Consider the following 72,089-nt stretch of genomic DNA (forward strand, 5'->3'; position numbering starts at 1 on the left):
CTCTCATGTATTGATGGGCATTTGGGTTGTTTCCACATCTTTGCAATTGTGAATTGTGCTGCTATAAACATTTGAATGAAGATGTCTTTTTTATAGAATGTCTTTTTTTCTTTTGGGTAAATACCCAGTAGTGGGATTGCTGCATCAAATGGTAGTTCTACTTTTAGTTCTTTGAGGTATCTCCCATAGTACTTTCCATAGAGGTTGTACTAGTTTGCAGTCCCATCAGCAGTGTATGAGTGTTCTTACTTCTCTGCATCCATGCCAACATTTGTTGTTTGGGGACTTTTTGATAAAAGCCACTCTTACTGGAGTTCAGTGATATCTCATTGTGGTTTTGATTTGCATTTCTCTGATGATTAGAGATGTTGAGCATTTTTTCGTGTTTGTTGGTCATTAGCCTATCTTCTTTTGCAAAGTTTCTGTTCATGTCCTTTTCCCACTTTTTAATGGGGTTGTTTGTTTTTTCTTGGTGATTTGCCTGAGTTCTATATAGATTCTAGTTATCAGTCCTTTATCAGATGTATAGCATGCAAATATTTTCTCCTCATCTGTAAGTTGTCTATTTGCTCTAATGATAGTTTCCTTGGCTGTGTAGAAGCTTTTTAATTTGATCAGGTCCCATTTATTTATTTTTGCTGTGGTTGTTTTTGGAGTCTTCTTCATAAATTCTTTGACTAGACCAATGTCTGTAAGAGGTTTTCCAACATTTTCTTCTAGAATTCTATGGTTTCATGCCTTAGGTTTAAGTATGTTATACAACGTGAGTTGATTTTTGTGAGAGGTGAGAGGTGCCGATCCTATTTCAGTCTTCTACATGTGGCTATCCAATTTTCCCAGCAGCATTTATTGAATAGGGATTCTTCTCCTCAGTGTATGTTTTTGTTACAATGGCAATTACATTTCTAACACATGGTTTTTGGGGAACACATTCAAACCAAAGCAACTGATGAAATAAATTGTATATAAATTGTTTAGCCCTCAGACTGGTAATTTGGTAGTGTTTACTCAAAGTCACATGCAAAATTTGAGTCCAGGTTCTCCTGATCCTCAAAGTCCAGTCTTTTCAATACTCCACCATTTTAGTTATCTATTTCTATATACAAACTATGCCAAAACTTAGTTGATTCTAAACAGACATTATCTTTCAAAGTTCTGTGAGTTGCATGGGCTCAGCTGGGTTGTTCTTGCTCTAAGTCTTTCACAAAGTTACAGTCAGATAGGACTAGAGTCATGTGAAGACTACTTTAATCACATGTCTGGAGTCTGGGCAGGAATGGCTGAAATAGCTGTGTCTGGTAGGGCATCTCTCCCTACACATAGCTTCTTCACATGGCTATCTTAAGCTTCCTCACAGCATGGTAGTGTCAGGATAGTCAGATTGCTTACATGGTGCCTAGCTTATTCTAGAGTGAGCATTCTAATAGACCATGGCAGAATTTATACAGCTTCTGATCTAGCTTAAGAAGTGATATAGAAACATTTCTGCCATATTACAGTTCTCTTATGGATGGAGAACAAGTCACTGCTCTGTCTGTGGAGTAGATTTTCCATAGTTTCTGAATAAATCTTGCTTTCACTTTATACTGTCAGCTCGCTTCTGAATTCTTTCTCACATGAAGCCAAGGACCACTTGGACCTCAAGTGGCTCCCAGCAGTGGGAGTCATTTTCCTGTGTCAAAACCATACTAGTTAATAACAGTGAGGAATTGGTGCAAGGACAAAGAAATTGACCAAATGGAATAGCTTTCTAGCCCCAAAACAGACCCACAAATAAAGTGGTTCTTAACTTTTGACAAAGGTGCCATAGCAGAGGAAAATGTTTTATCCAATAAATGATTTCCCATATCAATTGGATACAGGAAAACATTTTAAACTTGATCCCTACTTTACACTGTACATAAATCACAATCATGTTGATATAAAAGACATATGTCTTACATACAGAAGAAGAAATTTAAGGCTCCTTGAAGAAAATATAGAATATTTTCATAACCTTATGCTGGGAAAGACATCTTACTAGAAGAAGACCCAAAAAGGCACTAAGCATAAAGAAAAGATCAATGATTGGGACCACATTAAATTAAGAGCATCTGTTCATCAAGACATCATTAAGAGAGTGAAAAGGTAAGCATATATGGAAAAGATTTCATAATACACATAACTGACAAAGACATCATATCTATGACATAAAAATATGCCTTACAAATCAATAAGAAAAGGATAAACAACTGATAGAAAAATGTGCAAAAATCGCCAAGTAGTGATTTCACAAAAGAGGATATTCAATCGCCCATTGAATATATAAAAAGGGAATCAGTCTCATTAGTAATCAGTGAAATGCAAAAATTGAAAAGCAAATTGAAGTATATTCAAAGAGAATACCACCCAGAATGGCTAAAATCAAAAGAAATGACCATAATAAGCATTGGCAAAGATATGGAGCAAAAGAACCCTCATACACTACTGGCGGGAATGAAAATTGGTATTATCCCTTTGGAAAATAGTTCGGCATATCTATTAAAGCTAAGTGTACATGCACTCTGTTACCCAGTAATTCCACATGGATACCAAGAGATGTGCTCAATAATGGTTATAGCAGTATTATTTGTAATAGCTCCAATCTGGAAACAACTCAAATGTCCATCAATAATAGAATGGTTAAATAGTTTGTGCTATATTCATACAAAAGAAGTTGATATAGCAATGAAAATAAATGAATTCCAGCCACAATATGTATGAATCTCATACATAATGTTGATCAAAACAAGCCTGACACATAAAGTGTATTGCATGGCTTCATTGTTTATGACTCTAAAAACTATAATGTTTAAAGATGCCTGATTAAGTGATCAAATTAAGAAATGCAAGTAAGTGATTACCATAAAAATCTGGCTGGGGATTGTTGGGAGTGGGGGTTCTGGGGGGACAGGAGGAAAGTGACTGTAGCAGGCCTAAGGGGGCTTCTGGGGTACTGTTGCATTTTCATTTGGTGGCGGTTCTGTGGATGTTTGCTTTGTGATATTTAGCTGAGCTGTACATTTTTAAGTCCTCTCTGTATATGTGTCACATTCAATAATTAATACTTAGGAAACAGAAGAGAGATTGAGATGGTGACCCAGACCATAGGAACCCCAGGGAGACTGCCTTCTAGGTCGACATCAACCCATTTGACAGTGTTCTTTAGACTGGGTGGTGCCCAGATGAACAAAAAGAACATAACCTGGAAACTTAGTGGCAGGTCCACCCAGGCAAAATTGTAGGTTGTCATGCAAATTAGATGTAAAACTAGACGGGTCTGCTTTATTGCAGGGTGACTGGGCTGGTGAGGGGCCAAACAGAACATTTACTTGGATGGCAGCTGCCTGAGAAGTCAGAATGAGGACTGCAGAGAGGCTCTGTGGTTGGGGAAGATGTGTCGGGAGACAGGGCTGACTAAAATGGTGGTCTCCATACAGCCCAATCCCTCAGCTCCAGCCCAGTGATTTCCCAAGGGCATGACGTTGGGAGCTCCAGGAAAGCTGAAGGAGATGCCTGAAGCCCCAGTGTAGGCACTTGGAAAACAATGCCTCTTCCTTTCACAACAGGAGAGGATGCTGCCAAGAGGAGCCTGGGGAGGCGCTAGGCGGCCCCTGTACATGTGAAGGGGCCCGAAGACCCCATCTCCCAGGCATCCTACCTGCTTTGCTATCTATGCTCCTTCCCTCCCTTCTCTGTGTTCCTCTCTCTAACCTTCTTTTCCAGAAACTTCACTCTTTTTAATTAGAACCAGGACCTGCAGCTTCCCCTGCCATGCTGTCTTTGGGACTGGACAGGCTCTTGGCTGTACTGACTTCAACGGCAGCTGAGGGCCCAGTTCTGCCTGAGATGAGAGTGCCATTTGGCACTGGGCAGGGGACTTCTGGATGAAATAATTCCCTGTGCTTGATCTGATGGTGCAGGTATTGCCTGAAGAGGTAGCCTGACCTGGGTTTGAAGCCAGCATTGACCACTTACTGGCCGTGAGCTCTGAGACTTTGGCAAATTACTAGGAATGTGTAAGCTCTAAATAACAGTGACAGCGCATATAAAGCACTTAGCATTGTGTCTGGCACATGGAAAGTGCTCAGTAAATGCTATTGTTTTATTATTTGTTTATCACATCATCCCACCTAGATCTGGGCAATTACGGAGCAATCTTTTCAGTAGGGAACAAATAGGAAGCACCCTTTGGAGAACGGCACTCCCTGCCTCCTTGGAGGGAGGTAGAAAGGAGCCCCTTCATGGGGAAGGATGACGCTTTAGCCTCTCTCCACACCAGCTGGTGCCCTGGCTCTTTGAGCGCAGGTCTAGAGGCTCCCAGGCTGCGTGGAGGTGCACTGTCTTCCCTCATGGCTGAGACTTTGGTTTCTGCCCAGGGACGGGAAACAGGTCTGGTTTCAAGAAGCGGGCATCCTAGGCCTGGCACCTTCCTGCTGGAGTTGTGTAGAGTTTTCCACAAGACCAGCAGATGGAAAACGCACAGAATAGGCACCACCTTTGGCCACGTGCTGTATGTGCTGTGCCCATATTGTCCCTTGCTGTCTCTGATGTCATTCCATCATGGCCTCAAGAACTGTGAGGTCAACATATTTTCTTTGAAAATACATTGTAAAAGTACCAATTTGAGAGAATATGCTTAGAAGTACGACTCCCATTACTTTCTGCCCAGGTGAACGTGAGAAGCTGAGGATGAAGAGGCAGATGGTGGCGGGAACACCAAAAACCATGAGAGGAGGGACAGAAAGTGAGACTGGGGACATGGAGGAAGACTGGACCAGGGCTCACAGCTGGGGTTCTCCAGTAGCACCTGCTGGCATGGTCCATATAAAGAGACCGGCAGAGAAATTGGAGCAGGAGGTGTGGAAGATTGTCTGCAAAAGTGCCCACCAACCATCCCCCTGACCTCTGCACATGTGGGCCGTTTCTTCCATCAAATAGTAGAGTCCATTTCCTCTTCTCTCAAATCTAGGCCATCCTGCGACCTGCTCTGACCAGCAGAATGCAGCAGAAGTTTTGCAGTGTCATTTCCAGTCTTAGGCCTTAAGAGGCCTTGCAGCTTGTTTTCCCCCTCCTGGGATCCAGACACCATGGAACAAAGGTAATAATATACGACTTAATGAGCAGAAGCTGTGCAGACAGAGAATGGCCCAGCCAGGCCTGGCTGTTCCAGCCACCCCAGATGAAGCATCAGGCGTGAGTGAAGCCATTGAGGACGGTCCAGCCCAGCTCCCAGCTGAAGGCAGCTGCACATGGGACGCCAGCCAGCCCCCTGGGGAGAAGAGCTGTGCAGCTGAGCCTGGCCAACACACAGATTCATGAAGAAATAGTGAGTCCTTGCTGTTTAAGCCACTAAGTTATGGGCTGGTTTTTTACACAGCAGCAGATAACTGAAACAGAGGGCGACTCCCAAGCAGTTGTTTAGAGGCACTGAAAGACAGCTCAGTTAATGTCACTAATTCTCCAGTCTCAGAACATAATACTTAGTGATCTTTTGTGTTCCTGATAAAACATCTGTTTTAGATACACATTGTGGCCAGCGTGTTTGCAAGCGGGAAGTCGGTGCCAGTAACTGAGACTTCTTACAGGTTCGTCCTCACGGGTGAGCTAAGGAAAGAGGGACAGCACCCTGGTGAGCACCACCACTTGTTGGGCGCCTTCCTCCCCTGGGATGGATCCTGGGCACTGGTGCTTTGCGTCGTCGTTTCATCTTATCCTTTGCGAGTAGGGCCTGTAAAGCATCTCATTTTATAGATGAGGAAACATTGAGGCTCAGAAAGCAGAAGCCCTTGCCCAGGGTTACGCCATTAACAAGGGGCAGAATATGTGGCTCTGGGTCTGAGTGCTTGGTCTCCAAGCTATACTGCCTTTCCTGAACCAGAATGTTCCAGCCGGCCCTTCTGATTGCAGGCTTGGGTTGGGGGGGCTGGGAGCTTACGGAAGAGGCTCTTGGAGAACTTTCTGTCTCAGGAAGAGGCGAGTGACCCAGGAGGCTGGCTTGGAAGCAAGGACGAGGATCTCTTTCAGGCCGATGGGGTACCTGGCGTCTGAGGACAGAGGCTCCCTCTCCCCAGAAGTAGCACGTTCGACATTATGCAGTGCCACATTCTGTGCCCTTCATTTCTAAGAACAGAGCTTCCTCTTTGAAATCCATGAGTAGCCCCAGGCCACTCAGAGGCAGAGCTCTGTGGAGTTGCCTCTTGTCCTAGAAGGAAGGAGCCTCATTCCTGCCCCCGTTTAATCTTGGAAGCCTTCCTGGGAGAGTTTAGCTTTGAGCTCTGTTTTGGAAGCAGTGAGAGAGGCAGCTGGATGAATGCTAAGTAGGACATTTTTAGTTTGAGCAGCGACTCCCGAGATGCTGCAGTGAAAATCTCCGTAAAGTGGAGAAGGCAGAAAATAGTTCATATGGTGTGTAGCAAAATCACAATTCAAAATAATTCCAGTGGGTTTCAATGATGGGCCAAAACCAACACGATAGGTAACCTTTCACAAAAATAAATGTAAACTCCCAAACGTAGGTGCAAATAATCATCTATACGATTTTAGGGTGGAGAGGGGCTACCTTGAAAGCAGTTCATGGGAAAACTAATTGGGGGTTTGGGTGAACAAACATAAACCAGAATAATCCAACAGTGAGATGCAGCTGCTAGAAGAAAAGATCTAAAGCAATCCTGAGTTGCATAAATATATGTTTATTGTGACAGTTTAGGTCTAGGGAGGTAAAAATGACCAAATATAAAGCTGAGTGTGGTTATGGGTGAATCTCTTTTAAATGGATCTAGAGTTTGGGCTTCCAGGAAGAACACTGGGTCCCTTAGGCCTTGCCCCAACTGTGCTCCCGGCCCCAGTCTGGATGCTCAGATTCAAGGCCATCTAATTGAGTCACGTTTTGAGGGAGTGAAACTTCCAAAAGAACTAACACATCCAGGCTTATCGGTGTGAATTTACCCCCTTTTCTTTTAGTTTCTGTTGACTGGGGCTTGCTCCTAGCGTCTCTCCTGACTTTCTCTCTTCCTCCCCTCTCTTCTCATGTGACTGATTCAGGGTTCAGGACCACCGGCCCAGCCTAAGGAGAGATCTGAGCTGGGAGGCCAAGACCAGTCCTACGCTGCACATCAGAGCCAACAGTCTCTCTTGCTCTGTCTCTGGATCCTCTTTTTGGTGCTGGAGGGTGCTGTTGGATCTCTCATTTCTCTCACTGGGGGCTAGGAACTGAGACTCAAGTGTGGCCACTGAGAAAGCAGGGAACCAGGCAGATTTTGTAGGATGCCCTAGTTCTAGGCTGTAGACTGACTCCGGCTTGGTTCTGGCAAATGGAGTTTTCTGCTGCACTGGTCTAGCTCTGCTGAGCTCTGCACTGGGGTTTGGGAGCACTGCCCCAAATAATAACACTTTTCTTCACTTCTTCTATGTGTACATTTTCTTTTGGAAACCACTTTGGACTGAATTGTGTCCCATCCAAATCCATATGTTGAAACACTACTCCCCCATTGTGATGGTACTTAGAGATGGGCTCTTTGGGAGGCAACTAGGTTTAGATGAGGTCATCAGGGTGGGCTCCTTGTGAGGGAATTAGTGCCCTTATATAAGAAGATACCAGAGCATTCTCTCTCTCTCTCTCTCTCTCTCTCTCTCTCTGTCCCCCCACCTTTCTTTTCTCTGCCATGTGAGGACACAGCAAGAAAACAACTGTCTGTAACCCAGGAAGAGCGCCCCCACCAGGAACCAAATTGCCCAGTACCTTGATCTTGGATTTCCCAGCCTCCAGAACTGTGAGGAATAAGTGTCTGTTGTTTAAGCCACTCAGTCTATGGTATTTTGCTATAGTAGCCCATGCAGATGAACACAGAACTTACAGAGATAAGGGATTGTCTGAGGGCACGATCTGGGTATTCTTATCTTGCTGGCTGAATACACCACCATAATGCCATCTCAGAGCATCGAGCCAGTCATTATTCCCACATTGATGGGCTAGAGAGTGCCCAGATGGATGTGAACAGGCAGGAGAAGGGATTTGACCATGGCTGGAGTGACAGAAAGTCTCAATATCCCATATTTCCTATATCTACTGGGCTATCCTGTGGAAGGTGGTCCCAGGGGAGAGCTGGGACCAATGAGCAAAGTCATAAGAAGGCAATTTTGGGACCTTCCTGGGCAAGACATTGGTAAGCCCTGGAGCTCCACCTCAGGTGGCGTGTCCCTTGCCTCTAGAATATTTGAGAGGCTGAGCAGGGATTCCTCTGCTCCATGAAAAGGTGGACTACAGACTAGAAGCTCTCTATGTCCCTTCCAGCAATGAGCAGGGAAAATGCCCTCAAAAAACCCAACACCAAACCTCAGATCTCAGAGCAGGTGTGGCAAAGAAACCATGGCAGCGGCACGGCTAGGATATAAATGCCAGGGAAATAGTCACTGGGCTGGGACCGCTACTAACCGTCACTTTCTTTTCAACTCCTCTGGAGATGACGTCGCATGATGATAGGACACTCTCATGCAGCTGCTGCCTGGCTGGTCCGCTCTGCCTGCCTGTCTCTCTGATCAGATGCACTCCTCTGCAGGGGTTAAGATAGAAAATCTCTGAACTAGAGCTTCATTCATTCACAGCACGTGCGGAGGGGCTTCTCCACAGCTCTTCACTGTATGCTATGGATGCAGAGAGAAAGACAGCACCTGCCTTCAGGGGCTCACAGGCCACAGGGAGGGTAGCCGTGTGAACTACACACAACTGGAATTCAGTTATCCATTTGGTAGATGTCGACTGAGTGTGACCTGTATGCTAGGCACTGGAGATTTAGCAGGGACAAGCAAGACATCATCTCCGTCCTTGGGGAATTTACATTCCAGTGGAGGAATGCAATGGAAGGCAAGTCTTGATCATGGCATGTTGTGCAAAGTGCCATGGAGGGAATTTAGGAAGTGAGAGGACAGAGTGAGAGGGGTGGGGACCTGTTTTTAGAAAGGATGTTTGGGGCAACCTCTCTGATGAGAAGACAATTAGGTTTCTACCCAAGACTCAAGGTGCAGCTGGCCAAATGAGAAATGCAGAGCTGAGAACTCCAAGGAAAGAGAACAGCTCCCAGAGAGCCAGGAAAGTCTTGGTGTGCTAGAGAGACAGAAGGGAAATCATTGTGCCCAGCTGTAGTGGGGAATGGCACAAGATGGAGGGGCATAGAGGAGGTTGGAAAAAAGGTAGGAGGAAGATCCTACAGGGCTTTGTGGGATTTGAGGGATTTTATTCTCAGTTCAATGCAAGATCAAAAGCCCCCATTTGGGGGCTAGGCCAGTGAGGATTCTGAAAGGACCAATGAAGTGTTCAGACCCACTGGGATTCTGGTCGCAGACTCGGATGCCCCATGAGGCTGAGCCACGCCTCCTCTGTCCCACCTCTTGGCCCTCCATCAAGGGGCAGAAGGAGGTAGATTCCTTCAGGACACAGAAGGCTTGGACACTTGGAGGCTGACAGGGAACCGGGTTGGAAGTAATCAGAGAAGGCTTTGGATACAGTGGAAAAAGAAGAGGAACTCAGGTGGTAAGATCTGGGCCTCTGTGTCTCCTAGCCCCATTCTCCTGACAGTCACTGACAGGGCAAATCTCTCTCTGTCTCTCTGTCTCCCTCTCCCGATACCTCTTACCCCTCCAGCCTCTCCAGAGGAGAGAGAGCTACCGAATTCCTCCATGAAGGTTGCGTTCTTGGAAGGCCCGGGCTTTTCCGAGCCAGTGCTACTGCAATAACATTTACCACATCAATTTTGGAAAGGAAGAAGCACAGGAAGCTGGTCCAGGCAGAAGGCAGGAAACTTGGGAGCTTCTCTGGTTTAATCTTTGCTTCTCTGTTTTATTTTTAAAAATCCACTTTGCAAAGATGTATGGCCTCCAAGTTTCTGAAAAGGGAAGCAGCAAAGAAACTCCTTCTGGTGTGAATGAAAAGCATTACATAAACCACAGTAAATTTAGTATGAAATTACATTGCCAGCCCCAGAGGAGAAAGCAGCTTTTCCATCATGCATTAGCCATGTTCCAGGAGCCATTATCCTGAGTTCTCAGTCTGCCTGCACTTAAAGGGACACAGTGGTAGGTAGGTCTGGCCCATCTCATAGGATGGAAGCTGCTGGAAGACATTAATTATTTGACCTTCCTTAGGGCATTGACGTTTTAAAGAATTTCCTCCTTATATTTATACTTGTCTTTTCTTTACTTTCTACACTGGGACTTGGACTCCTGCTGATTCTTAGGCTCCATTAGATCAGAATTTCATTCCTCTTGGGACTTTTCACAGTTCTAACTGTGCTTTGAGGCCTAGGAGGCCCAGCTGTGTAGAGGCTCCAGGCTGAGAGGAGAAAGCACAGTACTCTGAATATCGATTTCAAGTCCAAGCTCTGCCAACTTCCAGCTGTGTGACCTTGGACAAGTTACCGAACATCTCTAGGCCTGTTTCCTCATCTATAAAATGATAATGATAACAGTACACCCACCCCTTACCTCAAAGGTTGTTGTAGACTTCAGGTGAAGAAGTATGTTTGTAATGCCCTTGGCACAGTGCCTAACCCCTGGTAAGTTTTCAACAAAACTTAGCTACCCTTATAGACAACTCCTCTTCCAATTGTTCTAGAAACTTCTGTCATCTCCCTCTGAGATGCTAATTGTATCCAAAGGATGCTATGTGTCCTTTGTAATGTGGAGTCCTAGCCTAACACGTTTCACTCATTCATTCATTTATTTGGTAAACATTTATGGAGTTCTTACTATATACCAAGTGCTAAAAAAGAGTTTGCTGACCAAAAGATGACTAAGACACCATCCCATTAAGGATTTATTGACACTGGACAAGACAGACATGGAAGCAACCTGGAAGGCCGGAGGGGACAGTGGCATAAAGAGGCAGAGGGGTGTCGTGAGGTTGAGTTTTGCTGAGCCAGCCTCAGTTCCTGCATGGTGAAGGCAGGACTCAGAAGTGGCCGGGGGCCCTTCTGTGGCCTTCTCAGCAGTGGGTCACCCAGACATCAGGGAAGGCTGTGGACACTACCACCCAGGATGGGGCCCAGTGGAGCCACAGCTCAACTTTTGGGGGGTGCACAGCACCATCAGGGCTAATGTGTGGCTGAGCCCACCAGGGAAGGCAGGGAGACATGAGCTCTAACCAAATCTAAAGAAAGAGACTAGAGCATAAATTACACACGCCACAGACTTGGCTTAACATGTCAGCAGAGCGAAGACCAGTCATGAAGACAAGGGTGTGGCCCTGGAGACCAGAGGGACTGGAGACCTTAACATTTCCCCCTCCACCCTAAGTTGCAGAAAGCCCCCTCCTTCCTTCTTCCATCTTAGGAAGAGGAATGGGAAGACAGAGGAACAATGTGAGAGACTGAGCGTCTTTCATTTGGGAGTCTGGCATTTTCTAAAAGGGCTATTGCATTATTGGATGAGATCAAGCTCTAAACCAGATTGGACATTTAGCTACTTTTTCCCACCCTTCTCCTCTTTTTCTGGGAAAGAAGCCCAAATTAGTTATAGATAATAGAACTCATTTTCTCTCGCATCTGAGTTAGTTGTAATGTGATTAAATTTTGTGACCTTTCTTCCCATACGTGTCCACTCAGCACCTAGCACATGCCTCGCACAGAGTGACACTTGATAAATGCCACAAGTCTGCACACTAACAAAGTTAAGGAGCAACAATAGGCCCTACCCAGCTCTCTGCGTCTCATCTCTGCAAGATGTAATCAAGTCAATATGCATGTTTTGTATAGAATACAGCCCTTGGACCATGGCCATTTAGTCCCCAATCTTGATGCGGGGACTATGGCCGATCTGGAGCTGTTGCCAGCATCCATCCTGTGCTTGGGAATCTAGTTTATTTTAAACCAGGTTCCCAATGATAGACCATCTCCATGTCCCCCCACATACCTCCACCCTGGCCCCACACACATGTGCACACACACACACATATATGCACATACACAAAGACAAAGACACACACTCCAGAAAAACACACACAGAGTTGAGATGCCACACGGGCACAGGCGTTTTCAGAGTGGAAGGATCCGGCTCTTCACTCCAGAGTGAAGCAGAGGAGGCTGGGGAGGTGAGAAGGAGGAGTAAGTGAAGGCCCCACCTCGCTCCTGGGCAGACGGTCGGCCACCACGTGGAGCCGGAGTGGATTATCCTCTTGGGAGGGGCTGAGGCAGAGGGGAGCCCATAGTTCCTGGCCCCAACAAGAGAAGCATCCTACTTCCCACGGGTCTCAGGCTTAACATGTTTTCTGGGCATGTGCAGTGGTGTGTGCTGGCAGAGGGGTGTCGTGAGGTTGGGGAGGGTGCTGGGGCGTGGGGATGACATCATGGGAGGAGGAGCGGGAGCGCCGTGATATCACAGACGTGGGACTTCCTGCGTGAGAAGTCTGGAGGAGGACTACAGTGCTCGGGATCCTATTTCTGGCTTTAATAACAGCCCTGGTGACAACCAACCACATGAGAGGGGCGCAGGCAGGCGGGTCCGTCAGGGAACAGTGGCACCTCCTGCCTGGAACGAGGGTTTTCTATGAGGTCTTGGTGGCCTTTAACGCAGGGGTGGGGTGGGGAATGTGGGAGGCATTTTTAGTAATGAGAAGGCGCAGCTGCCTGGAAAAAAAATGGAAAATGGTAAAAACTTGCTGTGGCAACAAGGCTTCAAAGGGGTCCGTGAAATCCAGTTGGGGAGGCTGCGTGAGAACCACGTTTTGGGTAAGAGCAGAAGCTCTGCCACCTCCCAGTTTGTGTCCTTGAGAGATTTGCTTAATCTGCCTGGGCCTCAGTTACCTCTTCTGTAAAATGGGTGGGGTGTGAAGTCATCTGCCTCACAGGATTGTAAAGATTAAATAAATTAGTACATACTTGTGAAAAGCTTAGGATGATACTTCGCTCATAGTGACTGCTCAAGAAAGGTTAACTAGGATTACAATGGAAAGAGTGCTGGAGTAGAAAACAGAAGACTAGGTTTTAGCCTCAGTTTCCTCATTTGTGAAAAGATGTGGGACTAGACAGAGTCAACGGTCTCTCCCAGCTCCAGCATTCCAAGACCTCGACTTGGTGCTCTAGGTGGGGTTGATAGATGGAAACCTGCTTTGCTCCACATTCTCCTGGGCACGTAGCATCCAAGATTTCACTGTTAGGGGGTGTAAGCCTTTGAGGCATGCACATCCGTTAACCCTCTGCTCCCTTCGCTAGAGAAAATAGATTCTAGGGGTGAGTGCTGGGTATTAAGTCAGTAATACAAGGGAGTGAATTAATTCTTCCAAAAAGAAATGGCCCCTGGGTAACACAAGGGAACTAGTGTGGGAGGAGGGGGCCAGGGTGAGGACAAAAGGCTCAGAAAGAAGGGAGATGGAGGGGTCATGATCTAAGTCCCTCGTACACGATTTTGTCTGGGGTGGGCCCTGCCCTACGTGACTTTTATAAGAGAATATGAAGATAAAAGGAACTGCAGCATGAAGGATCTAGGTTAGATTCAAGCACAAGTCCAGTTGATGGAATGTGAAGGGAGCAGCCCCCACGACTGGGAAGCGGAGGGAGAGTGGGGCCAGTGATGACGAGCGGAGTGCTTGAGGGCCCACCGACCCCTCTGAGGCAGGCAGAGGGGTCTCTTAGACCTTCCGGGCTCCCCCAAGAGTGGACATCTGCCCAGCCCTGGCAGCACCTGTCCTTCCTCTGCTTCTCAGAAGTTCCCTGGCTCCTGGAGCAAAAGCTTAATCAGCCTTCCCTGGAAAGCCCAGGAAAGGGATCCGTTACTCTGTGACTCAGTGATGCACTCCCTGCCGAGCACTGCAGATTGAGCTCAGAGAATGTTCGAAATGATCTCCAGTCATCAGGCAGAAAATGGAGTGACTCAGATGACAGAAATCTCGTCATGCAAGCCGGAGGCTGAGTCCTCAGCAGCGGGTCCAGAGAGAGAGGAGGGGGAGGTGGGTGGGAGGGAAAGGGAGAAGAGTGTGGGAATTCCAGTGGGTTAGCACCTGCACCCCAAACTCCAGCCTGAGAAAACAAACCGGTGGTGGCCCTGGACACTGGGCACTGTTCAGAGGTCAGAGGAAGAAAGGTGTCCAGGGAAGTGAGATTCTCCCAAGTATTCTTGGTTTCCCATAGCTGAAAAGAAGTCCGGGGTAGCAAAGTGGTCTTCTCACCCCCACCTGCTGCCCTCTGGAGGTGTAGTCCCACACTGAGACATCTCAGAAAGGGTAACAGGGGACAGCAGTCATATAGTCATTCATTCATTCATTCATTTGCTCCACGTTCATTGAGATTCTACTATATGGCAGAGGCTGTGCTGGGTGCTAGAACACACGGAAATGAGATGCTGCCCCTGCAGAGGATGTGACCAAGGGAACCGCCTGCTGCAGTGCAGAGGGGGATGATGGAAGGAGGCAGCAGGTACTGGGAAAGCGCAGAAATGGAGCACCTGAATCAGACTCTGGGCTTGGGTGAAACAGTGCTGGTCAGAATCTCGAAGAAGAGCAGGAGTAATTGGGTGGGTAGGGAAGCTGTAGGAGGGCCTGTTGGACACAGGGGACAGAAATGTAAAGGGTAGGGACACATAAGATCACGGGGTATATAGGGAACTGAATGCCTGGGGTGCAGTGGGGCTGTGGGCAGCGGAAGCTGGGAAGGCCTTGAAGGGCTGTGTGTGCCACATTATTGGAGCAGAAGGCTTGGGCAGGAGAAGGATGAATAGCGCCTCCCTTTAGAGAGAAGGGGGGCTCTGCTGCAGGGTGGAGGATGACAGGAGAGGGGCAGGCTGGGCGCCCACATCCCCCAGGGTTTGTGATAGAGGAGCTGGGTCAGGGAGGTGGGAACAGAAAGAATGGGATGGAGTCAGATCTGTGGGATGGCGACAGGACCCGAGACTCACAGGACATGAGGATTGAGGGTCAGGTATCGTCAGGAAGAGGAAGGAGTAGCAAGGGGCAGGCAAGTTAGTGAGGGGAAGGTAATGGAGACGTCCTCCTTCTAATCTGGAAAAAGTGCCCATCAACTCTGAGAATCATGGGATCACAGACCTGCATGGTAACCTCCCAGCTGCTACAGGCATCCTGTCTACAGCACCCCTCCTGGAGCTCCAAAATTCAGTGTCTTCACCCGTTCGTTCAATACCTAACTGTGGTGCACTTACCACGTGCCTGCTGCTGTGCCAGGCCCTGGGCATGTGGTGGTGTCCAAAGGCCAGTGGGGAAGGGTGAAGGGGGGCTGGAGAAGAGTAAAAGGATGGAGGAATTTGGAACACAAAGCCGAGAAAGGAAGGCTTAAGGACCAAGGTTTATGGAACGCCTTCACATACATCACCCTGATCCCACCGACAGCCCCGGCTGTTGTAATTGTTATCCCGTCTTAAGGAAGAGGAAGCAGAGGCCCAGTGGGATTCCATCTACTTAGTTAGTTTCAGGGCAGGGCTCAGAGCCAAGTCTGTGGGGCTCCAAGGCCCTGTGCTTGCACTTAGCCCACGAGACAACGATGAAGTGCTAGCAGACTGCTGACCTCTAGTGAGGTCAAAGCCAAAAAAGAAAAAAAAAAAAAGAACTGAAGTTTCATGGTGGAAATTCCAGCTGGACATGAGGAAGGATTTCCCTTCAGGGAAGAGCACAAAACCTTGCTAGTCCCTTGAAAGACCATCCACATCTGTGTGGTGGGCGAGGCCTTGCCCAGAAACAGGGGAGACGTCAATGTCACTGTAGAATCCACAATGCCCGGAGATCCCATCTGGGTCCTCAAAGGCAGGAATAAGGTTCTCTAAGCCCTTCTCCATATTTTCAAAATGTCTATCTATTGGGGCTGGGATTATATCACTTGGAGTGGGACTGCTGCTTCTACAGAGCTGGTTCAAAGCTCTGATTGACTATTCCTTTTATTTTTTGTGAATAACAACTTTAAAACACAGGCCGTTAGTAGATCGGATTTTTCAAACCGCAAGGTCTAATTTGGCCAGGGTCAGGGAAGAATGCAGCCTATCTTTGGTGGCGACAAATTGGGACACTGGATAACAGAAGGCCTCTAGCAAGACCACAGGTTCTTAGGGGGTAGGGCCTATGAACAGAGGGTTCTTTTTGCAGAGCTGGTTTTATTAATAATTTTACAAATACCTTTATTTTTTTCTCTCTCATTATAATAATAATAATAATAATGTGTTCACCTTTGTTTTTAAAAAGTGAACATTTGAAAGAAGAGCCTAAGACATTCATATTGAATGAAAGTGATTGCCTCACGCAGTTGTAATCACAGGGCAAACTCTGCTCTCTCCTCCCTCTGATTGTTTCCTTGAGGCATGTGTGTGTGTGACTGTGTCTCTGTGTGTGACTATGTTTATGAAAGAGTGTGTGGACTTGCATTTTACACTAGATTCCCTGAGAAGCAGCCTCTGAGACAGACTGTAGCACCTTATTAGAGAGCGCCTTTGTGGTCAATGCCAGGATTGAGCAGAGAGAGAACCTGAGCTGAAACGTAGTCCCAAGGAAGGCCTCAGCCAACTCCAGGGGAAGCTCCGGAGCTGGGATGGCCCTTAATGTTCCAAGTTGGGGCAAGGAGGCTAAACCAGGGGTGGGGAACCTGCAGTCCTAAGATCCTTAAGTATGCCCTTTTGACTGAATCCAAATTTTACAGAGCAAATACTTTTATTTTCATTAATACATTAATGTTTGTCTTTTATATTTTTATTTTATTTTTAAAATGACCGTATTTAAAATACCAAAGAATGAAGTAAGTTTCAACGAAATAATCCTCTGAGATTTACTGGCACAATTAGAACATTAATAAGCCATAAAGGCTAAATTGATGGCTGTTAGGCTGTATGCTCATGATTTAGTTCTGATTTCCCCCACCTGACACCGCTACTGCATGAGGCTGGTTGGTGAGAGTTTGTGGGGGTCAAGTATGCCAGGTTGCTATCAGCTTTTGACAACAGTGCACCGTGTTTCTGTTTGAAGTGGAATTTGTGAATAGTTACACAGCTGTAAACTATTTCTTAATTGTTTGCTTAACAGCCCATCCTGGTCAAAAAGACCAAGAGAATGCTGAAGGAAAAAAATAGATTTTTTAATGAAGATTGGGAATTGCAATGTTATCTTGTTTCTGCTAAAGATAAGATGATTTGCTTGTTTTGTGATACTGCAATATCAACATTAAAGAAATTCAATACTCATGAGTATTATAACACTCATAAGGACTACAAATATTTTAAACTAGAGAGCGAGGTGCAAAAAATTGTATTGCAGAAATTAAAAGATGAAAAGCAAAAGCAAAGACAATTCTTTCAAGCAGCAATAAGACATGGAAATAATGTCACTGAAGCAACTTATAAAGCAGCTTATATACTCAGGAAAAAGGGAAACCATTCAGTGATGTAGAAATTGTGAAAGAATGCATTGTCCAAGTTGCAGAATGCTTAGATTCCAATAACGTTTCAAAATACAAACAACTGCCTCTTTCAAGGAGAACCAAAACTGATCAGCAGCATGAATTAGCCTTCAACTTAACAGAACAACTTCATGCAATACTTCAAAAGGCAAATATATATCATTCAATCACTTTGGAGGAATTGACTGATACTACTGGCTCAGTGCAGGTTGTATATTTCATTTGGGTCATAACAGAAAATTTTCTTTGCTGTGAAGGGTAACTTGCTTTGGGTACCGTTGTGGATGGAACATGGGGAATAGATATCTTCAACAGCTTTCAAGATAAATGTCGTGAAGTTGGGCTGAATTTGGTAAATTTAGTGAGTGTATGTCTAGATGGTGCACCTTCCATGACAGGAAAACATGAAGGGTTTATTGCACAGATAAAAAAAGTATTAACAGATCCAGATGTTCTCATTTCTTTTTATTGTATCTTGCATCAGCAAAATCTCTGTGCTAAAGCTACTATTTTAAATGACACTTTGCAACAAGTTATAAGTATTGTTAGCTATATTCATGCAAATGCAACATGGCGTTGTCACTTTCATAACATGCTAAAGTTGAAGGATGAGGTAGGTATTCAGTATGGATTTGCAGTATCATTCTAATGTGCATTGGCTATCTCAGGGACAGGTGTTAGCTAAAATTTTATCTCTGCAAGAACAGATAGTTAAATTTTATGAAGAACAGAATCAGAAATGTGAATTATTGAAAGAATATTTCTATAGGAATGCAGCATCTCTGCATGGTACCATGTCAAATCAAAACAACTTGAATATTTCTTTGCAAGGTAAAACTAAGTCTATATATGATATGTAGCAATAGTCCAAGCATTTCGAAAAAAAGCTATCTTTTTTCAAGACATTTCTTCTTCAAAAGGAAATTACAAATGAACATTTCCCCAGTTAGCAAAGGACACTGATGAGCAGGATTATATATGCGAATCATTTGAAGAATACGCAGCAGTTGTAGACCTATTAATTGGAGAATACAATGAAAGATTCACTGACTTTGAGAATCATGACATCACACTCAAATTAGCATTTCAGCCTCACCTAGTTGATATCACCAAGGCACCTAAAGAACTACAGATGGAATTGATTGAGCTCTCAGTAGATGACATTTGAAAGTCATTGTTTGGTGCTAAGAAAGATCCAATTGAAATATGAAAAAAATGCAGTAGAATACCCATGCCTTTGGCAACATGCCTTAAAAATGCTTTCTTGCTTTTCCACCACATATTACTGTGAATTTCCATCCTCCTACCTAACCCAAATCAAGATGCCCTTAAGGTCACAAGTAACTGATACCCATCTAGAGGATCAACTGAGACTGCAGACTTCCATGCTGCAACCAAATATTCAAATGCTTTCCGACAAAAAGCAGGCACAACAAAGTAATTAAAAGGTTAGTTAACTTTAAAATTAACAAATAGTTTTCATTTTTTGAAATTATTAAGTACATAGTAGTTAGATTTCTACAAAATAATGTACATTTTTCAGTATATCTAATTGAAGTATCTCAAATGCAGCCTTATTTGATTACAGCTAAATTAATGCAGCCTTCCAACATGAAAAGGTTTCTCAACCCCGGGCTGGCTTTTATTATCTCCCTCCCCCCTCAACCAGTCATGGGTTGCCGACTGCCCCTGGAAGAGATGTGACCTCAGCAAGGCGGTCTCCTTTCCTTCGGCTGAGGCCATGTGCAAAAGGCTGACATCTGGAGGCTGTCTTCTGACAGCACTACCAGCAGCACGGGGAGTAAGTCCTTCAGGACTAATGGAATACGTGGGTGGTGCCTCCCAGTGTGTGTTCGGGGGTATCCTGAGCATGTTGGTGTGTGTCTGCATGTCTGTCGGTGCACGTGTGTATCTGTGAGTGTGTGCTTGTATATCAGTCTATGTGCAGGGCTGCCCTGCCTTGGGTCAAGAACCATGGCAGCTCTGCATGGGGCTGAGAGGTGAGCACTGTTCTCTGCCACCTGATTGCCCACCTTGCTTCAGTGCCCCCTCCAATTCGTTCCTGTCTCTGTCCAAAGTGGGCCTGGAGAAACGTATGGAATGTGGGATTTGGAGTGAGGGATGTCACAGACTCTGAGAGAAGCCCTACCCTCTAAAGCTCCCGTGCACAAATTGGAAAAGTGGCACTGCTTGCTAGCAGACTTCACGTGAATCCACTGCCTGGTAAGCAGACTGTGAATAGATCCAACCCCCACTGGACCTGTCTGCTGGGCACCCTTGGGGGTTAATGTCTGAACTGTATTTCCTGAGCCGTGAGGGTCTGAACAGAGCTTTGGGGGTCAGGCCCGCCTGAGGAAATCACCTGAGGAGCTGACCCTCCTATTCAGTCTGCCGTCAGAAGTCAGGATGGCTCCTGGAGCAGAGTCACTCTCAAAGGACCCTGCAAGTCTTGACTCCCCAAATTCAGGACAGGAAAGGACTGGCCTTGGAGACAGTTTGATGCAGGTAGAAAATGAAGCACCCCCTGGCAGTCAGCACCCACACATGTCTTTCTCCTCCAAGGACACGTGTCTAGTGCCACGGTTGCACTCAGTACATCTGATGATCAAGTGGACTTAGGAAGAGAGATCAGCAGGGATTAGTGTCCATAACCCAACTCTGCAGACATGAGAAAACCAGGTTACTGAATGCCCTGGAGGTCCTGGCATTAGATCCAGGCTGGATCCTATCAGTGGTTCATCCTTTCTTTGAAACTTGATGCTTCACCAGCTACTTTCTGAAAGAACCTGTGACTCACTGTGATAGAAATAAAATCTCTCTTTTCCCAAAGGTCAATGTTGTCATGTTATTTGATACATGTAATTATTGTCGATGGCAGATTAATTCTACTGGGAAGAGCATAAGGCAGAGTGGCAAGTGGTTTCATGTCCTTGAATTCTTGAGCACTGGAGCTGTAAGAAGCCCAAGATCATCTCATCTGAGGGTCACAACTCACAGCACAGGGCAGAATTCACCCCACCATCTTGCTTGATTGAACCCACAGAATGAGCAATGTGAACGTGCTTGTGCACAGCATGCCCTCTCCTGCTTACCTCCTGCTGCTGGCCTGCTGCATCCCATCACTGGCCTGTAGCTCATGGGGTCCAGGGACTTGCCCAAGATCACACAGCTGCTCAGAGAATCAGGACCAAACCTGGGGCTCTGATGGCAGAGCAGAATTCTCTCACCCCAGGAGACTCTGGCTCTTTTTTGATCTACTCCGACAGGAGACATAAATGAACACCATGAACTTACTTGTCGCCATGATGAGGTAACAGCCTGCACATGCCGAGCCCACTGTGCCTCCCAACAGATACAACACCACACACACACACACACACACACACACACACACACACACACACAAACTTAGACTTCTAGACTATGGACAATGACTAGGTCTTACTCTTTTATCATTTCAGATTTCTCCTAACTCAATGCCTGGCATGCTGTGCTGCTTAATAAACGCTTGTTGAATAAATAAATGAAAAACGAATGTTAGTGGATGTTTACCATCCCAAGATTCTCGTGGTCTTCACCATAACCTTGATTCAGAGTCCCAAATAGACCATTTTCACGTGGGAGGGGGAAAAGGAAAGAAAAGAATGCATTTGTTAAGCTCCTGTATATGTGGTGCTATGCCAGTTTCTTGAATATATATCATTTCAGCTAATCTCATTTTAAAATAAACAGTCCCAAGTGAGCAAATGTCCCCAGAAAGGAGTTGACCCACCTCCCCTGGTGCCCATACATAAGGGCTCTAAGTACAGCGCTGTGGCTGCTTCATGAATTTCTGCTTGTGCTCATTCCCAGAAGATCTGAAAAAGAAAACAACATCAGGACTTCTGAAGACCAAAAAGCTCAGAATCCTAAGCTTGCAGCCTTCCCTCTTTGTGAGACAGAGAAGCAGGGGAATATTAAGAGGAGTGCAGGAAGCTAAAAATATCTCTAAAGCTTATGCAAATTTGGTGCACAGAAAGGAGCTGGCCTTTGGGCTCCAGCTGTTCTCAGGACTGACTTAGATGCCCTTGGCATGTAGATCCAGACATTCTCAGAATCCGCCCACCATTTGTAACCTTTTAAAAATCTTCCTAATTGTGTTCATGTTCTTTAAATTTATCACCCTTGGGAGTTAAGCTACAATATGCTAATGAGGCCATTGAAGAGTCCCAGACACTCCTCCTCCTGCAGCTTCTTGGGAGAAATGCAGGAGGTCAGAGACATCCATCCTTGGAATAACAGGTGCCTTTGAGAGGGGCTGTACCCCTAACCATTAGCATGTTAATAGGGAGGGAATCAAAAGATCACTCAATCAACATCCAAAGAGGGCATCCTTTCAATCAATAGCAGCTCATAAAAGTCCCCAAGCCACTGACACTGCATAAAAACAATTCCTAATTGAGAATTAAACAAACTTTCATCTGATGCAATTCTGAACTTCACCCTTTAAAATAATGCCAAGTTCAGGAACACATTTGGCTTCGTGATTCTGTCTGGCGGGGTCTATACGTTTAGTGGGGTATTTTCCCTCACAGCTGACACACTGTTTCCCTGGTTCACATAGGAAAATGACATGGGTGTCACTCCTCCAAAGGCCACAACGTTAAGTTAAAAGTGACTGGGTAAGAAGGAGGCCATAATTAGGCAAATTTTAACCTTGGGTAACCCAGAGGAGGGCCTCATGCCGGCTTTCCTGTTTTGTAATCAACACCTACTAAGTGTAATTCAGCTCTGAGATACTCTGAATGCTGGCTGCCAGATTGGGAGACAAGTAGCTTTTAATACACTGATGACACAGTGTTACTGACATTAGAGGGATGGCCATGAACCAGGTGGCCAATTACTCTCAGAAAGAACAGCTCAATATCAATTGTGCTAAATTCAAATAGTCATATTCGGCAGAGGCTATTCGGCATCCAGATGGATAAGATTTGAATATCTCCATTCAGCAGAACAATTCATTTCATTATCTGCAGAGTGCTTTTATAGCCAGCTCATCCTTGTGGGCCCTGGAAGACCAGGTCCTGGCCAAAATTAAGTATGTTGAGCAAGAATATTATAAAGGAAAAGCAAGAACTCTAACTCTTTCAAGTCAATGTCATCTCGTCCTTACATTACATGGTTAGAACTCTTTGGATTTTCGTTGAAAACTTGGTCAAGCTTATGAACAAATACAAAGTAGTTTTCTGGAACAATCCTGGCTCTGCTTCTGAACATCTTGGAGCCTTCTGCCTCCTTGCATGGCTGACCTCCACCGGGGAGAATGATAGTTCAGCCCCCTTCCTGCTGGCAGCTGAACACCATCTTTGCCTGCTCTTCCTTTGGTAGTTGAGGCATATGGTGTGCCTCTTCATCAACCCCAGAAAGCATGTGGGCTTGCAGCACTTACCGTGACCTCAATCTCATTGGCAAAACGTGGAGCCCACACATTCCCCAGCCACCCATTCCTCCATTCGGATGTAGTGACTTGGTTGCCAACTGGCTGAATTCAGCCACAGATGTGTGTGCAGGCTCTCTTCCACCCCCATCACACACACACACACACAGCCTGTTTTCCAAAAGTGTAGCCTTGATTGGCTTTAGCCCAGAGCTTCACTTTCCAGGTTGCCACAATCTCCACCAAGTCTCATTGCTACACATCTGTTGAGTTCCATCCATTTATCTTGTCTGGCCACTGAGAATGTTTGCATTTTAAAATCCTGCCAGATTTAACCCATATAGTAAGTCTTACCCAGAAACGTATATACTGGAGCAACAGGTGGGTCCTTTAGGGTCACACACTAGGATTATAGCCAGTAGGCAAATTAACAGCACAACCTCAGGCTACCCAATTTCTTCCCTCTGGTTCAAAAGGTACCCAAGTAGAGAAGGAGGACAAGGATTCTAGGGTTAGTTACAACTCCCACTTTTCTGCTGCTCCTTTCTGGCAATGTTAACTATTCCTGGGTGCTTGATTCGGTACTAGCTAGAAAGATCACGTGCAAATATTAACACCCCAACACCAGAGATGGCAAATAGTATTAATTATATTGATTAATTATATTTGTGTCCATTAATATGTGAATACTGGTTAATTATATTAATATTAATTATAGGAATCAATTATAATATATTAATTACTCTGATCCCATGTCTATGGTAGACATTGCCAGTATTCATCAATAATGAATGACACTCTTGCCTGTTGGGCCTGACTGGGGCCTCAGAAACCTTCTCAACACAGTATTTGCGGCAGCGATTGCCAATTAATTAGAGTCAGTACAGGAAAGCATAAGAGCTATAACATATTTGATACTTGTTCTCCACCACCAGGCTTCCTCCATCTTGTGTAAGAACCCAGGAACTGGATGAAAATGCAGGAGTGGCTGGCACTGTGTCGCTCAGCCATGGCTTCCCACCAGGCTTTCATGCTGATCAGAGCCTCTGACCCACAGGGACTTTTTTTTTGTTTTGTTTTGTTTTAGACAGGGTCTCACTCTATCGCCCAGGAATTGTGGCAACAACTCCCCAAGTGTTCTTTCTGCCACCAGTCTTTTTCTTTCTCTCATACTGCCATCAGTATCATCTTCATGGTCATTTTCTATTTAGGGACCTTTACTGGTCTCTCTGTGCCTAAGAAATAAATTTCAAGTTACATAAAGTAACGTCCGAGGATTTGTAATATAGCTCTGACCTTCTCTAGTCTTCCCTCTCACTTCCCATTAGGATACCTGTGGCTCAGCCATACTGAATTTCTCATTCTTATAAAACAAGCCATGCCCTTTCACGACTCTATACTCGTGCAATTGTTATTCCTTCTTCCAGAAATACTATTCCACTTCTCTACCTGGAAATTAATTTTTACTTTTCATGAATTATCTCAATGCCAGCGATACTCTGGCCACCCACCCTACGCTACAATTAAACCGTTCTTGACCTTTCTACTCTTCCTTTAGCTGCTTTTTAAAAAAATGTCTTCCCTAGAAATTATCCAAATATGTTTAAATTATTCATTAACAGATTTATCTCTGCCCATCACTCAGAGCTAGTTTAGGTCAAGAACCATATTTCTAATAGCCCCAGTAAGTGGTACAAAGTTGATCCTTGTTAAATATCAATAAAGTAAGCATTGACATAGGAAAGTGGAGTAGGTGGAGAAGGTTGAGATGATGACAAGGTTTCTGCTGAACTGTCTTATTAATGCAAAGCCACTTATTTAATGGGTGTGAACTCTTCAATACACAATAAAGAGCACAGCAAAAGTCATTCCAGCTTACATTATCATAGTAACTTTGGGACCTCAGGATGCCTTCTACTCTCAGCCATTTTCCCACAGTATTCCTCCTCTGCCCTCACCATAACAACCCTATCTTATAACAAGTAGTAAGAGTATTCTTAGAAGATACAAAAACCCAATAATGCATCTTTGCTGCCAATTTGGAGTACCTTTCACTAGCCTTATCTCACAACAGTGTCTTCTCATGGGCTTTTTGCCTCACTTGGCCACAAGCATTGAATTTTATAGACATGACATGGCAGATTGTGTTTTCCAAAGGTGACTGCAGCAATATTTTCCATCTGACTTGTTCTTCTATACTGTGATCTTGTCACATCCCCATCAAGACTTGCCACTCTTTTCCCATTGAATCTGGGCAGGCTCGTGGTTGGTTTGATGTATAGAGGTGAGACAGCCTTGGGAAGATAGTAACAATGACTCAGGAGATAAAAAGAACAAGACTGGAGAAAAAGTTGACCCTTGTTATGCAGTGACAGAAAGTTTGGCAATATTGTTTTCTTGTAATGTTTCTTGCACTGTAATTATTTTTTGCAGTGATATGGAGAATGAAAATAAGCCTAACGACCTGACAAATTTGGCCAAGAAGGTTTCCAAGCAAAATATCAAGTGCCAGCTGAATTATTTTAGCCATGTATGATAAGATACAGATAGATGAGCTATTCAGTTTTAAAAAGAACTATTCAGTTTTAAATAAAAATTTAGGGGATAAACAAAGGCATTCCCTCATAGTAGAAAATTCTCAAAAACATAAATGATCTTAAGGTGAAGATCAAATCCAGGATGATAAAATATCAAAACATCTCAGAATAAATATGAAGCCAAGAGTGACTGTAAACTATTTATTAGGGCCTTAGAAAGGTATAAGCTTATGCTGCATAGACTTTTTCAAATAAATGAAAGGCCTTTTAAGTATCTTAAGGGCATTCCCTGGAGACCTTTTCCATTAAACAATAGGGTTTCTGAGATTCTTGAAGAGTTGTCTTGTAGAGAGTTCAAGGTAAAGAACGGCTAATCTCAAAGAGATTTGGGAGTGTGAGCTTTAACTAATGAAGTGTGTTATGAGTTAATACATAGAAATCCCACAAAATTTTTAATGGAATTGCAGTAGTCTGGAGAGAAAAGGATGAAGAAATTAAAAAATGAACAGAGGATTTTGAATCCCTAAGCTTTTATGGGCAGAAAGCAGGCTGATAAAGCTACTTAGTTGCAAACATAGAAATGTTTTTATGGGAAAAGAAGAATGACTCAGATCTTGGGACTAGGAGTCCAGAAGGTGAAGACAAGAGTCATGGAGGACAACTCCACGGGTAGGGCTGAGCCCTAACTAAGGGACTGACAACATGTACTTGGCTGGATTTTTGACTTGCTATGGATCAATAACTGCTGTGTGCCTTTCATTTTCCCTCTTTTTAAGATAGGATATTATAATGATTATCATATTCTTATCTAACCTGGGTGTGTGCATGAGCAGGGAGCAAATAACTTAACTGCTTAGTTCATATATCTTTATAGCAAGAACTATACTGGACAAGTTGCATCAGAGAAGCCATATTGTCATCTGGACTTAATTTAGTTTACAAGATCTTGGACTTTGAAATAATGTTGCAGTGGGATGAGACTTTGAAGTTCTTGGGGGTGGGGGAGTAACTGAGTTGTACATGTGAAGGTGGATGGGAATTTTTTGTGTCCAGAGGCAGACTGCAGCAGACTATGTTCTCCAAAGATTGTAACAATATCTTACATCTCACATGTACTTCTACAGTGTAACCTTGCTAATATTATATCAAGAGGTGAGCCTAAATTCTTTCCATTGCAACCAGGTGGGCTTGTGACTGCTTTAGCCAATAGAGTAAAGAGGAAATAATGATGTATGTCTTCCAAAGCTGGGTCATAAAATGTGATGCACTTTCAACTGTGTACACTAGGACACTTTCTTTGGGAGCCCTGAGCCAAGCTATAAGAAGTCCAACAACCTTGGGGCCACTGTGAGAAAGCCCAGGCCATAGGGAGAGATCATGTGTACATGCTGTGGTTGATGGACCTATATGAGGTTGCAGATGACAGCGACTGTAAACTACCAAATGTGTGAGTGAAAATATCTCCAGATGACTGTAGCTCCCAGCCATGGAGACTTCCCAGCACAGGTACCAGATATTATGAAAGAGAGATAAGCCAACACCACAGTGCACTGAATAAATTTCTGACTTGCATGATCCATGAACATAATAAAATATCCTCTTAAAATTTATTTAGATTTAAAGTAATTTGTTACACAGCAACAGAAACTAGAAAATATAGACATAGGCTTACTCAAAATCTTATCACTTAAAATATTGCTTATGTCCACTCCTTGCCAAGCATCATAGATCACATAAGTTGCAAAATTATATATATGTATATTTTATATATAATATATCACATGTAAAATAGAAGAAAGAAAAAGGTAAAATTCTTCTCCTTCTAAAAGAGTGAGAAATGTGGATTATTATTCATGGATACACCTATTTATCAGATAAAGAAAATATTAGAGGACAGTAAAGTTATCCAGAGAACTAAGAGGAGTAAAATACTAACCTAGAGAGGGTTGACCTCTGAATGCTGGCACCTTAGGTCATGCAATTTCCTTTTAGTCCTTTAAAAGTTTTCCTAAAATTAAAATTTGTCTACAAGACTTCTGCTTCTGTCCAAGATGGAGTATGAAACTCTAGATCCTAGACTAAAGCTGCTCTGGTACTGCCCAATAAATATTTAAAGCAAGACTAAAAAGTATTTCCAAGTATTTGAACTTTGTCCCAGAAAAAAGATCAAGATTATTTAAACAAATGCATAAATAAATATCTAGTCAACACCCAAAAAGGTACTTCACAATGTCTGTAATCTAATCAAAAGCTAACAGGCATTTAAACAAGCAGAAAAATATGACCCATAATGAGAAAAAAAAAATCAATTAAAACCAACCTGGAACAGACACAGATGTTAGACTACCAGAAAAGGGCATTAAAACAGTTCTTATAACTTGTTTCCATATGTTCAGAAAGTTAAGTAGAGAGGTGGGAGATATTAAAAAGATCCAAATAAAACTTCTAGAGATGAAAACTATAATGTCAAAAATAAAAACTACACTGAATGGGATTAAATAGTGTATTAGACTTTGCAAAAGAAAAGATTAGTAAACAAACAGGGCAGTAGACACTATCCAAAATGAAACACAAAGAGAAAAAAGAATTGTATCGAATGAACTGTGGGACAACTTCAAGCAGTCTAATATTTATGTAAATGGAGTCCCTGAAAGAGAGAGAAAAAATATTTGAAGAAGTCATAAGCCATTTTTTTCTAAGTTTGATGAAAACTGTAGACCCACAAATATAAGAAGCTCAATAAACCCAAGCACAGCAAACATAAAGAAATTTACATAAAAACACATCAGAATCAAATTGCTCAAAATCAGTGCTAAGAGAAAGTCTTAACAACAACCCAGGCTGGGGCTAAGGAAAACACTTTAGATACAAAGAAAACAAAGTCAAAGATGATAGCAGATTTCTCCTCAGAAGTAATGTGTTTGTGAAGAGAGTGGAATAGCATATTTAAAGCAGTGAAAGAAAAAACTATCACCTAGAATCCCATACACAGTAGAACTATTTCAAAAACAAAAGCAAAACAAACCCTTTTTCATGCATGCAAAAGCTGAAAGAATTTGTCATTAGCAGATTTGTACTACAAAAACTGTTAAAGGAAGTCCTTCGGGCAGAAGGAAAATGAAACCAGATGGAAATCTTGGTCTATCCAAAGGGAAGATGAGCATTAGAAATGGTAACTACATAAGTAAATATATAATTTTTTTCTTATTGTTTAAATAACTTTTAAAAATAATTGATTGCTTAAACCAAAATCATAATATTGCTTTAGAGTTATAAGATATGTAAAAGGAAAATGTCTGACAGTGTTAGTACAAAGAATGAAAGGGGAGAAATATAAATATACTATTTTAAGCTTCTAATACTATATAAGTGATTTTGTATAATATCATTTGAAGGTAGAATGTGATTAGTTAAAGATATGTATTATGAACCTTAAGGATAGCAATAAAGTAACAAAACAATGACATAACTAATAAGCCAAAAATAAATTATAATAGAATTGCAAAAAATACTCAATAAAAAATAAGGCATAAAAAGCATAGAAAGGGAACCAAAAAACAAATCCTAAGACAGCACAAGGAGGAAAAATAACAAGATGATATATTTTTAACCTAACTATATAAACAACCACATTAAATACAAATGGTCTAAACCAAGGGTAAGCAAACTAAGACCCATGAGTTGAATCTGGCCTGAAGCCTGGTTTTGTATGGCCCTTGACATAAGAATAGTCTTTACATTTTTAATAAGTCATTTAGAAGGAGGAGGGGGATGCAAAAAAGGAGAAGGAGGAGGAAGAGGAGAGTAAGAAGAAGTGGACTAGGAGGAGAAAGCAAAGATCAATTGGCTTGGTCCACAAAGCCTAAAATATTTACTATATGGCCCCTTACAGAAAGATTTGGCTAACTCTTGGCCTAAACACTCCAATTAAAAGACAGAGATTATTTTATTAGATATAAAAGCACAACTCAACTATATGCTGCCTACAAGAAATACATGTGAAATATAAACACAAAAAAGTTAAAAGTAAAAGACTGGAAAAATATACTACTAATCAACACTAATGCCATTAATGCTTACACTAATCAAAGTTGTTGTGGATATGTTAGCATTAGCTACTGGGGAAAAAAAATATACCACCAAGTATAAAGAAGATCATTGCATAATTATAAACAGGTCAATTCATCAGGAGGACATAATAATCCTAAATTCTTATGTACCTAATGATATGCTTTTAAAATATATGAAGCAAAAAATAATAGAATTATAAGAACTAAATACATTGGTCAACAATTATAATCAGAGATTTTTATATCCATTTTTAATAATGAATAAAATAAGGAAGTATATAAAAGACTTGACTAACTTGACCTAACTATTAGAACATTCATTCCATTCAACAACAACAAAATACATATTCTCTTTAAGTAAATACAGAACATTTATTAAAATAGACCATAACCTGGGCCATTAAATAAGTCTCAATAAATTCAAAATTTAAAAGAATGCAAAGCTCTTTAACTACAATGTAATTAAATTCAAAATCAATAATAGAAAGATCTCCAGAAAATTCCCAAATATTTCGAAACTAAATGGTATATTGAGGCAAAGAAGAAATCAAAAGAACATCTGATATTAGCAATATCAGAAATGAGATAAATGGCATCATTATAGATTCTACAGATATTAAAAAGATATTAAGGGCAACTTTATGCCAATGTATTTAACAACTTACAAGAAACAGACAATTTATTTTAAAAAGACTAAAACTACCAATGATCATTCAATAAGAAGTAGTCTGAATATCCAACATTTATTAAAGAAAATAAATTTTGAATTAAAAAGCTTTTTATAAAGATCATTCTAGACTCAGATTGCTTCCCCTATGAATTATACCGAATTCTTTCAGAAAATGGAAGAGGAGGGAATACTACTTCCCATTCATTCTAGGAGGCTGGCAGTACCATGATACCAAAATTAGACAAAGACATTACAAGAAAACTATAGACCAATGTCCCTCGTGAACAATAGATGTAAAAATTATAAACAAAATTTCACGAAACTGAATCTAACAACATATTAAAAAGGTAATACATCATAACCGAATACAATTTACCCCAGTAATGCAGAATTAGTGTAACAATTTTAAATCGATATAATTTACCATGTTAACTAATAAAGAAAAAATCCCTATGGTCATTTCAATAGATGTAGTCATTGACAAAATTCAACATCTATTTATGGTAAAAATTCTTAGCAAACTGGAAATAGAAAAAAATTTCTTCAATCCATAATGACATCTATGAAAAACCTACAGCAAACATCACACTTAATTGTGAAAGGTTGGATGCTTACTCTCTTAAGATTAAGAACAAGGCGAAGCCAGGTGCGGTGGCTCATGCCTGTAATTCTAGCACTCTGGGAGGCCGAGGCGGGATGATCACACGAGGTAAGGAGTTCGAGACCAGTCTAAGCAAGAGTGAGACCCTGTATCTACTAAAAAAAAAAAAAAAGAACAAGGCAAGATATCTGCTCTTGCCACTTCTATTCAACATTGTACTAGAAGTTCTAGCCATTGCAATACAAGAAGAAAAAGAAATGAAAAGCATCTATGGTGTTAAGAAGGAGGTAATACTATCTTTGTTTGCAGATGATATGATTGTGTAGAAAATACAATGGAATATGCAAGTAAAAGCTACTAGAACTAATTAAAAATTTTACAAGATATTCCTTGCAATAGCATAAAAATATGAAATATTTATACATTAAATATTAGCAAAAGACATCAATACCTATACATTGAAAACTATGCTAATTATTGAGAGAAATTAAAGATCTAACTATGTGGAAAGATAATACTATGTTAATGGGTCAAACAACGCAATGTTGTTATGATGTTAGTTCTCATCAAATTGATCTATAGATTCATGCAATCCTGATGAAATCCTAATGAGCTAGTTCTAAAATTCTTACGAAAACAAAATCCTAGAATAGTCAGAATAACTTTGATAAAAAGAAACAAAGTGTGGGGATTAACACTGTCTATAAGACTTATTATTGACCTGCAGTAGTCAAGACATTTTGGTATTGATGCCAAGATAGACAAATATACCAATGAAAGTGATATTACCTAGAACAGATACACATGTATTCGGACACTTGACTTTCAACAAAGACGCAAAGACAATTCAGTGGAGAAAGGATAATCTTTTCAACAAAAGATGCTAGAGTAATTGTACATCTATATGCCAAAAATAAAAGGCAAACTTCAATCCATATTTTGTACTATTTTTTAAAAATCAACTCAAAGTGGATCATAGACCTAAATGTAAAACCTAAAACCACAGTACATCTAGAAGAGAACACAGGTGAAAATCTTTGTAATCTTGATTTAGGCCAAGATTGCTTAGATGTGGCATCAAAAGCATGATCCACAATAGAAGAAATTGATAAATTAGACTTCTTCCAAATTTTAAAACTTCTACTTTTCAAAAGACACTGTTAAACTGTGTGAGGCTACAGAATCTCATACAATGCTCACCTCCAGAGCTAATAATTAGCAGAACAACTTAGTTATTTTAGTCTTGCATTAGTTATTGTCATTCTCATTTAGTGTGTTTATAAAAACAAAGAGCATGCATTTTAATTTGTATATGCCTCATAACAGAGTGGAATAGTGTAAGAAGATGAAAAAAGACTAAACATAATTAATGGCCTGTTTTAACTTCAGAGGATCCAGAATTTAGGAATCCCAGTTTCAAAGACATGGCCAATTGATTTGCAGCACACATTCCTTAAGAGTGGTTATTTTTAATTGATGCCTTATTAAAACTAACAACTTTCCTTTTCTTCTGGCAAGACATATATTAATATAGTGTGGAATAAATATCTCAGAGAGTCCACAGTCTATGGATTGAATGGTTCAGTTTCCTGGTCTTTTTTCAGATTGACTACCTTAAAGAGTTCATAATCTAAAATGCGTTGACCATGTAAGTCCTTTTTGTCAAATTCCTTTCCAGGTTAAGAACTCATTGGAGACAGAAACTTTCTTTTTCATCTTTTTACTAACTTTTGCTTAATATCATACCACAGGCATTGAATAAATGATGCCTGAACCAACAATTTTATATCTGATCAACAAAGTATTGCCCAAAGAGAGCTACATGTAACCCTGAAATGGCTAACTGGGAAGAGGACCATGTCTTTGAAACAAAGACACAGGTACCTGATGAAATTTATTGAACATGATTCTAGTTTTACTATTTTTAAAGGGTGAAAAAAACTTCTGAGAAAGACCTAGAGAGCATAACCAGATTTTGTGAAGCCTTGGGCTCCTCTTACTCCATATATGAAAGAGAAAGGAAAATATGTTCAATTAAGAACCTTGTTAGTAGATGACATCAGTGTTCCTCTGGACAATGGTTTAAGATTTCCAAAATGATGAACTCATACTGGAGAAAAATGGAGCCCCAAAGACAGAGAAAATTCATTTTATAAGAGATCTGCCAGATTGGACAGCTGAATATAAACCAGGTATTCTAAAAAAGAAAAAAAAAAAAAAATAAGTATCTTCAGTTATCCTATACTGACCTGAAAAAAGGAACACAATGGAGAAAGTTCCCAATAGGTCATACTGGAAATTAAAAAAAAAAAAAGATAAAGAAATATTTAAGATAGCAGAAGATGGCACAACTTGGTTATATGAATCTAATGATATTACTGAGATATAGTATGATAGGATTGACTACAAGTATTTTGGCCATAAAAAAGTATAGATAAGTGCTATCTAATGGAACTGTAATGTGAGTCACATACATAATTTAACATTTTCTAGTAGCTACATTGTGTAGTAAAGAATTTGGCCCTGCCTGAAGGAAGGTTTACTTTTTTTTTTTTTTTTTGCTGTTTCTTCTAGGGAGTAATCTATGTCATACCTGATAGGAGTGTCTTTTTTTTAGAGTGGGGGCCATCAACACCAGGTCCTAAGGTGGGGCCAGCCACAGCCTATAGTCTTAGAGTGGGGCTGGTTATGCTGGAAAGACCAACCATGTAATTTAGGATGGAGCCTTGGGTCACATGGTATCAGTCGACCGACCTGGAGGCTGAGTTCAACCCTGTGGGAAATCAATCAGTCATGCCTATGCAATGAACCCCCAGTAAAAACCCTAGACACTGAAGCTTGGGTGAGCTCCTGTCATTGTCAATACCTTATGTGCATTGTCATACATTGATACCAAGACAGTAATGTGTCCTGAGGACAATGGAAGTTTCACATCTGTCCTGTGAATCTCTTCCATTGGCTGATTTTAATTTGTAACCTTCCCTGTAATAAACCATAATTCTAAGTATAATAGCTTTCAGTGAGTTCTGGGAGTCCTTTAAGCAAATTTGCAAAACTGAGGGTGGTTTTGGAAACCCCACAAATTTGCAGTTGGTGCTCAAAGTAAGGGTGATTTTTTCCTTCTAACTTTGTGTTTAGACCCTAAATCCTTGCAGTTGGTCAGAAGTCTTAAGCACACCTGGCAGTTTGGAGGATTATGTCTTCTACCTCACAGTTTGGTTAACTCCAGGGATGCATTAATAAAGTAAAAAGAAACAAGCAAATTAATGTTACTAATAGATTTTATTTAACTCAATATACCTAAAATATTATTATTTCAACAGGTAACAAAATAAAAGTTATTCATCAGTTAATTTTTTAAAGGACACTATTAAGAGAATGAAAGGATAAGCCACAGACTAGGAGAAAGTATATGCAAAACATATATCTGATAAAGGCATTATATCCAGAACATGTAAAGATCTCCCAAAATTGAGTAAAAACTTTTTAAAAAATTTTTTTTTAATGAACAAAAAGTTGAATCCATTTCATTAAAGAAGATACATGGATATCAAATATGTACCTAAAAAGATGCTCAACATATTAGACGTTAGAGAAGTACAAATTCAAACCACAGCAATATGCATTATAGGCCTATTAGAATGACAGAAGTGAAAGGGTGGATCATAGCAAGAGTTGGTGAGGATGTAGAGGAACAGAAACTTTCAATCACTCCTGGTGGGAACATAAAATGGCACTTTGTTCCTTTAAAAATTAAATATATGTCTACCACAATATGACCCAGCCATTCCACATTTAGGAATGTACCCAATTTAAAGGAAAACATATGCCCATACAAAGACTTATAAATGAACATTCATAGTAGCTTTATTTGTAATAGCCCAGAACTGAAAACAATCCAAATATCCATCAACATACAACTGAATAAACAAGCCATGGCATATCTAAACATTGGAATATTACTCAGTAACTGTAAGGAATGAACTCTTGACACATATGATGGCATGCATGGATTTCAATTATGCTGAGTAAATAAGCCAGATTTAAAAAAAGAGTATAAAAGGGCACCAAGGTAATTTTTTTTGGAGGGGTATGATAAATATATTCATGATTTTGATGTGTGTCTATGGTTTCATAAGAATGTACATATGTCAAAACTTATCAAATTGTACACTTTAAACATGTAGAATATATATCCATTATATCTCAATAAAGATACTTTAAAACTTAAAATGTAAAAAGTATATAATTTGTACCGCTCTGTTCGAGTAAACCTGAAAAGGCAGCCTGTGAAGCACGAGATTCTTTCTATCAGGTGAAGATAGACAAACCGTGGTCTTGGTCTGTGAGCATCCTGCTAGGAACAGAGGTGATATTCGACATGTCAGGCACGTGGAGTTCATTAATGTTCTTTCCCTTCGCCTGCCGTTTGATCTAAATGGGGTTTAAAGGGTCTCTTGGCAATAAGAACTGGAACCCTAACCACAGTAGGTAGGAGATGATCAGAGATATCCAGTGCACAGGGGCTTCCCTGCAGAAGCGAAATGCGGGGAGGGAGGATGGGGCCCTTGAGAGAGGAGGCTGTCCTGTGAATCACACGCAGCTTCAGGACTGAAGGAAGGAGGGAAATTGGTGGCTCCAGATGCAACGCGCAGCTGTTGTGGGAAACCAGCCCAGGCCAGCCACCGTGGTGCCGTGTGTGCCCTCAAGGAGAAAAGGGGCAGTGTACACGAACTGAAAGGGCCAATTCACAGAACTTGGTAGCACTTCGGGATCTGAGCCACCCAGCTGGGACACGCTGTCTGTCTGAACGGCAGCACCCTCCCCACCGAGTAAAACAGTTCATCTCCTTGCAGACTGTGGAGTCGCCATAGCACTGCGAGCACAGCACCCCAGGCACCCTCTGCCTTTGTGAATCTCCTGCAGGCCCGTCTCAAGGTGGAGTGAAGAGAATTCATCCCAGCCCACCGAGGTGGAGAGCAACGGCCTGCACTGCACAGCAGTGAAAAAGCCCAGGGATGAGAAGACAGCTGTGTCAATGAGCTCTGACAATGGGGTCCAAACAATAACCCTGCACTCACCCCTGCCTCTTACTACCAAAGCCCTCCCTTGAGAAAAATGTGCAGAGAAGTAACATTCCCCTCTTTCTTCCATAAGGCATTATCTCCAAGGTGCCCCAGAGGGAATCTGCTCTGAGGAGGCAGTGACAGACTTGCAGCTCTGTGGCATTAAGGGCCCAGGGATCTGCAACAAGAAGCCATGGTATGGACAACCAGGCAAGGTGCTCGCTGCTCACCAGGAGCTCAGGAGTCCTGGCCAGGCTGGCATAACAGCAAGGCACGACCAAGACAAATTCTTGATGTGTTTAAGCCAACCGCAGCAGAATTCCTAGAAGCACCTGGAGGCAGGAAACTACAAATTTATCCATGCACTTTAGATACAAATATATGGCAACTATCAAAGTTTAAATTTTAGTGTTAATAGGATGCATTCCACTCATAGTCTGGGAAATAACTGAAAATAACCTAAATTAGTATCTCAAAGAACAGGATTATATTTTCCTCCTATAGGAGAAAAGGGAAAATAGAAACAACAAAAACAGCAAAATCCCTTTCGATATGGTGGTCCATAACCAGGGACGAATGCAAGAAGATCAGAGCACAATCAGATTGATCTCCCGTAGTAATAATTCAGCCAAATGAAAATAGTGTGCTCCAGACCCTGTTATAATATAGCATCCTTAAAATCAAAGGAAAGAACTCTGTTCGGACAAAATTTTCCTTATGAGTTTTAAGAAGTGTTTTTTCTATTGGTTCCTCAATATTTAAATGAACCTGTACTTTCCTGTTAGTCAAAGTTCTACAGTATATGGAGATTGGTGATCGCTCTTAATGGCAGAATAAAAAGAAACAGAATGAAACTTTACTAGAAAGAACTTCGATTAGACAGCAGGAGAAATGCCTGCTAGAAAGAGACATAAAGTCCTGGAGTTGTTGTCTAAGTGACATAAACTCCTTGCTACTCTGGAGCACCTGTCGACTGGGATAGAACCATCTCCAGACAGCCTGACAATTCAAAGAAACATAAACAACAAAAACTGGCACTGTGACACATTGATCTTGTGCTTATTCTTTTATCCCTCAGGCTAAATATTTTTGAATACGCATTTGATGTCCTAACTAATGAAGGCAGTGTCCTTTGCTTCCATAAATAAGTGGTTTTGTTAAGAATTCAAATGAGACGCGGCAAAATCTCGCCATTTGCTGATTGCTAATGTATTTTAACCATGACATACACTCTTAAACGTGTTCCAATTCAGCAAAGTCTCTTTCTTTTAGCCGAAGATGCCAGATTTGGCCTGCGTATGTTTAATCTAGCCAAGAGAACATATTTCCTCCCTGAAACACGGCCTTGACAGCGAGGCAAAGTGTGATTAAGTTGTGTCACAAATAGGTGCGGCTCAATCCATCTGGCAACAGAGAGTCTGTGCCACCTAATTAAGAAATTTAATGATCTGATCTGATCAAACATCCATTTACAGTTTTGATAAGTGAAGTTATCCAGTGAGATTTCTGCACATGGGTGAGAGCTGGTGTCCTGACAGAACCCACGGAGGTTGGGGTATGAACTTGGGGATGATGAGATTTATACACATTTAGGTCAGCAGCACATATTATAGCAAAAGAATGCCACACGACTTTCTGAAGATTCTTGGCCAGTAACTTGTGAAACACTGATCTGATTTGCCTGGAAATTTTTTAAATAATTGGCTCCTGCTGGCTGAGGCCCCATGCCAACACCGCATGGTAATTCATTTGTGACATTCCTAGAAGAGAGAATCTGCCGGAAGAGCTGCAGTAATATGTTTAGGGAATAATCATGCCATCCTCCAAATAGGATGCATAAAAGGAAGCTAACAGCAGGAGGCCAGAAGAGAGGCCTCTGGGTTTCTAGGGGAAAGATTGTCAATTTAAATGGAAATTGTGTGACTCTTCCTCCTTTTCTCCTTTTCCAGGCTCCAAGAAAGACAGACACTGGCTGGGACTGGTTCAAGACCAAGTATACAATCCCAGCAATGATTATTTAAGTCTCCCGGATTTGCTATTTATTAACCAAATCTCTGCAGACTGTGATGGTGACTTTGCAAAGAATCTACTTGAGGCATCAATATCTGGGCTTTTGTAGATGTCGTTTGATTCCCGGGAAGCTTTTCAAGAAATATATACATCCTTTCGGAAATAAAAGGAAGCACCAAGGTAATCCAAGTCCTCTGGAAATAGTAAGGACTGTATTGTAGCTCAGAGCTAGAGTAAGATAACTCAAAAAGAACATGCAAGTAACAATAACGTGAGCAAGCAAACAGTGGATCTAAGGGTGTTCTCTTAAAATTAAAAAAAAAAGAAAAGGAAGGAAGGAGAAAGGAAGCAAGAGAGGGAGGGAAAAGCAAGCTTCAAGGAAAGAGGTATGGAGTAAGGCAACGTCAGAAACTCTTGGCAACAGGAGAGTCCTGGGGGGAACCATGTTGGTCTGGTACAACACTCAGTCCCAGGACATGGAAAAATAGCTCCATTTCTATTTGTCGTCTAGCCACCAATCCCCAATGGAGATGGCATTCTTCAGTCACTGATATGTCAGGAAAGCCATAAAGAGCACAGTAGAGGCATCTGGAACTAAACACTGGTCTGGGTAACCCATGGTGTGAACAAGGAATTCATGCCAGTTACTCTTGTCAACCCGCTGCTGGGTGCTCATTTTCAAATTCCATCTCCTGGATTTTCCCATCTAGAGGGATACAGAAAGATAGCATCAGTACTCAGTGGTCTAGGGACAAGAGAAGCAAGGTGGAATTTCAAATCTAGAAAATGTCCACAAAAATAGCCCACTCTGACAATGTCCTAAATGTCCCCACTGGTGGACCTTCAGCTCCCAGCGTGCTGGAAGATCAATGCGAGGAGAGCGGAGGAGACCTTCCCTGCTTCCCTTCACCCCCAGAGGAAGGGAGCTCTCAATGCAACATAAAGCTTGCTCATTGGCTCAAGGATCAGACAAGCTGAGTGAACAGCTGGCAGATGACTATGCTGAGTCAGGCCAGGAAGCTAATAAGAATCTACACCAGGAGTTTCCAAATTTCCCCAATTTTGGAGGAGATACACATACATACACACACATACATATATATAGAGAGAGAGAGACCTGTGGCCTAATCGAGAATTTTTTATGTGTGAATGCAATTCCATGAGAAGTATTACAAAAGTATAAAAATCAGATTATGTTCTATTATATAATTACTGAATAAAAATATAATGACATGAAATTCATTTTGCCCCAGAAAATTAAAGCTATACAGAGGCAATACCAATAGATCATTAGGCTAAAGCTATCCTGCAGTGAATGTCATTAATTAAGCAAAGAATAAATATTTATTGACCATTACTATGTGTAAAAGATGCTACATTCTGTGGGAGATTTGCGAATAACTAAGATGTTGCTTCTATACTCAAGGGACTTTTAAACAAATGGTGCAGCTCTGCCTGTGGGCCTTTTATGCTCAGGCTAGAACCACAGAAGCCCACTCTGCCCAGGTGCACAGCAGGCCAGCAGCGCTGAGGAATGGCCCCCCCAGAAATAGCCCTCAGCCAGTGACTCTCGGGAGTTGATATACACACACCCTGGCTCCTTTGCCCCTCAGGTGGCATAGTTCTGTGGCGTGTGCATTTTGTACTGCTTCCAAGAGTTTCCTCATGGGATAAGCTCTGGTCAACCACTGTGGTAGTGGCTTGAAAATTTAGCCTTTATTGCCTGCATTCCTTTCTCCATTCCATTACTGGTATCCCCAGTATTTCCCAAGTCAGTGACTTGCACTTGAATCTTTACTTGAAAAACAAAAGCAGCAGCAGCTTCTAGGGGAATCTAAACCCAAACAAGTACCTACTGTGTAGCACATACCATGCTAAGTCTTGTACATTCATTATCTCAGTTCCTTTAGCAATGGGGAATTGCACAGAGGCTAGGAGGCATCCCGTAGTGAACCAGAGCTGGAGGTGCATACATGTGTCTGGGAGGCAGATTATCCCACCATCCTCACTCTTGGTTTCTCCTTTCTTGCCCCAGCCTTGTCTCAGCCATGAAGAGAGGCTCTAGTGTGGGGTTCTGTGTCAATTCTCGGTCTGCTGTGGAAAGGTTACAAATCCTCTCAGAGGCTAGATCAGAAAACCCGATCTCAATGGGCCTCTGATCCTGAAACTGCTCCTCCCCGGATCTTCCTCGAGGCATCTTCTGATGGTCACGGCACTTCCCTTCCCCAGCTTGAGATTTTATCCTCAGCGCCTCAAAGTTCTGCTCCAGGCAAACCATCTCCATCGTGCAGCATGGATGTCAGAGTGACTCCGCCTCCCATCCATTCCATCCATTCCCCGTTCCACCCAATTATTCATGCGATGGATATGCTGTGACCATGTTCTATGTTTGAGGCATCGTGGTAGGCACTGGGACACGATGGCAGCAAGGCACAGTTCCTCCCCTCAAGAAGTGTGCAATCTAGCGATGCCCCATCTGTGAGAATGGACGGGCTGTAGCAGCTCCATCTGTGCCTCCAGAGCCTTTTCCTTCAATGTCTATCATTCCCAGTTGGAATGATGGGGTGGGCAGCACCTACAAGAGATGTGCAGTCAGTCCAACCACAGCCACGGTGTCTACCCCCTGGGGCAAGTGGACCTTGGCTTTGTGGTCATCCGGGCATGCCTCGTTCCCCACCCTGTGCCCTCCACCCAGCTAGGCTAAGCTCCCAGTGGTTCACTAGAAAAACATGTTTAAAGAGTCCCTGAGCCAAACAGAGACTATGCCTAATGGAGGAAGAGAAGTGACCCCTCCGCTAGAGCAGCCCTGCATGGCTGAAGCAAGGCTGGGGCAAGAGAGGGGAAACAGAGAGTAAGGACAGTGAGGTAATCTGCTTTCCAGATTATCCGTAATGGGAGAACTAACATGTCTGCACATAGACAAAGCATTAAAAGAACATGTGAACCAGAAAGGAAGTAACTGCTGAATGGAAGATCTGAGGCCAGTAGGGGAGATGAGACCAAAAGGCCGAGTAGCACTTGGGGCTGGCTTTGAGGGGAAGGAAGGATGTATCTCTGCTGAGGACAAGAAACAAGGGAACAGGAGCAAGGATGACCCTGACAGATTCTGATTAGAAGAACAGAGACAGGGCAAGAATCCAGATATAAAGAGGTAATAGATATTTCTTCGTTTTTCACTGTCTAAACTCCTGCTATCCTCCAAGTCAGTTAGGGGGCTTCCCTTTGTGTGTAGTATTAGTGTGGTTCAGGGCCCCAGCTCCCCTAAAGCTGCAAAGGGGAAACACCCCACTCCATCTCACCCCATTCCACCAGCCCCCAGGAAGCCCTGCTATGGCCCATGGCTCATGTTCAGTCAGTCAGAAGCTTTTCTCAAGTCTTTCAATATGGTGAATATAAAACAAAAGCAAAGGCAATAGGTAATGTAGTCATTACCTATTGCTGCAGAACAAATTACCCCCAAACTAATGACTTAAATATTTATTTTCTCAGTGTCTATTGGTCAGGAACTTGGGAGCAGCTGAGCTGAGTGGTTCTGGCTCAGGGTCTCCCATGAGGTTGCAGTCAAGGTGTTGGCTGAGGCTGAAGTCAGGTGACTGGGGCTGGGAATCACCTCCAGGATGGTTCACTCACATGACTGTGGGCAGGAGGCCACAGTTTGTCACTGGCTGCTGGCAGGAGGCCTCAGTTTCCCTCCAAAAGAGCTCTCTGTAGGGCTTCTTGAGTGACCTTCTGACAGAGTAGTTGGTTTCCCCCAGACCAAATGATTCAAGAAAGACAAAGGCAGAAATCACAGCATCTTTTACAATTTAGCCTTGGTAGCCACATAATGTCATTTCTACAATATTCCACTAGATACACAGGAAAGCCCCATCCAATACAAGCAGGGAGTACCAGGGTGTGAGAACCAAGGGATGAAGATCCTTGGGGGCCACTGTGGAGGTGACCACATCCACTCACGGCCAGTCAGCTGTCCAGCACCAGCATCCTGCAGTGGAGTCCATGGCAGCAGCCATGGGAGCACCTGGCCAGATTACTCCTGCAGCTTCCACACCCCTGTGGGTTCTGCTTACTTCCCCAGCTTGCTCCTGCAGTCTCCTGTGGATTCTGTTGGCCTTCACATCCTTCTGAACCCCTTGTTTTGCTACAGACAACAAGGCTAGTTTCTGCTGTTTGCAATAAAGGACCTTAACCAGGATAGAAGATGTTGATCTCCAGGAAGTTGTTGGTGAGCTCATGTGGTGAGAATAAGGGAGAAGATGAACTGAGTTCAGAGGCTTAAAGAGAGTGAAGTTTAGCAAAGGATGTTGTGAGGGACATGGGCTGGAGCGTCCAAGAGAAAAATGTAAGAATCATTGAGCAACTGCAAGAACCAACAGGGATTTATGGAAGACCCAGCAGAGGGATCAGTGCAGAACAGGTTGTTCTTTCCTTTTCTTTTTTTAAAAATTTAATTCAACCAAACACCCTCTCCTTTTAGTATAGGAACCATTGGATCATTGAAGAATGTACAGGCTATGGAGCCCAGACTAACTCAGAAACTTAGGAGAATTCATGTTTAATTTATTTTGGACCTCAGATGTAAAGGATTGAGTAAATCATACTTCTTATATTTTTTCATGCAAGTCCCCTTTCTTGTTTTATGTATTTTTTCATTCTCTTTTACTCATATATCCATCTTCCCACTACCCTCAACCATAGAGCACCATTCTAATGGTTCAACATGTATATGCTTATTTGTATGTATTGATGCAAATGGATGCTGTTTTGTGTGCACACATTTTTAATTTGTGTAAATGTCGTGCTACAGATCTCACTCTATATCTTGGAGTTTTTTCTACTAGGTATGTTTTAAGATTCACCTATGCTGTTGTGTTTACATCTAATCAATGGCTGCTAACTGCTCAGGACCTTCTATGGTGGACACCCACCACATTTTACCTTGGTGTTTTCCCAGGATGGATGCCCAGATTGCATTTAACTCCTCATCACCACAAACAGCTCTGTTGTTACATGTCCCCTTTTCGGGGTATCCCCAGCACTGGAGTGACTGGGTCACAGGGTGTGTGCAGACTTAATCTGATGAAGCCACACCTGCCCACTCTCCAGAGTGCCTCTGCAAGTCCAAACTCCCACATGCAGTACACGAGGGTGAAACCTTTAACTTAAAGATTTATGGCACTGACTGATCTGCTGGCATCATAGGAGCTGGTTCTGGGTGTCTCCAACCTACATTAAAAGTATATTTTGCTTAGAGCTTTATGTTAAAATTGTTCTGTTATTGCAACATTTCAAAGACCCCTTCCAGCCCAGCGATCCCTCCCTTACCATCACTAAACAACACATGCCGTGATAAATCTCAAAATCCGTCTCAGTCCATCCCTGCTGCTATAGCAAAACACCCAAGACCTGGTGTTTTCTCACAGTTCTCAAGGCAAAAAAGTCTAAGATCAAGGCTGGAAGGTCTGGTGTCTGATGAAGGATGCTCTCTGCATCCAAGACGGCAGAAAGTAGAAGGAAAAAAGGGCCCAGCTAGTTCCCTCCAGCCCTTTATAGGGGCACTAATCCCAATTCACAAGGGTGGAGCCCTCATGACCTAATCACCTCCCAGAGACCCCACCTCCTAATGTCACCACCTTGGTTTTATTAATAATATATGAATATTGGAGGGACCCATACCTTTAAGCTATAGCAGGATAGTATCGTTAAAAGAGAAAAAGGAGCATATACTGATGCAATCTTTGCCTCTAGTTCAACCTTGGCAGTCTCCTCTTCCCTTCTTGTCAGCTCTTGGCATCTTCTGATATGCCTGGACCACACCTGCGCTCCAGGAAGCTTTCTAATAGAGCTTAGCTTTCCTCAACATCTAACTGGGCACTGAGTGTGTTGCTTGAGTCCTCCTCTTTGCCCAGCATCAATAAATCAGATGACCAACAAAATTATGTAAGTCCTATATGTCAGCTGGGGAAAAGTAAAAGAAAAATGATCCAAGAGTCGAAGGAAAGCAAGCTAGCACTGGTTTCCCTGTTGAATAAGTAAGAAAATGTGAGGTTACAAAAGTATGGCATATCTGCTGCTGGAAAACAAAGAGGAACATGAATTATCCAAAGCAGATTGGATTTCAAATCACCACCAGCACATAAGCGGGGACCCCAAAATGCCTTCTCTGAAAGTGATTGATGTTCTGTTTTATGGTTTATAGTATACTTGTACAGAGTAATCTTATTGGTTTCCAATAAACCTATGAGGTATTAGGACAGCTATACCTAATGTCCACAATTTATGGTAGACGAAACTGAGGATTAGGAAGTTTAAATGACTTGCCTAAGATCCCACTGTTGGTTACTTGTGGAGTTGAAAACCAAATGCAAATTCCAGGCTGGGGTCAGAAAATGTGATTTATAGCAATGCATTTGTTCTCGCAAAATTCCACTGTTGTAAAAGCATTTGGAGCCCAAGTGGAGTTTATTATGATGGAATCTGACTCAAGCAAATATTCATAGTTACAAGAAATGTTTAAAGTGGGACAATAAATTACACATGATACTTCCAAATTTGGGCACTGTTTTTACTGGGGGAAAGAGGAGAAGAGATAATATTTGTTTCTTAAAGAAAATCTATATCTTTTCTTTCTCGTCTGTTTTCTAGTCAATAGCCAAAGTAATTTCACCAGAGGATTCAGAGTGACTCTCCGGTTCCCTGCATGGAGATCGGAAGAGGTGACTGCCCTCCACCCTTGCGATACCCACCTCCAGCAGCAACTAATACACCCAAGGGTGCAGCCTCCCTGGACCCCCAGGGTACAAACAGAGGCAGGGCAGGGCTTCCAGACTGGGGGATCAGCAGTCCATGCTGCAAAAAAAGAAGATCAAAATGCAAAGGTTCTAGGATCCCAGGCAGCCATCTGTTACAGAACAGCTGGAAAAATTTTTGTTTCATTATAGAGATAGACAAGATCACCTGCTCTGAAGGTTCTTATCAAAACTCCTCCCTGAGCCCAGGGGGGAAATCACAAGTCCCATCGCTGCTGTCTGCGATCCTGCTCCACACGGCCCACTTTGGGTCCTTCTCATGGTTCCTTCGGCCACGGGACTGCTGAGGCCGACCTCTGACCTCCAACTTCTGAGTTCTGACCACTCACTGCCCATCTTTCAGCAAGGTGCCTGCAGTAAAAGAGATTAGCTGGGGAATACGTACTCACCCTTAGATGTCATTTCCAGGCCTATGTAGTTTTTATAAATGAACAGAAAAAACCCACACAACAGGTGGTGCTGGTCTGAGAGAAGACAAGGTAAGAATAAGCCTAAATTTAACAAGAATTGTGGTTTAGATTAGAGTCACCTCCTTGCCACTGAAAAGATTGCTGAGTAAGCTGACAGGGGCCAGGGCTTCTGAAACTCACGTATCGCTGAGTGGCAGGGATTCCATTGGAAATGTTTACAGCTCATTCTGCTTCCAGGTCAGTGGGAAGCTGACCCCGGCTCTAGCTCCCCATCTAGTGACCACAGGTTCTCGGCAGGGCCTCTCACATTCGCTCAGCTTCCCTGCCTGCTTCTTCCCTCCTCACCTTCTCCCCTGCCTCGCTCCCCTCCTGCCCCTCCCCGGCAGCCAGAATGAGACATGACACTTAAGAGACAGGCTTATTCTTCCTGTTCCCCATAAGAGTCATTTCAGAGTCAAACATCTCTCCATAACCCTATTTCTGGGTGATAAATTACCTGAACAGGCAAAGAGTGCGGGATCCTCTCTCCCCGGAGCGGAGTGGGGCTCTGCGCCAGCAGTGCTGGCCACAGGAGGATGCTTCTCTGTCGAGTCATTGTTGGGAACCAGCCCTGCAGTTAGTTGCCCATCACCTGGAGTCTCAGAGATGCCCACACAGCAGCCTGGGAAGCAGGTGCCAGCCCGAGGCCCGCCTGGAGGTAGCTCAGCAGTCTGGGCGGGCCCTGCTGGAGGTGCTACAGCGCTTTTAGGAGTATAGGACAGGCTTTGTCTCCTTTCCCAGAACCACCAGTTTCTTGAGCACTCAAGGGCCGGCACCTGCTTCCAGTGGGGTCTGAGCCCTGGCCACTCTGGCAGTCGGGTCCTAGAACAAGTTACCCCTCCCACCTGGAGAGAGTTGGGAATTTAAGTTACTTTGTCTTTGAAGCCCACGCAGTGTGGGAGCTGAAGGAGACAGACACCATGGTGTCTGAGGCTTGGAGTCAGAGACTTGTTGTACCCTTGAAACACAGCTTTATTGCCTCTCAAATGATTAACGACGGCACCTACTCCGAATGAGTTTTTGGAAGGGTTAAATGTGGGATGTGTGTGAACATGCCTAAATTGCACGTGGCAGGAGCTCTGTAAATGCTACACACACACACACACACACACACACACACACACACACACACATCACTCCACACCACACATTTATCCCTCCGAGTGAGTCAATGGGATTGGTCATACCACACAGCCCTGGGCCCTTCATAACCTTGCACCTGACATTCAACCTAATCTCTAAGATGCCCAGGGACTTCCTTCTTGTCCTTTCTACCGGCTGTGCCCATGCAGATGGTCACTGTGACCCTGGCTGGAGGGAAGAGTGCGTAGGCTCTTAACACCCCTCCCTTGTTTCTGGGCTGGGCCATTTGGGCAGCTGCATCTCAGAGCTAGAGTTCTCTACCTCTCTGACCGGGAAGCACCCTGCCTTTGCTGGGCCTTCCACCACGTTTGAAGCAAATGCATTCAGTGGCCAAAACAGGAAGAGGAGAGAAATGTTCCATTTTCCCTTTTTTTCTCCAGCCCCTATCAAGAGGCAACTGACTTTATTTTTTTCAGATGCTATGCCCATAGGGATTCATTTGATTGGCCAAGGGAGACAAAGGTGAGAGAAAGACTCCCAGACTCTGGGCTGCCCACACTACAGGAGGAAGCGGAGTTTAACTCAGGAGGGATCAAGGCCTGAGACTCTAAAAGAGATAAGTAGAAACCGCTCCGGGGGGGTAGGGAGAGTCGTGGATTAGAAAGCACTGTAGAAGTCAGCCTGCCTGCCACCTCATCCAGTGTAGAAATTCATTTGCCATTCACTCATTCATTCAACTGTTGCTGGTCTAACCTTCCACAGTTCTGGTGACAGGAGGCTCACCACTTCCCGTGGCCTGGTTTGCAAACACCAAAGAGAGTTTTGGCTCATTTGGCTTTCAAAATTTCCCCAATAGTAAAAGTTTCATGAAGTCAAAGCCCATGTGTATTTTGCTACCTGCTGCATTTCTTGTGCCTACTACATAGTCATTGCTCATTATTATTTGTTGAATGAGTGAGTGGACTGTGCATGATTGAATGAAATACATTAGTGGCAGAAGAGAACAAATTCCTATCTCCAGGGCTCTAGAAACACAACTCGAGGGGTAAGCATTACAGAAAATACTGGAAGTCTCAATTGCTTTCTTAAAAATCCATGCAAAATTTGCACTTTGCATCAAAATACATCCTTCTTCATTTTATTATAAAAATGATGTTTGGTTTTACTTACGGGAGAGCAGTCTATGTGTACCTCTCGGCTTTGCCTTAGGCACGCTGCCTCATGCCCCCTGCGCAGTGCACACAGCCTGGTTTGGGAGCCTGGTGCTGGGCTCTTTCTTGGTCCCACCCCCGCACCCTGTTGCCCGGATCCTTCATCCGCCTTCCATCTCGATGCCATTCCACCAGCATCCTCCCCCAGCTCCAGTCTAGCCCATCCCAGGCCTACATCATGCTGTCTGGCTTCACCTCCCCAGAAACAGCAAGAGAGAGCACTCCTCTGGCCATTTTTTTCCCCTAAAACTCTAGATGAGGCCACGAATGATAATCTGTCTTTCCTGGAGCTATTGCCAGGTGGCCTGCCAAGTGGACAAGTGTTAAGAGGAGAAATGGGACCGTGGCCAGGGTGGGGAGTGAGCTCAAGATAATGGAGTCAAGAGCTGCAAAGAGGTCCCCTCTGGGCAGCCAGGCCATCAATCCTGGCCATCCTGGAGAAGAACCGCAATGCCTAGCCCTCCTGCCCTCCTTCTGCAACTACTCCACGCGGCTGCCCCAATTCAGCCTGGACCTGGGCACTTTGGCTGTCACTGCTGAAGAGGCCTTGCTTGCCCCATGGGTATGGCGGACACTCTGCCACCGCCTGTGTGGGGCAGTGTGCACAGTACCAAGCCTGCCCGTCAGCGCCATTGTTGGATTCCTTGTGAACATGAACCCAGCACAGTGCGAGGCTTGGAGGGGGATTTGGGGAAGAAGAATGTGGCCCCTGCCCCATCACTGGCTTTTAACCAGAAATGCCCACATCCTGGCTCTGATCAAGACCTGGACTGGTCCCCCTCAGCATCACTCCTGTGTCTAAAGACCCCGTTAAGTGGAAATGTGCTACCCAGGAAGTTTGGCAATCAATCCTCGTCAGTGTGTAGTGCCCATAGTTTGCAGAGCGCTTTTATGTTCATCATCTCATTTAATCCTTAAAATTATCTTGTGAATTTATTTTAGAAATGGAAACTTAGGTAAGAGATTCCTCTAAGGGCACAGATCTGAAAAGTGGTGAGGTTGCAATCCAAACCCAGAATTCTCTAAGATCATTATCTTTCTTCTGTCCCGCTCCTCTACTCCATGCCTGTGGGAGAAGAGGTAAACTTGAACATGTGAGAGGGAAGGGGCTGTGGGGATGAGCCTGAGTAGGGGGTCAGATGGGCAGGATGTTGCCATGGGTGACTCTAAGTAACCAGGTGACAGTCTGAGGACCTGGGGTCCTGGAAGCTGCAGAAAAGGGAAGAGAGTTTGTCAGCTGGGCCTGAAGTGTGTTTGTTCATATGTCTTCCTTGGACTGAGCCTGCTAGAGATCAAATTCTCCAGCAGGCACAAGGGCCTGAGCACTAGGGCAGGAATGACACAGAGTTGAGTTAGGTGGCATTTGTTTTGTTTGTTTCTTTGAGTGTCCCAAAACAGTGACACTGACGGCCCTTCAGTGTGCACAGCGCTGCGTGTCCTTGGAGGCCCAGGATCTTGCCGTTTACTCTGCACCTTCCATGTGTGTTCTTTTCTTCCCCACTGGGAAGGGGCCAGGTGCCTCCCTTAGCTCTGCCACTCTCCTCTGTGACCGGCAAGGTGGGCGCCCCCGCCTCACATCACTGTGGCCCTGATGGGGGCGCCGACTGACGGAGGGTCCCATTCACCTCCAAAGACAGCAGATGGCTCAGAAGAAACAGACTGACTTTGTTCAGGTACCCTCTTTTTTTTTTTCCATGTCATGGATGGAAGTCCTATTTCCCATCATTTAAACCCTTTTTATGCCCTTTTGATCTTTGCTCTTTTGATTTGATTTTCCTCAGCTACTCACCATGAAATTGCTGTCTTTTTGATAATAAGGGAGGTGTCCCATAGTGACCTGCTCTGTGTGTGTGCATGTGTGTGCATGTGCCTGTGTGTGAGAGAGAGAGAGGGAGAGCATGCTGCTGCCATCCCTCAGGCTGAGACGCAGGGGCTTCCTGGGAGACCCTTGAAATCCCCGAGGTGCCTTCCTATGAGGTTCTGCATATGGCCGAGAGAGAAAGACAATTTCACGCACACGCACGCGCACACCACAGAATCTGCACAATGAGTGCGCGGCTGTCCCAGCAGGACCAGGACTGGGCGTGGTGTTGATTGCAAACACCCAGCAGCCCTTCCTTTCCCCAGCCTCTCTCTCACAGAGAAGACCTGGAGCCTGTTTCCTTGACAACCAGTCTCCCTCTTTCCCCATATTTTTTAATGCTGTGGTGATAAGGTGTATTTAAACCCAGCAGCCATGTTCCCATGGTGATAGAAGACCCCCAGTAAGTTGCCATGGGAACAAGGGATGGCTTTGAAAGAGGATAAAAGTAAGTCGGCTTTGCAAGCGATGATAGCAAAGTTAGAAGCCAGACAGGCTGGTGAATACGGCTCAAGACCGTATTGGGTCATGGCTGATGTCCCAGCCTATTCTCCGTGTGATGGGCCAGAGGTCCTGGGGCACCAAGCTTCCTGCTCCGCTCACAGCAAGACTGTGCGTGAAGCAATGTGGCTGCTGGAATTCAAAGACAAGTTCTCTCCATTTGCTCTTATTTGCTATTTGATCTTTTGTCTCTCTCTTTCCAAAAGGTTTTCAGGAAGTAGAGGAACTAGGTGGAGCAGCTGAATGTGAAGCCCAGAACGATGAAGGCATTTGTTCTCTTCAGCTGCTCTGCAATGCAAAAGAAATTGCTGCTTCCGAGTTCTGAGATCTGGTGCCCTTAGTGCTCAGAAGCGTTATCCCTACTTTGTTTCCACCCCACCCCCAACATTTTATTATTAGTATTTCCAAACATACAGCAAAGTTGGAAGAATTTGGCAGTTAACACCACACACCCATCATCTAGGTTCTCCAAATAGCATGTTACTATATTTGCTCTGTCACCTGTCTACCCATCCATCTATCCATCACTCTTCCTCTCAACTGAGTTCACATAGCTAGTCAGTGGGTGAACTGGGACTCAAACCAGGTTCATTCCTTGCCAAAGCTTCTTTTCTTTCCATTATACCACACTTAGAGTGACCAACCATTTCCAGTTTTCCCAGGACTAAGAGGATTCCTAGGACATGGGACCTTCAGTCTTAACACTGGCACAGCCTACGGAGTTGTTTTCCTTCATCCCTGCATAGTATGCTTTGGGAATTTAAGGTTTGGTTTAGGAGGAAGGGGCCCCAAGGAGCAGGCATGTAACTACCTATGTAAACAACTCTAAATACAGAGTGAAACAAAACCAAGTGTTGGAGAAGACGTGATGCTAGTGGAACTCTCATACATCATTGGCAGGAGTCTTAATTGTTATAACCACTTGGAACATGATTTGGAAGTATAATATTTACTAAATCTAAACATGTCCATAACTCTATGACTCAGCAATGTCACTTTAGGTCTACCCAAGAGAAATGAGAGTATTATATATTTCCACCAAAAACAAACAAAGTATAAAAGTATGTTCAAAGCAGCTTTATTCTACTAGCCCAAACTATTAATAGAAACAACCCAAATGTTCATCAACAGGATAGGTAAATTCTTTAAAATGATCTAAGAGAGTACTCCAGAACATTAAAAATAAAAAACTGACATGTGCAACAATATGGATGAATCGTAAAAACACAATGTTGAATGGAAGAAGCCAGACACAAAAGAGTGCATACTGTGTGATTCCATTCATACAAAACTCTAGAGAGAAGCAAATCTCGCCTACAGTGCATGGTGTGGGAGGTGGGGTTAAGCCTGGTGGGAAGAGGGTGGAATGCACTGCGGAGGGGCGAGAGGGAGCCTTCGGGAGGCTGGATGTGTGGTCCAAATGGATCTGGGTGGGGGTCACACAGGTGTGTTCACACAGAGGCACCCACTGGGCTGTACGTGGAAGATTAGTGTACACTTTACTCCATGTTGGTTATAGCTCAGTTTAAAAGTTTTAGAAAAGGGAGACATTAGAACTCCAAAAACAAAAGCAAAAAGATAGGGAAAGATCAATAAACACTGGAGCTGGCCGAGAAAGCTGCAGTGTGTTGCCAGTGAGCCCAGAAGGGGCTGAAAAACTCTACAGCGAGCTGCCCAGTTACTCCTTTACTCAGGAAATTCGGGCCATGTGGTTTGTCAGAACCATGGATTTCACATCTCGTTCTAAAGAGCTGGAACAAGCAGCTCCTCACAGTGGAAAGGTATTTTAAGAGTAGAAAAGTCATCTTCTGTTCTTAAACAGGAACAGGAAGGAGGAAAGGTTTTCTCTCCTGTCTGAACTGAGGGGTTATTTAAAAAAAGGACTCAGGAATCACCCCTGGGGCACCTTCTAGGAAATTAAAGTCTGGAAACAAAGGCAAGGTTGTTTTTGTCTTTCCCACTCCAGGGAAGGAATCCAGACTGGGAAATTTCCATTCTCTGGAAGAGGAGTTTTGGGCGTCTGCTGGGGACCAACCGGTACACACGTGGTGTGAGTCACCTCCAACTCTGCACGTGTCTGGAGCCAGCCCCATGGGGGTGGGAGGGTAGGAACCACATCTGTGTCTTCAGTGTACACCTGCCAAGCTTTCTACTGATTTCCAGGTGCCCTCAAAGTCAGGGCCAACCATATGGAAGCCTGGGCCATTGCACAGAAATTTCCTCCCCAGGTATTCTGATCCTCTGAAATGAAAGGATGTGCCAACTCATTCTGCTTTTGGAAGCTCCCAGGTCCCTCAACAACCACCCCCTACAAATAAAGCCTCTCCTCTCCCCCAGAGAGCTGGGGAGGACAGGGCGGGAGCAGCAGGTTAGACATCCCTCACCCTCCCGGGCCCTCCATCCCAGATACCGCGGCTGCATCATTTCATTTTTCATTTTGTCTGGATTAATTTTGCATTGCTGCATGATTCACGCTTCCTGTCTAGGTTCCAAAGCACATAACTAAAGGATCCCTCTGGAGAGAAATGCCGATTAATACCTTTAACATGCCTACTTCTGATGCTGAGAGCAGGAAAAATATATATTTTCATAGTACATATATATCCATCTCTATATTTTTAACATGTCATTGTGCCACTTTGTACAGAATTGTCATTTTAAGTGGTGGTTTGGCCTCACGCCAGGACTTGATGCATCAGGGTCAGGTGGCCTCCGAGGCAGCTGTAATTTTTGTGCTGAGCTCCCGTAACAGGACGGGTTAGCCTGGGGAGACTGGACCACATTGCAGAGAGCTGGAGTGAGCGGCTCTCAATGGAAAGGGCACTGCTTTTAAAGAAAAGTCTTGTCCTTTCTTTCTCTCTCTCTTCTTCGGGAAGAAAAAATAAACCCTCGCCTGGACTTGGGGGTTATTATAGAAGAGACTCAAAAAATAGTTATGCGAACACCCCCAACCAAAGATCCCTGGGACACTGTTACTAGGAGTCAAAAGGCAAATAGAAATGTAGGCTCTGAGCATTTATGTACCTATGGGTCATTTAGGATTGAGCCCAAGGGGTGTTTATGTGCCCCAGTAGACTACAGGGGTGGTGACCCACACCCAGGTGACTACCAGCCCTTTTGCCTGTAGGAAGGATTCTCCCTGAAGCTCTGGTAAGAGGAGGAGTATCCTCCAAGGTCTGGAACTCCTCTTTGGGGCCAAATGAACTATACCCAGAGGCAGCTGAAGAAAGATAGGTAATGGATTGCCCAGACCACAGAACACCTGGCCTTCAAACTGGGAGCTAAAGAAATCAGAATTGAGCTTTAAATTCTTCTGCAAAGGAGCACCAGAAGAACCACTCTCCTCTCCTTGGGGCCAGGATCCAGTTCCCACTTTTCCAGGCTCCCATCCCCCTCCCTCCTCCCTGGAGGCAGCCCCACCCCCACCCTACCCCCAGTGCTCCTGGGCAACTATTCCTTGCCCCTGAGACCCTGTCTACTATAGAGCTCCCCTTCCTCCAAGTGCCTATTTAGAACCAGGAAAAGAAGTGGAGGAAAAAAAAAATGCTTATTAAATATGTGTATTTCTGCTATTCCTTTTGGTGGGATAATCCCTAACAAACCACAGCTGCAGTAGACTAATCGAGCAAATGACGGGAAGATATAAATATCTAGAATTACTGTATCTCAAATTCAGTTTTCCTACTGCAGCCCCAAAGAGCCAGATTTAATCTTTAAAAGAGACTCCAAAGAGGAACCCTGGGCTCCTAGTGAGGCCTCAGATACACAATAAATGAAACAAAGCCGCTGCCGACAGAGGTGACTCTGTATGTGTGTGCTGGTGCTTGGGTATATGTGTGCATGTACACGTGCGTGCATGTGTGCGTGTTGGCTGTCATGAAGAAGAAGGCTGGAGAGCCTGTGAAGATGAATATCAACCACGACAAATTCTAATTTCCACACCCCTGACATAGGACATTTGTTTACACGAGAAGGTGGGAAGGGAAATTAAACAATGATTTTCAAATCCCTCAAGAGCCATTATGCAGCTAATATCACCCAGCTGTTCTCCACCCCCTGCCCCAGTTTCCCATCTGCTGCCTGTTTTAGGTGGTGCTTATAGGACAAGACCACTCACCACCTTTTGTTGGCAAACTCCCAGGAATTTTGGCATGTGAGTTCTGTACACACTGTCCCCTTGGAGATGGATTTGGCAAGACATGGCCTTTCCAAGTGGACTGGAATCTGAGTCTATACCATCTGGGTGGTAGGCTCTGCTCAGCGGGTACACGAACTGAGGCCAATATGAGCGGTGCATTGGCGCTCTCGGGGCACAGTGCCATGCTGCTGGTGCCAGATACCAGAATGACTCTCTGGATCCCCTGGGAGCAGTTAAGAAAAAATCAAGACTGGCAATTTGGAAGACCTCCCAGTAGGCATCTGGCTTCTAGACATGGAAACCAAATCAAATCTTGGGCTGGAAGAATATGGTGCATGCATATGCAATGCGTTCATCCTGCAACAGATATTTACAGACTCCTGTTAGAGGAAGATTTTCTATTCCAACTTTCCAGCCTGGGCTTTTTTGTTGCTTAGGTTACTATAGTTTGCTTTGTAGTCTCCCTAACACAGGGTAACATAGCCTTAAAGGAAATGAGTGATTTCCACTCCTGTTGTCATTTCTCAGCTCCTGTGACAGACCTCTCCACTCTCAGGTTTGCCTTCAATTTTATTGGGCCAACTGGTTTTCAAGTGAAGGCCTTGCCTCCAGGAGCCAGGTACTGAGAGACGTAGAAGCTGGGTGAGTGTGGCTCAGAAGGTAGATGGGACTAGGGACATGTCTCCCATCCTCCCTAGTTCCAGTGCTATCTCTGGCCAGGTAACATATACCTGGAAAGCACCTATTCTGAATTCTGGTACCAGAGCTGGAGGCTGACATGATCTGGAGACCCCGGAACCAAGGAAGATGCTGTATGTTTATTACCCCAGCGATCTCCCTCCCATGCCTTTCATTCTACTTCCTCGGAGGAATATACTTATTAGTTATGAGGTAGCCACACTATGCCAGATCTCATGGACAGCAGAGGACCCTGGCCCCATTTTAGAACACCTCTTCACCATCCCTACTCTGAACTTTGACCACACATCCCGGAAGTAGAAGAGGATCAGTTCTTCTCCTACTTTCATCATTATTCTCTCTTCTCCTAATTCCAGGTGTTTGCTAACCTGACTTGTTCCCTCTTGGGTTCCTTAAGGGCTGCTTTTCTTATCCCCACGTTCTAGCACAGTGCTTTCCATGCAGAGCAAACTGAATACATATTTGTCAAACGAATGAAGGGACAAATGGATTACAAAATGATACAAGTGATACTCTCAACTGCACTTTTGTTTAAAAGAAATTGAGAGGCCAGCTTTGCAAGAAAAGCTCCCCTTTCGTTCTCCTGGGATGAACAAAAGTAACTCTCACTTTGTCCTCTGAGTCCTTTCTAAATAAGGAGGGAAGGCAGGTACATTTAAGCCTTATCTGAAAGCTGCTTTAAGCCATTCCTCTGTAAATCAGTCCAAATGGAATGTTTCTGTCTAGGGAACAGAAAGGCCAGTTAGATGTCAATGGGTCCACCCCTTCCATGCCACGATGGAGACAAGTCATAGGTGGCCCTGCCAGTGTCACTTAAGCCACTGCACCTAATCACATTCCCTACTCATTGACCATGAATCCAACACAGCCCATCCCAAACGCCAGATGACGTTTCTGGATTCTATGTTCTCATTGCTGTTTGTCTCCCTACCTTGGCCATCAGTGGCCATTCGGTCCCAGGAGACCCCTCTCTCTCAGGCAACATTACATTTCTGGTCTAAGGCAAATGGCCCCAGGCCAGAGGAACGTGCCCAAAAGATTGTCAGATCCCCTTGCCATCTGCTCTGTCACCTCACTGACTCCCCATTTCTCTTATTCTCTGCCCTCATTTCTTAGCTGCATCTCTGATGATGACAATGGTAATAAAAAATGAATTGCGTGCTCACTATGTGCCGGGCACTGTATTAGGGGCTACCCATGCATTATTGAACATCACTCGCACAACTCCGTGAGACAGATGTGATTATGAATCCCGTTTGGTGGATAAAGACAAGGAAGCAGAGGAAGGTTAAGTAACTCATTCAAGTCACACAGCTAGTGAGTGTAAGAATCAGCGTCCAAACCCAGGTCCTGACTCCTGACCCTAAAGGTCACTCTCAACCACAACAATGCTCTCCAACGATTTGCTCTGATCTTGGAGTATCTCATTCTATTTCTGGGAATTCCACCCTGGTATCACCTGAGAACTGTCCTTTGCCTTGTGAAAAACCTAAGAGTCTCTCTTCGTTGCTGCTGCTCTGGTACACGTCCTCTCTCAATTCCCACATCCCCCCACAGCTCTGGGGTCAGCCCAGTGCTTCTCTGCATTGCTGAATGCATGATGAATCACCATGCAGGGCAAATAGAAGGTGCCCAGATACTCGTGCTGGTCTTCTCCCCCGGGTAGGTAGACCCTCTGGTCCTGGTTAGGGGGTCACGACTCTCTATCCTGAAGTGTGGCTCTTGCCATTCTTCTGATTTTCTGCCATTTGCTTGGTGGGTATTGCCCCCCACCCCAAGGCCTTGCCCCACCCCACTCCATGCAAGTGCAGCACACTTCATTCTCTTCTCTGCCTAAGCTGTGCAAACCCACAGGAGAGAATCTGGGAGGATTATCCAAGTGGTCCCCGATTGTGGGCATCTCCATGGTTAGCCCACGTTGGAGCCCCTTTGGATGGCTTATTTCAGCAACCACGGCTATAAGGAAAACTAAAGATCTTGTAAAGCATTTTCTTTTGTCAGGGTGAATGTGACCAGGTTAGGCAGATGGTGCCTCTCCAGCCCCACGCTCTCCTAAGGCACAGAAGCTCTCTGGAAGCGAGAACTGGGAAGCAGTTCCCCTTATAGAGTACGTAGCACACCCCCAACCCCAGCATCTCTGACAGGCACTTCCACCTGGAGGCAGCCTCGGCCTCTGCCATCCTGGGGTAGTATTTTTTACTGATACACTCATATTTCATCTGCTTTAGCATTTTGCTTTCCCAAGCCTCTTAATCCCTCATAATTGAATATATTTTATGCTGATGAGCAGTGGTGTTAATCATGCCTCTGGGCCATGCCTAGAGGGACATTTTATCTCATTCTTTCTTGGGCATTATGCCAACTTGCACTTTTTCCCACCTCGAGGGAGTAGGCTTTCTCCATTGTAAGAAAGGACTTCCTGACTCTCAGCCTTTGGAGACTCTGGAACTAAATGCCAAAGGGAATTACCTTAAAGAGTGATTTTTAACAACAGACATACTCTTTCCCCTTCCTTGTCATGCAACCAACTAAACACTTGATCCTGGAGCCCTGGGAATGAACCAAGTGATGTATGGATCCTTCTCCAAGGCTGGGAGTGTGGACTGTCCCATCCCAGCCAGATCCTGTATGTCCTCAAGCGGGGATGGAAGAAGAGGGATGAGTAAGGAATATTTACAGTCCTACTGGAATGCAGAAGCAGCACACACAAAGTCAGGTGGGAGCTCCCCGAAGATTAACAGGGGAGACTTGGATTGCCTGCAAAGCTTCCATTGATCCGGCCTCTCCGAAGGATTTCCTGGCGGCCACACCGTGCTGCCACGAGCATTGTTTCCCTCAACTTCAAAGCTGGGATTTTCGTTAAATTAAAAATGCATAAAGCCACAACCTTGTTTTCTTTCAATTTTAGTGCTCACGGAACTAGAAAGGATTGATATGCCAGTAATAGCAGACAACAGGGAGAAGAATTTATGACCCCAGAAGTGCTGAGGCAGAGCAATAGGAAGAAACATTTAAGTCTTTCTATTAAAGTAACTCATATTAAAAAGTAATAGAAGCTGGGGTGGCAGAGGCCTTGCTTACTTCATCAGTGATGCCAATAGTCAGCAATTTGTCACGGCTGGAGAACAGGAAACAACCATCTACCCCATGAATGAGCCAACACTCAGTGCAGCCTGTCGACAAAAAGCCAGTCATCTGGGGGCACTGGGGTAGACGATTGAAGCACTCACGAGGAGGAGAGAGGGAGAGACAGAAGCATCACCCTCTGGGGTTGGCAGAGAAAGAAGGTAGAACTTGGATTTCATTGCCCTTACGGTGCCAAAATTCAAAATTACCTGATGCCAAGAAGATGAGAATTCAGCAGCTGCTCTCGGAAAGCCGGGCTTTGCTTCTTTCCAAGTGATAGCCCTGGAAAGCCTGGGCCAGTGAGGGCTCAACTCCCTGTGTTTTCATGTCCTTCCTTACAAGGAGATGGAGGACCTGGCTGTGGACACTTTGAGCTTCCCTCCTATCAGCAAAACACACCTTTCCTTAGCTCCTCCCCTCCTCACCCACAGAAAACAGAGCACAAATACACACAGGTTTCCTTAGATTTAATTTAAACACAGCAACAACAAACTCCTTCATCTGATATGTGTGTCCCTTTAGCATCTTCTCATTGCTCCCTTTGTACACGAATGAGCTCCTCAGCCCTTCAGGTGCAATTACTGCCCCTGGGTCTGCTCCATCCACCCCACCTGCATCCCCACGGCCAAGCATCCTTTCTGTTGCAGTCGCTCCTGCTCAGGCCACCAACAGCTCCCAGGCACCAGGTCCCAAGGTCCCTCAGCATCCATTGGTACTGTAGGCACTACCTTTACTTTTTGAATTTTTTTCTCCTCCTCTGACCCAGGAAACAATGTCCTGATTCTCCTTCACGCTCTTTGGCCAATGCTCCTCTTCCTCCCCCTCACCGCTCAATGTGGGAGTTTCTCAAAGTTTAGATCTCAGCACTCAGCCCTTTCACCACAATCTGCACTCTCTAATTCAGAACTTTTGTCTGCATTCACAGTGGCAATTATTAGTCCCATGGGAGTGAATAGCAGGCCACGTCGTGAACTAGATGAGTGTCCTTGTTAATATTCTATCGTTTTGCCATGTGCCATTTCCCCCTTCTCCAGCTGACTTGTAACGCTGCCCGGTACCCTTCCCACTTTAACCGCTCCCTAAGTTCTTCTCCTGTGTCTCCTGGTCTCCTGCCCACTCAGGCCAAACCCCAGCACCCGCCATCACCCCCACTGCCAGACATCCACACACACACACACATATTCCTAACACATGATGGTGAGTCCACATTCTCCACTCTCAGCCTTCCAAAATCAGGGGAAGGGGAGCAAGAGTAAAGCACACATGATTGAAGGCTGAAGTCAAAAATAAAGAAATGGAAGGGCCACCAAGGGGTAAAGAAATCCCAGAGTATTTTTTTGTGATTCATTTACCACAGAAGAGTGGAAGGGAGAAGAAAACTCCTCTTGACGTCTGGGACCTCCAAAGAGCTGTCCATCCTCTTGGGAGAAGAGAATAAGGCGGATGGATTTGGTTGAGGGAAATTCTCAGGTAACTTAGAATATACCATTTAAATCCACAATGGATTCCTCTTTATCTCAACCATCTCTACCAACATTCCTTCTCACTTAAATGTTTTCAGCTAGAAAAATTGGAGTTGGGTCTGGGTTCCTAGAAAGGGACAGGATTTGAAGAGGCCCAAAGAATAGGGGATCAAAAGGGGCAGGATTAATGCACAAGGCTGAGGTTTGTCTGTGGCTCAGTCCCTAATCAGGACATCAGGGCCACCCTTGGGTTATGATATTCACGTTTGTACCTTCCACATAATTTGTAGCTGGGGTGAGCATGATCTCCCACTGCTTCATAGTTGTTCTTAGGTACTTCCCTTCATGTACTGATGACTTCAGTGTCTGGATATCTTTCTGCTACTACAACTATGATGACAATTACTACTACCATTGTCATTATTCTTGGGACTTCAGTACCCACACTGATGATCCATCCAGTTCCCTGGCCTCTCAGTTCCTTAACCTCCTTATCTCTGATAATAATGTCCTCCACACATCTCCGCCCTCATTCGCAAGACCACACCAAGATGTTAGCATCACCAAAAACTGCACTGCCTTTGAAACCTCATCTCCAAACATCACATTCCCTGGCCATAATCTCCTGCTTTTCCAACACACTCTAGTACTACCATTCCAGAATTTCTGTAACCTCATTGGGGCCTCTAATTCATTGGCTTGTACTAGCTTTTTATACTGCATTATTCTCCTCATATCCTCACCAAGGTGGTGGCAATTGGGACCATGAAAGAGGATGTTTAACAATTTGAATTTTTAAGGGTTGGTGACTGTTGGATGTATGGAGTGAAGGAAAAGCAGACCCTTGGCATCTGGTTTGGTTTACTGAAATCAATGATTGAAATAGAAAATGCATGTTAAGAGGCAAGAGAGGATATGATGAGTTTAGGGTTGGGCAAGTTGAGTTAGAGGTATATGATAGGCTTCCAACAAACAGTGGTTGCACATAAGAGTGAAGAAAGGGATTAGGAAGTCATTAAGGTTTATGTTTTCATTAGCTTTCAGTTATATGACAATAGCTTTCTAATTCATCGCCAGGCTTGTCCCTTTGAATCCACCCAGCGTTCTAAAATACAAAAATCATCACAGCACTGACCTACTTAAGACCCTTTACCACTTCCTATTGCCTTTCAGTTAAAATTGTAGATACACTAGGACTTTTCAGATCTAGCCTCTGCTACAGAGCCATGCCTAACCTTCCAGCCATTCCCCATATGCTTCCAGTTCACTAAATATGAAATACCCTTTCCTGCCTTTTCAGTCTAGCAAACTCTTTTTCATTCTTTAAAACTCAACTCAAATGCCACCTCATTAGCAAAGACTTCTGCTCTACAAGGCAGAGTCATAGCTTCTGCCTCTGTGCCCCCATTGTTAGCTGTTGTTACATCATATAGTGCTCACCACACTGGCTGCATAATGCATGCAGACTCATTCCTTTAGACAATGGGCTCTTTGTGGGCACCAATTTTGCCTTATAACTCACTGTTTTTCCCAAAGTCCAGCAGTGTCTAGTACACCATAGGTCCACCATTAGCATTGTTGACTGAATGAGTGAGCCTTAGCCGGTGTTTCGGGTGGTTCTGCTCTCATGGCTTATTTGGCAGAGAAATAAGAATCCAATTTAAAAATGGTGATAAAATAATCCATAAGAATTCTGGGGAAAAAGAGAGGAGAAAATTCCGTGTTCTTATTTCTTCTCTTTTCTTGCCTTCCTATGTGTAAGTAAAACTCTAGCTTAGATCAGACCCCTAGGAGCCTCTGCTCTTCCTGTCTGCATTATCAAAGATAAAAATATGGAGACAATCTCCCCAGGACTTGAAAATTCAAAAGGACCAGAGGTATTTCTTTGGGCTTCTGTTAGAATTTCAAGCAACTCAGGAGTACAGCTGCTATTCTCTGTTGTTTCTCAGGATACTAAACAAGCATGTAGAAACTCCGAAGATTTCTGACTTTGGGGATTTCTCCCCAGAGCAATTTATCTGAATTTTGAAAGGGCATTTTTTTGTTCTAAGATGGAAAGAGAGAGTATAGTGGCAGTCTTGAGTCTGCTATGCATAACCCTGGGCAGACTTTGTTGTCACTAGGACTAAGTTTCTCATTTGTGAATAGAGAGATTTGGACTAAGTAATCTCTAACATGTATTTCAACCTTCAAAGCTTATGAGGCCTCCAACTTCCAAGAGAATAACAATAGCTACTTAAATCCAAATTAATTCATACATTTTCAAAAGAAAAAGGCATATATCAACATAAGAGTAAGCAAAACTAGTCAAATCCCAAGACTATAGCAATGGTAGGAAACCAAGAATACTGTGAAATTAAAATTGTGCCCAAGGCATGAAGGAAACCAAACCAGCAGAGCCACTGGGAGAATGTGTACCAGAGAAGAGAGGTAAACAAGGACCTGGGGAGTGGGGCGAATTAGAAAGAGAAAGTACCACCCAGAGTGGGGAGATGACAAGTCCATGTCAGAGTCTTGGTGAATCTAAGCACTGCCTGCTGGGGAATCAACCAGAAAACGCATGAAGGCACCAGACAAGGGCCAGAGCTGGCAATCGTGACAGGGGCTGCTTTGGAGGGAAAAGATGACGTCAAAGAGTCATCATCTGGAGGCTGAGTGGCAAAGGGAAAGAATGGCCCTACCGAAACAAAAGAGAATCACCAAGCAGGGAGGCACCCCAAACCCTCTCCTGTCAAAGGCACCATGTAGTTAGGAAGTCACATTTCATATCTCAACAAGAGGGGACTCTCAAACTAAAAAAACTACAGTTAACCTCCCACATCCTTCTCTACATGCAACTGTCACTGATGGTCTAGGAAAAGAAATATTTCAAAGAATGACAGATAGTATCTACACAAAGTTAGTATAAACAAAGTCAAAATGAAGTATAAAATATTTCATTTGTTGAAAATTCTCCCCCAAATCCAGCCATGAAGCAGAAGAAAACTATAACACAACACCTCAACCTGGATTAAACATCATTAAATGCACATTTGCGTATATGGAAACAACTTAAATTAGGAATTCAAAATTGAGAACAGAAATGGACCAAAAAATAGCCAGAAAGTTATGAAAGAAGAGTTGATGAAACTTGGAAATAAATTGAAGAAAAAGACAAAATCATTTTAGAAATGAAAACTAAATTACAAGGTGCCCAAGGGAGAGTATTTTTAACTAAAAATATAATGAGGCACTAAAGAAAACCATGAAACAGTCAAGAAAACAAAAGTGATATAAAGAACGTACTTTAAAAAATCAGAAAATGATTAATGTAGAAGATAGCAGAGATAATTCAACACATGTAATTGGAGTCTCTCAAGAAGAAGAAAAAACCAGAACAGAAATAATATTTAAGCCTATCATCCAAGAAAACTTTCCACAAATGCATATTGAAAGGTTCCATCATGTGCCTGAGCATATTGACTGGAATGCTTGAGTCTGAGACATATCTTGATTGAACTTAAAACTTTTCCTCTACCCTTGATATTTAAAGGAAAGATCTGAAGTCAGACTTCTCAATTTTTGCCAACAATAGGACAGTATTTTCAAAAAACTCTAGAAAAGAGTGTGAGCAAAAGATTTTTATACCCAATCAAGCTGTGTTTCAAATATCAAGGCTAGAGGAAAAGTTTTAAACATGTAAGAATGGAAGAGAATCTATACTCAGAAACCCTTTGTGAAGAATTAACTAAAAATCAATCTCTCTAACCAAGAGATGTCTGGGAAACTTTGAGAAAAGGATTTAGAACAATACTGAATATGATTATTGCCTTGCTCTAATACTAAAACCAAGGTTGGGCAAGGGTGGAAGACCATCATACAAATGCTAAAGGTTCTTTAAAAATCAATGTAATGAAACTTTTTAAAAGTGGAGAAGTGAAAGATAAAGATGTAAGTAGAATAAAGTCATCAATTGTCACAGACAGTAGAGAAGAATCAAAAATTGCGTTTAAACCTGACAACCAAATAGTAGATGCCTAAGTAAGAAGAAAGGGCACTGATGGTGTCATAAAACATATCATGTTTCAAGACCAGACTGAGCAACATAGCAAGACCCCATCTCTACAAAAAATAGAAAAGTTAGCTGGGCATGGTGGGGCACACCTGTAGTCCCAGCTACTCGGGAGGCTTAGTCAGAAAGATCGCTTGAGCCCAGGAGTTTGAGGTTGCTGTGAGCTAGGCTGACACCATGGCACTCTATCCTGGGCAGCAGAGCGAGATTCTGTCTCAAAAAAAGAAAAAAGAAAAAGGAAAAAAAATGTATAATGTACAATGTACTAGAACAACCATACAAGTTCTGAAAGAAATACCAAAAAGAAAAAAAATAATCAAAATAATATAGAGAAAGAAGCACAGTAAGTATAACATAGCACGGACAGTATTGTAGTAAGTATAACAAACGAGCATAACAAAGGTGGGAACAAACATAGTCACACTAATAAATATAAATGTACTTATCTGTTACAAGAAAGAGGTTTTGAGTTGGCTCAAAGAGCAAAAGCCAATGGTATGGTAAATGCAAAAGACATATCTAAAATGAAATGATCCAAAATGCTAAAAATAAAATGATGGGCAAGTTATATCAGGTAAGTGAAAATAGTAAGAAAGAAAGGTTATGATCCTAACATAAGACAAAGTAAAATTCAGACCAGTGGTCTGGAAAGGAATGTACAGAAATAGCCCAAGTACATATGAAGTTTAGTATATTCTAAAGCTGGCATCTCAAATCACTGAGGAAAAGATGTACTTTTTAAAAAATGGCATGAGGATGACTAAAGTATCTTTGAGAAAAATCATAAAAGTGGCTTCTTTCTTCATATCATTCAACAGAATAAACTCCAAATACACAGAAGATCTAAATGTAAAAGATGAGACCACATAGGTGCTGGGTGTGGGAAAGAGCTTTCTAAGTATCATTGGAGAACCAGCTACAATGAAAAAAAAAGATTATTTAACTAAATTACAATAAACTTTAATATGGCAAAAAACACCATAAGTCAAAAGACAAGTGAGATCTAGGTGCTGTGGTGCTCGCCTATAGTTTCATCTACTTTGGAGGCTAAGGCGGGAGGATCCCTTGAACCCAGGAGTTCAAGGCAGTGGTACACCAGGATTATGCCTTGTGAATACCCACTGCTCTCCAGCCCAGGCAACATAGCAAGACTCTGTATCAAAAAAAAAAAAAAATGAGAGATTAGGAGAGAAAAAGTACAACATATTTAACAAATAAAGGGCTAATATCCCTAATTATTAACATCGAGGATAAATATTTAAAAACATAATAGAAAAATTATAAAATGTATAAAGTTTACAAAAAATAGACAATGTCCCTTAAAGATTTTAAAAGGTATTCAACTTCACTCATAATGAAGAAATACAGATTAAAACTAGGGTATTTTCTCACCTAAGAAATTAGCAAAAATTTCAAAAGCTCTACAGCCACTCTGCTGGTGAAGCTATAGGGAACAAGCGTTTTCTCATACACTGTTGATGGGAATGCAAAACTGGTACAACTCTTATGAAAGGGAATTTGGCATTATCTAATAAAGCTACATGTATATTTGTTTCCCTTTTGACTCAGCAATCCCATTTTCAAAAGTTAACCCTGAAAATATTCCTCCAACAATTACAAAATGAAAACATTCCCAAGGTGTTTCTTTGTTGCACTATGTGTAATAAAAAATTATTGGAAATGATTTAAATGCTCACCCACAAGAGTATGATTAAATAAATAATACCTCCAACCTCCACAAGAGAGATGGCTATAGAGCTATAAGAAGGAATGGGGAAGAGCTCTGTGAACTGATACAGAGTAAAATTTGCTGTAATTTAAAAATATGGCAAAATGCACAGGACTTTTACAATATACTTGCTTTTGTGTGAGAAATAAGGGAAAATAAGAATATACATGTATATAAAATTTTGCTTATTTTTACAAAACACAGAATGGTAAACCAGAAAATAAGGAAATTGGTTACATAAAGAGGGATGAGTAGGAGGAAGGTAAACAGAATCAGGGAAAACGCTGAGGGTACTTATTATACTGTTTTAACAAGTTAACATTTTATGTATTTAAAAAAATAAGTCAATAAGGACAAAAGTTAATATTTTACATATTCAAAACATAAGCTAAATCAGTAAGAATAATATCTAAAGTTCAATATAAACAAAACAATAACCCTAACTTTATGTTGAAGTGATGATATAACTACACAGAAAAAAAGTAATTCAACTAATCTTTGAACATACTTTGGCTGAATACACTCAATGGAGTATATGCTGAGGCCAAAAGAACTGCAAAGAAATTTGAACTTTAATTTGTTGTTGGTAGTGATATTGATATTGAATTCTGCTACTATATTGTTTGTATTACAGGATTAGTTAAATCCTATCTACCAGGGTTCAAGATACAAATACAAAATGAGAAGAAGGAGAGGGAGAACTCTGTGTCATTGGATTGGAATTGAGGCTATCAGTATAAATTCATGATTATGTATCATATATATGTATATTTTTCACTGAAATAGCCCAGAAGTCATAACACCTCAGTCTTAATGAGCATACCCAGTGTTGTGGGTTGAATTGCATCCCCAAAAGAGATACAGTGAAGTTCTAACCCCAAATACAGTACCTCTGAATGTGATTTTACTTGGAAATAGGGTCTTTATAAGTATAAACAAGTTTAAGATGAGGTCATACTGGATTAAGATGGGCCCTAAATCCAATGACTGGTGTCCTTCTAAGGAGGCTGTGTGAGACACACAGACACGCAGAGGGAAGACAGTCATGTGAAGATGGGGGCGGAGATCAGAGTGATGCAGCTACTGCAGCTACAAGCCAAGGAATGTCAAAGTTTGTGGCATTTTGTTACAGCAGGCCTAGGAAAGTTATATACCCAGCAGCCAAATCTTGGTTTTTAAACACTGTTTGGCCAAAAAAGAATCAGGGCTCCTTGAGGAAATGCCTGGTTCCAGAGGTCTGGGGCATTAGAGATACTAGATAAACCAGGAACATCTTATTGTGCCAGGAAGCAAAGACTTCCCAAAAACAGATGGAAGCATGACAGAAAGACCCAGCAGCCAGCCTGAAGAGTCTCTTACTGGACAAATTTGGAGTAAATTGAGCATTAAAACTAATAAGGAAGAATGATTCCCTAGAAGGAATACAGGGATTACTAGGAAGGAACGTGAGGAAATTCTCTGTGGTGTTGGGAATGTTCTATACCTTGATAAGGGTGTAAATTATTTGGGTGTATCTGCTTGTCAAAACTCATCTAATTGTATATTTAAGATCCAGAGACTGCACTGTATGGGATTTATAACTCATTTTTTTTTAAAAAATAATGATAGTTATTCTAGATAATGGATTATAACATATTGAACTTAAAATTTAAAAATCCATGAGTCTGTAATGATACTAAGAAACAAAAGTTAGGAGAAGAAAAGCTCTTTTTTACAAAAGAATGCTAGCTAGCGAATATAAAAGAATTATAGAGTTAGAAAATCTCCATTTTTCAACCACCAATGTAATAATTGATTCAGGCAAGGATAATGCGTGCTAAAACATTAAATGAATGGGAATGGATTTTAGAGATCAGGATATTCAAATAGTTCGAAGTTCCTCTCAACAGGTAAGAGGGAAATTACTCTTGCAATGAAGAACTCTGGCAGACACCAACTTAACCAAATGATCAAACTTAACGTCATCAGCAATGGGACAGATTGACATTGCATGCGTCATCCTGCAGTGCTCTGATGAGGACGCAGCCCCACCTATGTATTATGCCCACGAAAAATGCTAACTTGAATTTACTCATGAAGAAGCATTCAGACAAATCAGAATCATCAGGCCTTCTTCAAAGCAAGTGCTCTAGACTCTTCAAAAGGTCAGTGTCATAAAAGACCAATAGAGCAGGGGAAATCATTCTAAATTAAAGAAGGTTGAAAAGACACAATAAACTAAAGGCAGTGCCTGACCATTGATTAAATACTGAAAAAAAAAAACCCATAAAAGACATTGTTAGGAGAATCATGGAAATTTGAACATGGGTTATATATTAGATAAAACAATGGTATCTATATTAAATGTCCTGAGTGTGACAATTATAATGCAATTACATAGATGAACATCCTTTTTCTTTACAGAGAAAGAGAGAAAACAAACATGCCAAAAAAAAAAAAAAAGGTAAGAATTGGTGAATCTAAGTGAAGAGAATATGGGTATTTATTATGCTATTTTTTTCCAGTGGTCAATTTAGAATTTTTCGAAATAAAATATTAAGGAAAATACTATATTTAAAAGAAAAAAATCTATGATTTTGTAATTCTAAGTTTGTTCAATTCTCTCTGCAAAATATCTTTTCCATTTCTTGATCACTTTCTTTTCTTACTGCCATGACCGTAGCTCACAACCCCCATTATATCATAGCCAGGATCACTGGAAACATTACATCACAGATTACAAGGCCTCTTTCTCCTCCAAAATAATTTTCTTTAGCAGAGAGTTTGTGGAGACACACCTCTGTACAAATTTTTCCAATAGGTCCAAGTTGTCCTGGGGCTAAATTCAAAACTCTTTAGTCTGAACTTGTTATTTCAAATTGCTGGCCTGAGTTCTTCATGTGAAAACTGCAGTAGACTCAAATTTAACTTGTCCAGTATAGTTTGACATCTCACCCTCCAAACCTGCTTCTCCTGTTACATTTCCTATTATTTAGAGACATCATTATCTTCTTAGTCACCCAGGCTGGCCCTCTCAAAATCAGCCTCCGTTTCTGCCCATTTTTCATACCCTACAACCAAGTCCTATTATTTCCTTAAAGTCTGCTGAATTCATCCCATTGTCAAGCTCTCTTACATGAGGCCTTTATCATCTCTAAGCTCTAACCTATTACCTGCCTACCAAATGGTCTCTCTGATGTTCCATAATAAATGTTAAATAAATTATCCATCTGTTGATGGAGAACAATGAGGAAGGGAAGACCCTGACTCTAGTTGTTACCCTTTTGACCTCTTCCCTTCTCCTCAAACAGGCTGATGATAAATGTCTCTCAGAAAGAAGGAACTGCAAAAGAGTTTTTGCCTGATGCCTTGGAGAAGAAAAGCAGCATAGAAATTCACTGCTTCTTCACCTAGGGCCCCAAATGCTCAGAGTGACAAATGCCAGGAGATAGGGACAAGGGGGGTTAAAAATAAATAAGAAACTCAGTCTCATTGTCCTGTCTTATTCCCATTTCAGAAAGCAGGGGGGAAAACAGAGCTGAAACACTCTAGCTACTTGGAGAGCAGAGGCTTCGCCTGCCTCTCCATCATTACTTGCTGCAACGTGGCTGGATTCATGGTGCTGGTGTGGGCACTAGATGGGGTTGCTCCTCACCTGGCCACCCACTCCTAGCAGCGGTGGCTAAAGCAGATGCTCTTGAGCATGGGTTGGCAAACTAGGGCCCACAGATCAAATGTGGCCCAAGGTCTGTTCTTCTTATAGCCTACCAGGTAAGAATTGTTTTTTACGTTTTTAAAGAGGTATTTAAAAAGAATGTGCATGAGAGACCAAGAGACTTTACATTGCCTGCAAATCCTAAAATGTTTATTGTCAGGGTCTTTACAGAAAAAGTTTACTCTGAAGTCATACAAGCCATGAATTCGAATCCCATTTCTGCCCTTCAATAGCTATGAGATCATAGACAGATACTTAACCTTTCTTAGTCCCTGTTTTCTCAACTTGTATATGTAGATGAAACACCAACATTCAGGATGTTGTAAGAATTAACTGAACTGATGTTTGTAATTTGCTTAATATAATTCTTAGTACACAAACACTCCACACTTATTATTTGTAATTATAATAGATAAAAAATTGTTACTTAAAACAATTTCTTTTCAAGAAGACATAATTCATATTTGAGAGTATATAAATCTCTACATAGCTCTGTTCCTCTAGCTGAGATTAATGGGGGAAGGTGAAAGGAAAGATGGAAATTTTAAAGCTTCTGCCAGGCTCCCAAAGAGGACAGTTGGAATATATGACCTACTGTTTAGTAGAGCACATCAATGAGTCTTTGCATATGCAAACAGGATCTCAGAGCTGAGTAGGGGGTGGGGGAATATTGACAGTTTATCTACATAATGAAGAAAAGAGAATTGAGTTTGAAAGGGGGAACCGGGTTTCCTATCTGTTATGATGGCAGATTGAGCACATGGTAGGATCCCCCATTACTAAACTTATAGAAATAGTAGAAAATGTAAAATAGTAGAAAATAAATATATGCAAATTCATGTTCAATAGCAAAAACCAGAATGATCAGTAAAGTGAAAAATGGAAAGATATCCTTAAAAGGAAGAAGTATAAAAGGTTAATACATGTACCATGTAGGGAATCTAGGGTGGCATTTCTAGCCTTTATAGGCTCAGGATTCCTGACAACAGGCTATTGGGATGCCATAGCTATAGATACTAACATGAGTCAATGACCAAATCACAAAAACATGAACTCAATCTTCCACTCTGCTGCCCCGATCCTGTACATCTCAGTGGCTAAAGAAACCAAGCAATAAAGGGGGTGGCTATCCAGGCCATCTACTGTATGGGCAAGATAGAGCACAGAGAGAAAGACAGTGAGTTGGGAAGGGGGCACAGTTGGCTCTTGAAAGAGCATTCCACATTTCAGTGATGCTGACTGCCTGGGGGTGGCAGATGAGGTAGAAAATCCACTGAATGTCCCTCTTTCGTGCTCAAGATTGGGCAGAAGCATCAGGGCTCCATGGGGTGCCACGATGTGAAATCCATATCTCTAATGGCAGAGTGGGCTGATGCCACCTTAACAAACAAACAAATAAACCAGAAAGCAATCTCAATTCCAGAGTAAGAGTTCTCCAGGGTCAGCATAAATCTTTTGCCCTCACAAAAAGTAAAGAGTCCCTTAAAGTCAGCAGGGTACATAGCCCCACATAGTCAATCTAACCGGCTAAAGAGTCCAACATCATCAACAAGCTAAAGAGTCCTGTACTGGCCGGGCTCGGTGGCTCACGCCTATAATCCTAGCACTCTGGGAGGCCGAGGTGGGCAGATCGTTTGAGCTCAGGAGTTGCAGACTAGCCTGAGCAAGAGCGAGACCTCGTCTCTTCTAAAAATACAAAGAAATTACCTGGACAACTAAAAATCTATATAGAAAAAATTAGCCGGGCATGGTGGCACATGCCTATAGTCCCAGCTACTCGGGAGGCTGAGGCAGGAGGATAGCTTGAGCCCAGGAGTTTGAAGTTGCTGTGAGCTAGGCTGATGCCACGGCACTCACTCTAGCCCGGGTAACAGAGTGAGACTCTATCTCAAAAAATAAAAAATAAAATAAATGTCCTATACAGTCAGCCTAACTGACATAGTCGTATAAAAGGGACTCTCAAAGAGCCCATATTGCCAGCAACTGGTACCAATGGAAAAGGCATTTGCACAATAGAGAGGTGGGCAGGGGAAATTCCTAGCTATTATCATTGTCTGCATGTGCAGGAGAGACACTTGAGCCATGCATCCATGTGAAAGTGGCACCTCTCTCGTGGTTAGCAGTGTAATAGATTTAGATGCTAGCCCTGTCCAATTTAAATTTTAATCTCTTCCTACAGGTGCCTCACCCAAAGCAGTTTGATCTTAATGAGAAATGTCTCCCCACTGGGAAGACCAGTGAATGAGGCCATTATCCACAATCCAGAAGTCATTTAGCAGGAGATGGAGGGAGTGGACAAGTGGGCAACCTTGGTCATGCCTGTATGTAGAGCCTCCCAATCATCCTACTAGAATGAGGCATCCCTCTCATGTACTCATGCAGAAATCTCTCAGGGCAGGACAATGCATAGTTGCTCCCATGCTCTACGCAATAATTTGTATCACACTGAGCCATCGGTGAGCCAGGGAAACTGGCTTCCTCACCTACTCTAAAGTCACAGCTAGCTATGAAGTAAGGGGTAGTTAGAACCAGTGACCCCCAAGGGCACCAAATTCATACCCAGAGGAGAGCTCAGCACCACTCCATGGAAGAGAAAGATACTCACGGGGAGATGCCATGATCCAGATAAACCACTTCCACCTAAATACAGTCACTGTGGTGTGGCCAAGATTGTTTTAGTTTGGATAGGATGTAACCCAAGTAAACAAAATTTGTGGTACATGTGATTTTGATGTTTTTCTGATGTAGGCAGGCCTAATGGTCATCACATAGATGCTCAATTTTAGTAAGATCTTCATAAGCAGCTAAGGTTGATTTTCCATAGAAGACTATCTAAAGAAAGACTAATAGCAGAAGTTTGCTTGCTGAGAAGTCCAGGGCCCATTTTTAGGACTTGAAGGAAACAAACCGCCAGAAGCTCCAAAAGACACGCCCTAACCTGGGTGCAATGCAAGGTGCTGTGGCAGCGTAATGTGCAGTCAGGTGACAGGCTATCAAAACAGGTTTCGCTGTATAAGGCTGTGCACCAGCTCAAGGCCACATGTTGCTCAGGCCCCAATCAAGGCAGAAGGATGGACATGTGTAAGAGGCTGAGATTAGAAATGAAGATCCACCATCAAACAACATCAGTAGATGCTGAACCTCCTACTTGGAAAAGGGCACCAACACTGGCACTTTTGCCTAGAGTCCTGAAAGTGTCACACCTAGTGCCTGACAAGGGCCCAGGCAGTGGTGCTGGGACCCTGGACTTTAGACTGCCTGAGAAGCCATCCTCTGAGAAGCCGTCTCCCTGTCTATGGGAGATGCTCTCATGAAGATCAGCAAAGGGTCCCTGAATAGGACACACCAATATGCTGCCTCAGGACAATTCCTGGCATAGAGTGGGAGTTAGATCAAGAGGAAAAAGTTCTCACAGCACTATGTGGTGACAAAGGGCAGAACAGTGAATGTGCATTGGAGAGATTCCCAAGTAATATATACTGTTGCTAGTGGTTAGGGTGGAGAGGAATAGA

Source organism: Lemur catta, chromosome 7, assembly GCF_020740605.2.
Source record: "Lemur catta isolate mLemCat1 chromosome 7, mLemCat1.pri, whole genome shotgun sequence".
Classification (NCBI taxonomy): domain Eukaryota; kingdom Metazoa; phylum Chordata; class Mammalia; order Primates; family Lemuridae; genus Lemur; species Lemur catta.